This window comes from Eucalyptus grandis, chromosome 5 (assembly GCF_016545825.1).
Source record: "Eucalyptus grandis isolate ANBG69807.140 chromosome 5, ASM1654582v1, whole genome shotgun sequence".
NCBI lineage: Eukaryota > Viridiplantae > Streptophyta > Magnoliopsida > Myrtales > Myrtaceae > Eucalyptus > Eucalyptus grandis.
The window spans coordinates 3,618,298-3,690,386 of NC_052616.1; the positions used below are offsets into that span (position 1 = coordinate 3,618,298).

At 39.6% G+C, this 72,089-nt stretch overlaps 5 protein-coding genes and 1 pseudogene across 5 annotated transcripts; 2 read left to right on the plus strand and 4 right to left on the minus strand.

Moving 5' to 3' along the window:
* The first annotated feature begins 7,800 nt into the window (after positions 1-7,800).
* LOC104414252 (crocetin glucosyltransferase, chloroplastic) lies at positions 7,801-9,485 on the plus strand. The gene has a single exon (XM_010025301.3). The coding sequence runs from the start codon at positions 7,874-7,876 to the stop codon at positions 9,284-9,286; it is 1,413 nt and encodes a 470-aa protein (XP_010023603.2). The 5' UTR covers positions 7,801-7,873; the 3' UTR covers positions 9,287-9,485.
* Positions 9,486-11,845: 2,360 nt separating this feature from the next.
* LOC104417059 lies at positions 11,846-14,254 on the plus strand (annotated as a pseudogene).
* A 22,751-nt stretch (positions 14,255-37,005) lies between these two features.
* LOC104414253 (phloretin 4'-O-glucosyltransferase) lies at positions 37,006-38,690 on the minus strand. The gene has a single exon (XM_010025303.3). The coding sequence runs from the start codon at positions 38,610-38,612 to the stop codon at positions 37,236-37,238; it is 1,377 nt and encodes a 458-aa protein (XP_010023605.2). The 5' UTR covers positions 38,613-38,690; the 3' UTR covers positions 37,006-37,235.
* Positions 38,691-52,066: 13,376 nt separating this feature from the next.
* On the minus strand, positions 52,067-53,735 carry LOC104414254 (phloretin 4'-O-glucosyltransferase). Its single transcript, XM_010025304.3, has one exon. The coding sequence runs from the start codon at positions 53,631-53,633 to the stop codon at positions 52,242-52,244; it is 1,392 nt and encodes a 463-aa protein (XP_010023606.2). The 5' UTR covers positions 53,634-53,735; the 3' UTR covers positions 52,067-52,241.
* Positions 53,736-58,650: 4,915 nt separating this feature from the next.
* On the minus strand, positions 58,651-60,036 carry LOC104414255 (phloretin 4'-O-glucosyltransferase). The gene has a single exon (XM_010025305.2). The coding sequence runs from the start codon at positions 60,034-60,036 to the stop codon at positions 58,651-58,653; it is 1,386 nt and encodes a 461-aa protein (XP_010023607.1).
* A 3,073-nt stretch (positions 60,037-63,109) lies between these two features.
* Positions 63,110-65,003, minus strand: LOC104414256 (phloretin 4'-O-glucosyltransferase). Its single transcript, XM_010025307.3, has one exon. It carries the CDS (start codon positions 64,894-64,896, stop codon positions 63,499-63,501), a length of 1,398 nt encoding a protein of 465 aa, XP_010023609.2. The 5' UTR covers positions 64,897-65,003; the 3' UTR covers positions 63,110-63,498.
* Between the last annotated feature and the right edge of the window lie 7,086 nt (positions 65,004-72,089).

The following is a 72,089-nucleotide window of genomic DNA, read 5'->3' on the forward strand; positions in this document are numbered from 1 at the left end:
CTGCATGGTCTATTACTTAACCATTAAACATGTTAGTAGCCTTTGATTTATTTTGTCATCTTCAAAACATCATAAGGAAGGGATTTCCCTAACACAGTTTGCATGAATTTTTTTTTTCTTTTTTAAACAAATCGTTTATAAGAAAAGCTCGTCTTGTGTTACTCTAGCCAAGGTGAGATCCACTTTAGTGTTTTGAATGGCTCCATTAGAAATCATGGATGATGTAAAAATTGCGGAAATGGAGAGAAATTATCTCTTACAACATTTTGTAATTAAACATAAAAAGGGTGAAAAAGTGATGATTAAAATTCCTAATTAAGTTTTCTAAATAGGACTTATTCATCCTCTCGAATGCACTATGTCCGACAAGAACATACATGCACGCATGATTCGTGTGAAAACTGAACGACAACGTTCGAAGTTTTATGTCTAGAAGAGTATTGGGAGTAATGAGAATATACCTAAATTACTGTGCTTGAAATTTTAAAAGAGTAAATGAATGTTTTGCTATTATTGAAAAAGATGTACCATCTAGGTACAAGCACATGTAGCAAGTGATTACGAAAAATAATGGGGGAATAGAACTAGCCAAGACGGTCTTGAATTTTGCGACAGTGAATAAGCAATATGTGAATTGATAAATTGATGGTAATCAATGCAGGCATGAATGGATTCCATGGCACCAAAGAAAGTTTGCCAAAAATAATTGATCTGCTTCTATAGTAGTCTCTTATTGTCCATCACCCACTCAATTACGGTAAAAGTGTTTTGATCTTCTCTAGTCTGCTTTTTAGTATTCCAATACTCAAAATCAATAATGTGGAATTTTGTAGAATCACTGTCAATCACTTTAAAAGTTTAAGCTATTAAATAAATATAAAATTTAATATCTAAATATTCTAACATTTAAAATACTGATTTGAATTAAAATCAAATTGACAAAGAGACTGGGTCTTCCCTCGAAGGCATAGATGCTCGTAGTAGAACCTCCACTTGATTTGAATTAAAAATCACCCGGTACCCCTCGATCTTCAGTAATAACACGTTCTTCGATATGTTCACCTTATGCTACTCGATAACTCCAAGCCAATTGATATCCTTAAGCTCGCTCTCCCGACTGTTCACCTTTAGGTTTATCATAACTTCTACAACATCGAGCTTGTGAGTGCCGAATACTTCAAATGTCAAAACTTGACATGAGTGGACACTTAAATGACAAAATTTCTAAAAGGTATACTTAAGTGCTAAAATTGGAGAAGAAATGAACACTTAGAGCGCGTTTGGTAACGATTCTGTTCCCGGGAGTAGATTCTGATTGGAACTGATTCTTTTTTATTCTGTTCTCGGGAACTGATTCTAAGCATTTTAAGCCGTTTGGTAACTGTTCAAAATTTCTGATTCTAGAATAGAATTGCGTTTGGTACCATGCTCATTAATTCTGTTCCAAATCATTTTTTTTAATTTTTAAATAAATTTTTTACTTTTTTTTTCTTTACTTTTTCATTTTTTCCTTTTCTTTTTCCTTTTTTTTTCTTTTTCTTTTTCCTTTTTTTCTTTTCTTTTTTTCCTTTTTCTCATCTTCTTCTTCTTTCTTGAGGTCGGTCGCCGGACGGCGACCGGCCAGACGAGGGCCGGCGACCTCACTGGAGCGTCGCCGGCCCTCGGCGAACCTCGCCTGGCCACCGGTGGGGCTGGGCAAGCCTCGGGGCTGGGCATCGTGAGGCTTGCCTAGCCCCTGCCCAGCCCCAGTGAGGCTCGGCCTCACCGGACCAGCGGCTGGCGGCGGCGGACGGCGGCGGGTGGCGGGCGGCGGCGACGGACGGTGGACGGTGGCGGGCGGTGGTGGATGGCGATCGCGAGATGGTTGAAGGGAAGAAGGAGGGTTCTTGATTTTGATTTTCAAATTCGTTCCCGGAACAAGAATCAACTTTTTTTTTGTTCTTGATTCTATTCCCAATCTGTTCTCGGGAACAAACCCAGGAACAAAATTTTTACCAAACACGATTCTAGGCTCAAACTGATTCCGGGAACAAAGAATCATAATTTGGCCCTGTTTGGATGGTTACCAAACAGGGCCTTAATACCACTTATGAGAATTTTCTACCAAATTACTGATGTGGCATCTTCTAGAGACATTTTTTACCGACCTAGCAATTATTTTAAAAAAATTATCTACGTGGATAGGACAAACGTTAAGGGACATCGTTTTGGTGTGGTTGATAGGCGACGTTGTTTAACGTATCGAATCAAGCACCGTCTCATGCTCACCATCCTTCTCGTGCTCGATTCTTCATGCTCGGTCGCCGTTCTCATTGAGGCTCCATTGCTGCTTGGCGTTCACTAATAGTCACTCGTTGGTTGCCATTGTTGCTCGCCATCGTCACTAAGGTCTAGGTGTTGGTGTTTGCACCAGTACCTTGCAGCAGCACACAACCACCACAAAGGTGGCTGGTGGTGGTGGTGGATAGTGGTGGGAGTGTAAATGATTCGGTTTGTTTGGAAAACCGAACCGATAAGAAAATTTATTGAACCAAACTGAAATCCAATCTGAAACGAAATCAAAGCAAACCAAATCAGTTTTTACTTTCGTGTTTGTTTTTTTTTCCTACATACACCCCTTTCCATAATTTAAAAAAAAAAATCGATTTTTTAAATTATCTTTTATTCTTTTTTTTCTTCTTCTTCTTCTTCAATGGCCCGTCGTTGGCCACGGTGGTGGTTGGCGACCGGCTAGAGGCGAGTTTGAGCCCGCCGGATTCGGTGAGCTAGGCAAGGCTCAAGCCTCACTGGAGGTCACTAGAAGGTTTCGGCGACCTTCAATGAGGCTCGAGCCTCGCTTAGATGGCTAGATCTAGGTGAGGCTCAAGCTTGCCGGCATCAGGGGAGCTTGGCCTTGTCGGCCTGTGGGGAGGTTAGAGCTCACCTCTGGCTAGTCACCGATCGCCACTATGGCTGGCGACCGATCAATGAAGAAGAAGAAGAAAAAAATAACATATCTCTTGGAAATATTCACCTTTCAAGAATCATAATCACCTTTTATGATTAACCGTCACTTTTTTTATGTCAACAATCACTTATTTTCATATGCAACAATTGCTTTTTATTATTATTATTATAACAAACTGTTTCAACAACTCCCACTCAGTTTGCATTCTATACTGATTTACATTAGTTCATACGTATAAGAAGGTATCTATTACGATTTTGAATCTTCAATTAGTGTAAACAATTCCATTAGCGAAATTAGTGATAGATAAAACTTTTTGAACCATGATTTCATGAGCTAGAGGTGATCAACGGACAGGCTGGCGGCCCATCTGGCTCATCCAAGCCCCCTAGGCTCGAGAAGTAAATGGACTGACTTGAGCAATGCTCTTGCATGATCCAAGCCCCATTGGCCGGAAAATTACTATATGAACTAGGAAAATGTTTGTGCATTGCACGGGTTTACAACTATATTTGTTAGATTATTCTAAATGCTGGTGTAGACGTGAATATTGGCAAAACAAATATAATAATATGCATAAAATTACAAGACAATCAATGTGGCGCCCCTGATAGTTCTTTGATTCGCGTATAAGCTCAAACTTTATACCTTTCATGTATTTAAGTATTAAAAATGCTTAACTTGGAAGATAATTTATGATTTCAAATTCCACACCAGGATTTCTAACTTTTCGATAATTTTAACACTACCAGTCCCAATAGAAATGCAAACACTTAATCCATAATAGACATACAAACCGGGCAATGTTTTCAACCATTCTTGATTAAATAAAACTTCTTCTATATATACTTGACCGAAATGGGTTGCAAGCATAATGTTATATTTTGTCGGTCTGTCCATGATGGGGTGTATTTAAGAGGCATCGATTCGTCTTGATGTAATGTGATTGAGAGGTACCCTTTGGATATGAATAATTATCTTCCTAGGAAGTATAAAAAAGATTATTTCGAAGATAACTAACTAATGGACAAAAAGAGAGAACGTTTCAGAAAGAGAACGGTTCCTTCTTCACCTCTCTCTCTCACTCCATCAAAGAACGACGCAAGAAAGCTTCCGTTTATATTTTGAGAAGACAATCGATATTAACATTGTGAAATGAGAATTCTTTCCTTATGATTATATTTGGACCATAGTGAAGTTGTTTTGTTCATCGTTTGCTTGTGATTCAATGTATATTCATAGGTAATTTGCTTGTTATGTATCAAAGAGGTTAGTCGGTTTCTTTCCACGGACCTTTTTCCTACACATACACATCACTCCTATTTTTTTTTTTTTTTTTTTTTTATGAAGCTTGCGTGTGTGCGCCATGCCCATAACCTTTAACTAGATGCAGCAAATTACGTCACAGATCCATATTTTAACTCATTTTAAATGGGTTGGGTAGTATACGGATTGCCTAAGATTTAAGACATGGGTGGGAATTGGTCAATGGAGCAAAACCCAATTGGTGATGGCTCTAGCGGGTCTCGAAAAAATCCACTTTCAACCCGTATAATAACCCTTGCCTACGGCGATGAGCCAGAGTCTACAGAAGAGTAAGTTGGGCGCGGGCTCGGGGCCGCCCGGATGGAAGATGACCCTGCCCTGGGCGGTAGTCAATAGACACCGGACCAATCGTAGGTTATTCGATCCCACTCTAGTCTTCAAACTTTTGGTTTTAGGTCTTTGTAAATTCCAACAAGAAAAGTTCTGGCTCTAGGCAATCGATTCTTGCTTCTAAGTTTAGACGACTATGCTTGCATTGTCTTTAATTGAGATTCGATTTGGCGAGTTGGGGAGTATGGTATTGACTATAGATCTACGATGACTTGGAATTTGAGGGGATGATTAGGCCGTGAAACTTTTCTACTTCTTTGTAAGTTTTTGAACATTTAGGTTCTTCCATGTTGTATATTTTATTTACTAACATCTTATATATATTGTCAATTCACTTATGTAATTTGATATAAAAATTTATTTAAGCAACATTTTCACATGAGGAACTTCAAGTGGGTTAAATTGGTGGGTTTGAGTTTTGATAGATTGAGTTGATTATGGACGTGCTCAGTAACAAGGGTCCGGTTAGATCAGGTTACATTGAACGTGAGTTGTTAAAATTGGTACATAAAAAATGTGATAGCATGGATTAAATGAGTTAATTTGAGTCAGATTCATTTTTGATTCACACAAAACCCAACCCAACTCATCACAGGTCTGCTATTAATTATACAATAAGAAATAATTGGGTGACAATTTTTAATCTACCGTGAAAAGGGTTTTACTAGCATAATAGTTTTTGGATTATACAAATTCTTGAAGGAGTGACAATTTATAATGATTTTTTATTTAATTTTTACGGTTCATAATATATTGTTATTCTCATAATAAATAAAGAATGCCATTTAATCATTTCTCCATCATCAATCAAAGTTACGGGGGAAAACATTTCTAGTTTGTTTTGCCAAAAACTTTCACCCCAGCATCATTGAATCCAAAGGGTTTGCTCGATCTATCAGATCATTCACACATCTCCATGTCTCTCCCTCTTTTCCTTCATATTTTTTTGCACGGTGTCTTTACCGTTTCATGATAGAGATGAAGGTCAATGATAAACTTTTCGGCCCCTACATAAAACTGAGCGTAGCATGCACGCAGTGAAGCATGTTGGGGTTTTACAGAACATGTATAGGCTAAAGAAACATAAATGCAGTGGAAGCAAAGATAAAATTCTATATAAATGTATCTCCAAAAGCGTTACTCATGCATTTTAATAAAAAATCAGAATATCAAAGGGGGTTATACGGATTACCTCTTGAAGCGCGCTTTAAACAATTTGATTCAAATGTTCTTCAGTTCGAGTCTCACAAACATCGAACCTCTAGTTCATACACACTACCAACACACCTTAAACAAAAAAGAGATTGCAGGTAATTGCCACTATAATTGTGCTAGCAATCTTGTGGAGACAATCCTCTCCACGTGGTTAGCAACCGTTGCTAACCATGTAGTTCTCTCTCTTTCTCTCTTTTATTTTCTTAACCCACTCACTCTCTCTTTGCTCTATATATATAATGTCCTGGTGAGTCACCATTTAACTTCCTATAGAAGCTGGTTTTTAACCTCTTAAAGAAGTTATTGACCACTTTTTTTAGAAACTAGTCTTTAACTTCTCAAATAAGTTATTGATTACTTCCACCAGAAGCTAGGTGAACTGTTGCTAACCATGTAGTTCTCTCTCTTTCTCTCTTTTATTTTCTTAACCCACTCACTCTCTCTTTGCTCTATATATATAATGTCCTGGTGAGTCACCATTTAACTTCTTATAGAAGCTGGTTTTTAACCTCTTAAAGAAGTTATTGATTACTTTTTCCAGAAACTAGTCTTTAACTTCTCAAATAAGTTATTGATTACTTCCATCAGAAACTAGGTGAGCAAGAGAATAGCTCTTGTGAGTGGGCTGTGTTCATATGAGTGAATTGGTTATGGTGTGTAACATCCCTAAGTTCATCACTGAGGTGGCAATAAGATTTGTACTAACACATTAGTACTTCCAAGAGAATTGATTGTCTTGATCAATCTCTAGGTCCTACAAGCCATGATTGACATCTTGCAATATGTTATGGCTACCTAGACAGTGTAAATGCTTTAAGAACATAATGAACCTATCAACTCTTGTTATAGTGTAATTCAGTCCATTTGTCTTATGTCCTGATTGAACAAAAACCATGGAATATTTGTCGAGTTACCAATTTGATCATATGCATAAACCTAACTGATCTGCATTTTATACGAAACGTAAACAATTCATTCTCGGTTACAACTCCAGTCGAGGATTTTAATGCAGTGTCACAATTAGATTACATAGATCATCATTACTATACCTTGTATATAAAAAGAGATAGATTCCATGTTGTGCACATGTGTAACTTTGTAAGTGAACGAGTTATGACCATTAGGTATAGAGACGGATCAATGAGCCGCCAATATGCATGCTCGTGAACCATAGCCGTCCAACACACAAGTTAACACTGTGCCTCAAGTTTAAGAATTATTTACACAAGACCAAAGCATGAATGATTAGTCATTGACTGCATTAAAAGCTTCCATGTTGGCAATCGTTCTATGTATGTCACGTTCAGTGAACTTGTCTGCTATAAGTACATGTGTTCTAACTCGGACATCATAATACCTAATGACTCATGACTTATCATTCCCCTAAGTATCTAATACTTAATGGTGAAGCTAAGAACACATCAATCTCAATAGGATTATTAATATTCACTCAATGATCCATTGATCGGAAACAGTTTAAAGATTCGGTCTAACTATGAACCTGCCATGTATATTCTTAACGTCTCAAGAATAAGTTTAGTCACAACTAATTTTATGGAATTATTCATACATATAATTGGATGAATGAATGAATATGTTTTTGCCATTAATTTGACAACACAACTGAAGTTCCTAACATATAATTATTCCATGATGGCTTTAGGGCGTATAACTAACAAAGCATCCCCGGTCGGTTCAAACACAAGGGGCCACGTTCATCTCCATGGATCGAAGAACAGACCCTGCTTCTTGCCTTGTCCACGAATTCATTGCCGCAGCGAGAAGATCTCGCCACCCAAGTCACGATCATCTGTCCGTCTCTGACGGCAAAAGAACAAACGAAGCAGGAACAAAAAAATAAGATAAGCATTGAAAAGAAGGTCACGGCTCTCTCCGATTCGTCACCACAAACGTCACTCCATCCCTGCCTCATCCGTCTATTTATATGAATATAAGCTCCCACAACTTCACTGACATCCGTCCTCAATCCCATAAAAGGAAAAAAGATTCCAAAAACCACCCGCTCAGACGGGCCGCCGCCCACTGCTGCCGACCATGGCGCCACCCCACTTCCTCCTCGTCACATTCCCGGCGCAGGGCCACATCAACCCGGCCCTCCAGTTCGCCAAGCGCCTCCTCGGCAGCGGCGCCGAGGTGACTTTCGCCACCAGCATCTCTGCCTGCCGCCACATGTCCAAGGGCAGGGCCTCCCCGGAGGGCCTCCACTTCGCCGCCTTCTCTGACGGCTACGATGACGGGCTCAAGACGGGGGACAACGTGTCACAATTCATGTCCGAGCTCAGGCGCCGCGGCTCTGAGAAGCTCAAGGACCTCATCGCGTCGAAGGTGGGCGAGGGCCGCCCCTACACCTGCTTGGTGTACAGCTTGCTTCTCCCGTGGGCTGCCGAGGTGGCACGCGAGTTCCGCGTGCCCTCGGCCCTCCTGTGGATTCAGCCCGCCACGGTCTTGGACATGTACTATTATTACTTCAACGGCTATGGCGAATTCATAAAAAATAACTGCATCGACCCTTCATGTTCGTTCGAGTTGCCGAGTCTCCCCTACAAGTTCACTAGCCGCGACTTGCCTTCATTTTTTGTGCCGGGCCGCTCGGACGCATACGCTCATGCAATGCCGATTTTTAAAGACCAGCTCGACGTGCTCAACCAAGAAAACAATCCAAGGATACTGGTGAATACCTTCGACTCGCTAGAGCCGGAGGCCTTGAGAGCGATCGACAGGTACAACTTGGTGGGGATAGGGCCGTTGATACCCTCGGCTTTCCTCGATGGGAAAGACCCGTCGGACACGTCCTTTGGGGGCGACCTCTTCCACAAGTCCAAGGACTACACGGATTGGCTGGACTCCATGGCCCAGGCGTCGGTCGTCTATGTGTCGTTTGGGAGCATCGCAGTGATATCGAAGAGGCAGGCAGAGGAGCTCGCGTGCGCGTTGCTTGACTGCGGGCGACCGTTCATGTGGGTCATAAGAGCAAAACAGAACGGAGAGGAAGAGAAGGATGAGGATAGATTGAGCTGCATGCAGGAGTTGGAAGAGAAAGGAATGATAGTGCCGTGGTGTTCGCAGCTCGAGGTGTTGTCGCACCCATCGCTCGGGTGCTTTCTGTCGCACTGTGGGTGGAACTCAACCCTCGAGAGCCTCGCGCTGGGCGTCCCCATGGTGGCGTTCCCGCAGTGGACGGACCAGGGGACAAACGCGAAGCTCATCGAGGATGTGTGGCGGACTGGGGTCCGGGTGAGGCCGAACGGGGAAGGGTTGGTGGAGGCGGGGGAGATAAGGAGGTGCTTGGAGACGGTGATGGCTGATGGAGAGAGGAGGGAGGAGGTGAGGAGGAACGCGGCCAAGTGGAAGGAGTCGGCGAGGGAGGTGGCGAGAGAAGGCGGGTCGTCGGACCGGAACTTGAAGGCTTTCATCGAAGAGGTCGGTCGAGGTTGTAGCCAATGCTGAGATTGTGGAAGAAGCTTGCTGCAGCTAGTGTGGTATTTTAAGCACTTAAGTTGTGTGTTGGTGTCTTCTCTTATTTCTTCTTTTATTATGAGTACTTCTTCCCAGTATTTTCTAAGGAGGTTTCGTTGATGTTGATGGTAGGTTGCTGCATGAATGTACCATGGAATAAGTGAAGCCATATCACAGATTTACGTCGATACTCAAGTGCATTATTTTTCTTACCCTGTCGTATTATTCTTGATCACGGCCATCGAGCACCGTAAAGATCTTCCAATCACAGAGAAATATAATTTTTCCTTTTTAGACTAATGTTGCATTGGCGAAAGAAATCATTACATGGTCATTGTATATATTAAGTACTGTTTAATATTAAATCATCATACATAATATACATAATGCATGATAATGTGCAATCTCCTTAGGCGCATCCACATTTAGTTGTTGTCCTCATTTCAGTGGTTTGAAAATCCTAGCGGCCAAATCTCCAACAATGAATGATCAAGAGGACGAGATGTTAGGTTGAAAAATACGCGTTTGAACTGTGAATGGAACTAGGGTCATGCAGCAAGACCAGTTCTATTTGAGAACCAAGTATCGGTTTGGTTTTAGAATTCAATTGGAATTGATGGGAACCGACCGGTCAAGAAGTTATCAACAGTTCCTAGAGAAGGTTGACGGTGCATATCGGTATATTCGTCGAATTGCCTTGTCATAGATGTTATCTTGTTGCTATGTGTTGTCATATCATAAATTGTCACATTACACATGCTGCCACGTCTTTAGAATCAGTTGCACTCCTAATTTGGTTGGGCCAGAGTCAATCTTGTATTGGGTCGGATTAACTGCTCGAGCTTAGATAATCTCGTAAGCCCAACTTACCTGGTCTTCAACACTTCTACTACCAATGATTCCTACTTCGTAGACCATTGCCAATCGATCCAGATAGTCCCCGGTGGTCGAGCTCAAGAGCTCAATAATCACTGATCGGACCGAGTGTCCATTGGTCTAAAGATGGGGCTAGTACATATGCTTTTCACAGAGACTTGGTGCATATATGTTCAAAGGATTCCTACACGTTCTTTCTGTTGCAATTGCTCATTGCTGTGACTGTGATTTCACCACAACTATAAAAGCAAAACAATCTCGCTTCAATTTTGCCATGAAGAACCTAAGATTGCTGTCCGAAGATCCGCCTTCCTTGACGGCTCGCCTCGCCAAAGCTTTCCATATCAAGGCACTCTCAACGCATGCCTCCTTCGTTTGTCGCCCCTCTAACAATGGGCCCAGCCCAACCCATTTCTCTGAAAAGCCCAAGCTCAACCAATTGGCATCGGCCCATTAAACCACTTCTTAATTTTCTTCAACAGCTTCGTTGAAGAAGCAAGACCAATGGCAGACTTAACAAGAAGAAAAAGGAGCTATGTGAAATTTTCGGACACCTTGACAAGCGGAATCAACTTCAAATTGTAACGCCGGGTAAGTATTCAAATTCTATTTTTCATCTAATGGAAATATTTTTCGAAGTAAGGTCTTAAATTTGGAGTTATGTGAAATTCAAATTGCAAGGTTCAATTGAAGAGTTATTTAGCTTTAAATTTATATGGAAATGGTAGATAAGGGGGTGGGGGTGGGGGGTTGTGGAGCTATGAAGTTTGATGAGATTTGATTTCAAAGTACAGTTTGATTGGAATGAATTTTTGAAGTTTTACGTTTGAGTTACCTGTAGCGGACAATATGTGTAACGGAGAAAGATGAATATTTAACATAAATGAGTTTCTTCGTTAGAGTTAGGAGTTGATTGGTCGACGAATAAGCGTAGTTAGTCAATTTGTTCATTAGAATAATATGTTACTCGGATTTTGATATCGTTTTCCGATTAATTGATAGGAATACAAGGGCGTTAGCTTGAGTAACCATCGTGAATTAGTTTTCGGTTTTTTTTTTTTAAAGTAAATAATACTATCTCTTTTTTAATTTTGTAAAGTCATATTTTTAAAGTGATATGGATTAGTAATATAATGAATTAAGAAATGGCAATTTTGGTTGCATAGAATTGGATGGAGTACTTACTACCATATTGTCTATTTGAAATGGAAAGATAAAATTTGATTACAGTTTGAGTTGATTGCTTGTCAATGGTTTGCGAAACCTCTTATGAAATAATTATGGAAAAAGTCCATGATTTATGAGTGTGGATTATGAAAAGTACTTTGATATATTTTGAATCGTGAAAAGTTATATGATTTGGTTAGTAAATTTGAGTTTTAAAAATTGGTGTTGATTGTGGGTTATTGGAGAAAGATATTGGTTGATTATGCTCATATCACTATGATTAGGACCCATTTTGACTAGGACCCATTGAGAGGAGTAAGTATGCATACTATTTCAGAATGTCCTTTTGGGTCAAACCAATTTCTCTAATATAAGTAATATACCTAGCCAAGGGGTAAACTTAGTGGTCCTTAAGTTTCGGCCATCAACCGCCGTGGCATAGGTGACGCGTGCACTAGGCGCGCTAGCCCATACTAGGCGCTTGGCAAGTTGTATGGTAGGAATAAGATGACCCTGACCACGAAAGGAGATGATGAGGAAGAGGTGATTGTTCATCTCTCTCTCTCTGGTGTGATAGATGTTGATTAATGGGAATGGAACGTTTTTTTTTTTTTTTTTCGAAATATGGACATAATGTCAAACGGATATATCCATTTCGACGATTTTAATGTAGGCATTATCAAATCCAAAAGGTTTGTTCTATTCATGAGATCGTTTATACATCTCCATATCTCTCCTTTTATTCTCTTACTCGCTGACTGATGAAAGGGCACCAAATTGATCTTCACCTTTCCTCATTTTAGACATTTTTTCCGTTGTCATCACCGTTTCACAATAAAGGTGAACGTCGATTATCAGCTTTTCGGCCCATGGACCGACGAGAGTACACAGCATGCATGCATGCAGCTAAGTGTCCCCCGATCGGTCCAATCGCATGAGCACACGTTAATCTCTTTCTGTCTCTTCGATCCATGGAGAAGCAAGAACGAGACTCTGCTTTTTGCCTTGTCCGCGATTCAATCACGCAGAGAAAAAAGAAGAAGATCTCGTGACCCAAATCACGATCCTCTGTCCGTCTCTAAAGAGCAAAAAAACAAACGGACAACAGACAAATCAAAGGCTGGAAAATAAGATCACGACTTTCTCCTATTCGTCACTACAAACGTCACTCCATCCCAACTTCATCCTTCTATTTATGAGCATGTTGTGCGATCTCGTAAAATATAAATTATTAGATGAAAGGGTGATTTTGATATTTAATTACTCTAACATTCCTCCTCACACTTACGTATGGACAAGCGTGAAAATTTAAATGGGGAGGCAAACGGAGCCTTGATAAAATTTGAACTTAGAATCTCTAACTCTAATATTATGTGAGATTTTGATATGATCACTTCCAACTATTTTGAAAGAGTAAGTAATTAGATGAATGTATCGTTTAATATTTAATTACTTTAACACATGTCTCCCACCAAAACATGCACGACATAAACTCCCACAGTTTCACTGATATTTGCGCCCAACACCAACCATATAGGCATCCACTAAAAGGAAATTCCAAAACCACACGCTCACACGCGCCACTGCCCACTGCCGCCGCCCCACTTCCTGCTCGTCACGTTCCCAATGCAGGGCCCAATCAACCCGGGCCTCCAGTTCGCCAAGCGCCTCCTCCACGGTGGCGCCGCGGTGACCTTCGCCACTAGCGACTCTGCCTGCCGCCGCAAATCCAAGGACCAGACCTACCCGGAGGGCCTCCACTTCGTCGCCATCTCCGATGGCTATGACAACGGGTTCAAGCTGGATGACAACATGGCGCACTCCATGTCCGACCTCAAGCATCGCGGCTCTAAGATGCTCAAGGACCTCATCATATCAATCGTGGGCGAGGGCCGACCCTACACCTGCTTGGTGTACAGCTTGCTCCTCCCATGGGCCACGGGGGTGGCACGTGAGTTTCACGTGCCCTCGGCCCTCCTGTGTATTCAGCCCGCCACGGTCTTGGGCATGTACTAGTATTTCTTCTACGGCTATGGCGAGTTCATAAAAAATAACTGCATCGACTCTCCATGTTCGTTCGAGTTACCGGGTCTTCCCTACAAGTTCACTAGCCGCGACTCGCCTTCATTTTTTTGTGCCAAGCAGCTCGGGTGCATTGACTTTCGCATTGCCGACTTTCTAAGATCAGCTCGACTCGCTCAACCAAGAAAACAATCCAAGGATACTGGTGAATACCTTTGACTCCTAGAGCCAGAGGCCTTGAGAGATATCGACAGTTACAACGTGGTAGGGATCGGGCCGGTGATGCCCTTGGCTTTCCTCGATGGGATAGACCCGCTGAACACGTCCTTTGGGGGCGACCTCTTCCACAAGTCCAAGGAGTACATGGATTGGCCGGACTCCAAGGCCCTGGCGTCGGTCGTCTATGTGTCGTTCGGAAGCCTCGCGGAGATATCGAAGAGGCAGGCGGAGGAGTTGACCTGCGCATTGCTTGACTGCGGGCAACCGATCTTGTGGGTCATTAGAGCAAAACAAAACGGAGAGGAAGAGAAGGACGAGGATAGACTGAGCTGCATGCAGGAGTTGGAAGAGAAAGGAATGATAGTGCCATGGTGCTCGCAGCTCGAGGTGCTGTCGCACCCCTCGCTCGGGTGCTTCCTGACGCACTGTGGGTGGAATTCGACCCTTGAGAGCCTCGCGCCCGGCGTCCCCATGGTGGCGCTCCCGCAGGGGATCGACCTCATCGAGGACGTGTGGCGGACTGGGGTCCGCATGAGGCCGAACGAGGAAGGGTTGATGGAGGCGGGGGAGATAAGGAGGTGCTTGGAGACGGTGATGGCCGATGGGGAGAGGAGGGAGGAGGTGAGGAGGAACGCGGCCAAGTGGAAGAAGTTGGCAGTGTCGCCTGCAGCCTAGGGCGAGGCGGCTGTGGCCGGTGAGGGTTGCCGGTGACCATCGTTGGCCCTAAATAAAAAAAAACCAAAATAAAGAAGGAAAATACGAAAAATTCAAAATTCAAAAAAGTTCAAAAATTAAAAAAATTCCACGTAAGATTTTGAATCAGAATTGACAATCAAATGATAGATTTTTCTCCTATGTGACAATTAAGTGAGTGAAAAAAGGTTTTGGTACTTAGGTGAATGCTGTATGAAAATTTTGGCACTCCTGCTGCTCTTATACCGTATATTTCTTTCCATTATTTGCTAAGGAGATTTGATAATGATGGTAGTGGGTTTGCTGCATGAATTTCCTACCGAATAAGTGAAATTTTGGTGAAAAGACAGCTATATCATTCTCCAACACTCAAGGGCACTATAGGTTTCACCCTTGCGTATTTCATCCTAATTCTTGATCATGACTATCAAGGGCGATAAAGATTATCGAATCATAGTGAAAATAATTTCCCTTTCAAGACTGATATCGCATTGGCAAAAGGAAATCATCACATGGCCATCGCATATATTAAATACCATTTAAATTTAGATCGTCATATACATAATATACATAATGCGTGATTAAGGTGCAATCTCCTTCTTGCACATACCACATTTAGTGGCTACCCTCGCTTGATGGGTTTGAAGACCATAGTGGCCTCCCTCCGACGAGATGTTGGCCGAAAATTTCACGTTTTGTCTGGTGGAAGGGACTGCATGTAAGTGAACTTGGGTCGGCCTGGTCGGTGGAACGTGCAAGGAAAAAGCCTCCTCACCTCACAATTCATGGGAACTATGGCTCATGGACAGCTCATCGGTGGGTATTCCAGTTCGTGCCCTCGGACCACTTGTGCTGGCCATTAATGATTCTGAGCATGTATCAACGAAGGCAATTGATTTGATTGGACAATGAGAAGCGACATAGAGCCCGAAAATATATTACATTTAGATTTTAAGTTAATATCACAAAAATTTCCTAATTAATATTTTTATGACTAATTTTTAAGTTATTAAAAACTTTAAACTAGTTCGTATGTGACAAAGTTCCCTCAAACTAATTTTTAGGTCATTAAAAAATTCAAGCGGACACACCTTTGATAAATTTACTTCAGACTGACATTGATTTTTGTGTAGACTTATCATGTCAATTGAATTATTGTCACGTATTATCTAGTTCAATAAATTTCACAATAAAATTTAATGGAAATTAATAGATGGTAAATATGCCATGAGTGTACCCATTTGAAGTTTTTAATAACTCAAATGTCCTAGTATGAAGTTTCTAATGAGACAAAAATTAGCTTGGGACAAATTTGTCACATGTATTCTACTTTGGAGTTTTGATGACCCTTAAATTAGTTTATGATAAATTTATCACAGATGTATTATTTTGAAATTTTCATGGTATTAACCCCGAAATTTTAATTTTTTTAATTAATACAATCATATTTTAAAACTTATTAAATTGATACAATTGAGTTTCTTTGTCAAGTCAATTTAATTTGATTAATAAAAAATATCGACATGATTTTTTTTATCACTTTCTTAAAACATGTAGTGTCAATGTGTCATCCACCAAGCTCCACATCAGAAAATAATTAAAATTTTAAAATTGATAAAGAAGAAGATAAAATGATACAAATATAAAAGTAAAAAGAGGATAAAGGAAAGCAAGATAGGAAATAAATAAATAAATAAATAAATAAACAAATAAATAATGCAAATTAAGCATCGGCCCATTCGTGGTTGCTCTCAGTCTCAGCATGGCAGGGGAAGCGTCACAAAAGGAGATGAAGAAGAAGAAGGTCTTCTGGATTCGTGAGGAAAACAGAAGACGTAGAAGAAAAATTGTTTCTTCATTATGTATTGTAATTTCTGTACAACATCCTGTATTTAATTACAAAGAAATAATTAATAAAAAGGAAATTAGATATTCTCCTATCTTTCTAATCCTAAAATAAACTTGATTCCCTATTGATACAAATCCATTAAATCATATCTTCCAACACTCCCCCTCAAGCTGGTGGCTTGTATATGTCCAAGATGCCTAGCTTGTTTAGAAGATATGTATGTTGTCTTTGACAAAGAGGTTTAGTGAATATATCGCGGGTTGCTCCGAGGTTCTAATTCCTCTCGTCTTGACAATTCCTTCTTGAATCTTTTTTTGAGTAAAATGACAATCGACTTCTATATGCTTGGTCCTCTCATGTAGTATAGGATTTGCTGCAAGTTTGAGTGCTGAATCATTGTCACAAGAGAGTAAAGTCGATCCTTTAACTTGTGCCCCGAGATCCAGAAGCAGACCCCTTAACCAAACAATTTCACAAACAGCCTTGGCCATAGATCGGTATTCGGCTTCAGCTAAAGATAAGGACATAATAGACTGCTTCTTTGTCTTCCATGAAAGTAATGATTCCCCGAATTTGATACAGAAACTAGTGATAGATATCCTACTCATAGGACATGTAGCATAGTCTACATTGCAATAGGCCATCATTTCCATGTTGCACTTTTGAGAAAGTAGTATTCCTAAGCCTGGACATGTCTTCAAGTATCTCACAATTTTCAAGGTTGCATTCATGTGAGATTGCTTTGGACTATGCATAAATTTACTAAGAGTCTGCATTACATAGCAAATGTCTGGCCTACTCATGGTGAGATATATGAATTTCCTTACGAGTCTTTGATATCCTGAGGGATCATTTAACAATGGATCATCAAAAGGAGAAGATATGCCAGTATCATAGTCGATGGAAGTCAGTTTGGCATTTTGCTCGATAGGAATAACCGATGGTCTACAGCCTGAAAGTCCTGCTTCTGATATGATCTCCATTACAAATTTCCACTGGCTTAGTGAGATTCCCTTATCTGAACGAGCTATCTCAATCCCAAGGAAATACTTAGGTGGCCCTAAGTCTTTATTATGAAAAGTGGAATGCATATACTCTTTGAGTTTCTTCATAGCAAAATCATCATTTCTTATGATAAGTATGTCATCAACATAGATCATCAAATAAATAGATGACATACTTTTCGTCTAGGTGAATAAGAAATAGTCATATTTGGACTGTTTGAACCCAACGGCAACAAGTGCATTGGTGAACTTGGCGTACCATTATCGAGAAGCTTGCTTTAATCCATAAAGAGATTTGCGAAGACGACATACCTTAGACTTCCCCTGTCTACGTAATCCTGGTGGAAGTTTCATGTATATTTCTTCGCCCAGATCACCATGCAAGAAGGCATTATGGACATCCATTTGATGCAGTGGCCAGTCACGAAAATCAGCAATAGATAAAAAAGTACAAACCGTGACATCCTTTGCTACGGGCAAAAATGTTTCATGGTAGTCGAAACCTTCTCACTGTGTAAAGCCTTTGGCCACCAACCGGGCTTTGTACCATTCTACAAAGCCATTTGCTCTGTATTTAATCTTATATACCCACTTACATCCAATTGGTTTGCGATGAGCAGGTAATGATACAACATCCCAAGTACGATTCTCCATCAAGGCATGTAATTCAGACTCTATGGCCTTTTGCCAACAAGGATCACTTCTTGCCTCGTTATAACCAGAAGGTTCTTGTTCTTCAGAAATACAGCTTATACAACATAGATGTTCCAGCGATAATCTATCAAAGGAAATAAGACGAGATAGGGTAATGAGTACCTGATGATCTTGAAGAACTGCATACATAATCTTTCGTCCAAGTAGGTGGATGAGTAGCTTGACTAGAGCGCCGCTATGGCTCATGTTGTGTCAAGGATGATTCTTCAGTAATTCTTGCTTCTGAAATATCCCTCAACTATGCTGGTTCTTCTAGTGCTGGCTCTTCTACAAGAGGCTTCTCAATGGAATCTTTGATAGCACTCTCAACAGGCATTGGAGGCAATATATCAGCTGGTTTTGGAGGGGAAGTAACAATGAATGTTCCTCTAGAAGATAAATCCTCTTCCAATAAGAATTGCCTATTCGTTGTCTTCTCATCTTCAGATAAGGAAGTTAATTTCGAAAATTGAAAAACATCTTCATGAAAAGACAACATCCTTGCTTACAAAGAAATCTCCTTTAGATGGTGCATAAAGCCGATATCCCTTTTGCAAGGTTCGATAGCCCATGAATATGCATTGTCTTGCACAAGGTGCCATCTTATCTCTATGTCCTACTGTAGTCACATAACATAGACACCCAAAGACTCTGAGATGACTCAGATCCGGTTTCCTTCCATATAATAGCTCAAAAGGTGCCTTTCCTTTTAGAATGTGTGACGGCGTGCGATTGATCAGGAATGCTACTGTGACCACACAATCTCCCCAAATATTTTCAGGAATAGACGCTTGGAATTTAAGTGCACGTGCCACTTCTAAGAGATGACGATGCTTTCTCTCAACAACTCCATTTTGCTGTGGTGTATAGGTACAGGAACTCTCATGCAAGATTCCATTTAGAGAAAATAAAGAAGTACATTCAACATTGAAAAACTCTCTTCCATTTTTAGTGCGTATTTGACGGATTGGTTTTGGAAATTGAGTTTTGGATAAGGAAAGGAAGGTCTTTACATGAGAAAAGACCTGATTTTTGGATTGCATAAGAAATATCCATGTTGCACTAGAGTAATCATCCACGATTGTGAGAAAGAACCGAGACCCATCATGATTCAAAGTATGATAAGGTCCCCAAACATCAGCATGAATTAGAGAAAAAATGTCATCTATTCGAGAAGTGCTATTTTGGAAAGGGGCATGTGTTTGCTTTGCCATGGGACAAATGGGACATTTAGGACAAGTAAATGATGCACTGTGACCCAATCTTTTATGATTAAGAGAATTCATATCATTGGCAGTATCATTATACAATGATTTATTGAACTCAACAGGAGGTAATTTAAAGAGATGCGGAAATTCCACCCAAAAATACAGCTCTTGATTGACTCTACCTAAGTCTATCAGTTTGCCAGTCGAAAGGGCCTGAAAGAAACATTTATCAGAGTGGAAAAGAATGCGACATGAATTTTCTTCACAAGCTCGAACAACTGAGATTAGATTGAAGTGGAAATCGAGAACATAAAGCACATTTCGAAGAGTAATAAGGGAACTAAGATTCATAGTGCCAGTCATGGTGACTTTGGTGGTATTTCCATTTGGAAGTTGTACTGATATGGGGAAAGATAATTTCGTAATGTTGGAAAGGAAAACCTCATCACAGACTATGTGGTCACTAGCACCCGAATCAATAATCCATGCATTCTTCGAAATTGAGTTCATCAAACAGTAAAATGTACTTGTGAAGCTTCCACCCTTATCAATGGCATCCAATTTCTTCAATGCTTCCATTAGCTCGTGCTATTGTTCATGGGTAATTGATTTTCCCATTGGTTGGCCCGATACCTAAAAAACTAAGGAAAATTTCCCCTTTTCCTTTTCTCCTGGTTTCCCATGCAATTTCTAGCATTTTTCAATTGTATGGTGCGGGCGTTTACAATAATCACAATACATTTTAACTTTTCCTTTTGGCCCATTATTTTTCGCAGCTGATGAAGGCCTGATTGTGGGCTAAAAAGCTTGGGCCAAAATGGGCCCATATGGACCATTGGATCCTGTGAAAAAGTGACCGCGTGAGCCATCTGGCCCATGGAAGTTTACTGATCGTGGGCTGTCCAATCCAGTTAGATGGATGCCGCACGAGCCGTTGGATCCAATTGCTCCCTGGAAGAAGCGTGATTCGTCCGATTGCTGGAAGTGATCTCCACCGTCCGTTGCCTTCTTTAAAAATGACCTAGGGTTTTCGTTCTCAAAGAACCCTAGATCCGCCTCTTTTCTCCCCGTGTTCTTTTGTGAGGAGCGGAACTGGCTCCTTGCCGCCAGGATCATTCCGTCTCCTCCTTTGCCATGGTCCGCCATTTTCTGTTGGCTCTCTTCCCGTATGGCGAGTTGATAGATATGGCTGAGACTTGGCATGGGCTCCATGGTCAGTATTTGAGAACGAAACGACAGGTAGGTTTCGTTGAGGATGAGGAGAAACCTCGTCACCTTCTCCCTTTCTCGCATTTTCTTATATTGATGTTGAATGTGGTCGGGTCAGTCGAACTTTTCCTTGACCGTCTCTAATTCATTCCACAAAGCCGAGAGCTTGTTGTATACCGTCGTGACGGTCATGTTCCTTTGTTTCAAATCTGAGATCTGTTGTGTTGAGAGAAAAGATTTTAACTTGATCAAGTTTTCCATACATCTCTTTTATGTTTTCCTACGTTTTCTTCAAGTCCTCCGTTGAGGGAAATCCGGCCGCAACTTCGGGTGTGATGCAATTTCCAGTCCAGGTCCTGACCAATTGGTTGCATCTCCTCCAAAGCTGTGTCATTTGCTCGTCGGATGGAATCGGGAATGTTCCGACTGTTGGAGAAAACTTCCTTGAGTGTTTTGAAGTTGACAAAACGTTTTCATCAGTCTAGTTTGAAGACTTGCAGACTCTTTCATCAAAGTCTGAAGACCTTTGGACTGCTAGACTCAAGACCCAAAGTCTATCCTCATTGACAGTTTCTAAACCGTCGAAGAAGGCTTATCCAGAACTGAATGTTTCGTTAAGGATTTGATTCTATCAACTAGAGAAGATCTCTTGGCTGTATACAGCATGTCGGAATCTATTATTCAAATTAAGATTGATTCAGGGATTTTGGATCCGTTGATTGGCAAAGTATACTTGGAAGGTTCTATTTATGGAAACTTAGATCCTGATTGTATGGCAAGCATGATTGGTGGGCTATCGTCATATTCCTTAAATAGCTCGAAATCTTCCTAATTGATTCTGTCCAATGGGTAGATTGGAAGAATTCCTTTGGTAAGTGCCAACGAGTGTTATGGCATGAATGAGTATATAAGGAAGACGTTCCAGTTATTCAAGTGTGTGCACAATAGAAGAATTCCAAAGTCTGAAGTTCCTTGTTCTTAGTCAATTAAATTGTTGAGTGAAATCTTGTACTCAAAAGAGTCTATATCTTTGTGAGATCTTGAGGAAGTGTAGCAAAGTCTCTACACTGTGGAATCAAGGAGGAGCTTTACTGTAACAACTCTTTTAATTCATAGTGAAATCTAGCTAGTGGGCTGTCAGTGCGGAAGAGTGGACGTAGGCTTGGATTAAGCCGAACCACTATAAACTTTGTGTTCTTATTCTCTCATTTACGCTCTTTTACTTTGATCATAATTCATTTTGTCTGCAAGAGCCTAACTTCCTTTTCATCATCTATTGTTGATTATTATTGCACACTTATCTCGGAAATTTGTTTTTACACCTATTCACCCCCCTTTAGGTGCTCGTACTAGCTTTCACAATTGGTATCATAGCTTGTGTACTCACTTAAGTTGAAGTGTTTTACTTCAGAGTTAAAGATCCATGACTAGTATGTTGGCTTCAAGACTGGTTGAAGGGCAAAGCAATACCAGACCACCTTATTTTGATGGAAAGGAATACAACATATGAAAAAACAAGATGAAGGCCTTCCTAAGATCAAAGAATCCTTTGGAATGAGATGTGGTAGACAAAGGAATCATTCCTAAAGCTGCACCAGTCTCAGAAAGAGGAAAAGAAGCCGTTGAGTCTAGTGAAATGACTCAAGAAGAGATAACAAAGAGACAAGCTCTTAATGCAAAAGCAATTTATTCTTTATATTATACATTATCTCATACTGAATATAATAGAATATCTTCTTGTGTAACAGCTAAAAAAGTCTGGGATAGATTACATATCACCTATGAAGGAATTGATCGAGTGAAAGAAACCAGAATCAACATTATGCTCAATCAATACGAAGCATTCAAGATGAAATCAGGAGAATCTATCACTGACATGTTTAGTCATTTTACAGAAATTGTGAATGGTCTTGAATATCAAGGTCAACCAATTTCTGGACCTATGAAGGTAAACAAGCTACTGCGTGGACTGTCCAATGATTGGAATCACATAAAGACCTCAATAAGGGAGACACAAAGAATCATCCCACTCTTTGTTGACAAATTGGTTGGGACTCTTCAGTCTTATGAAGTGGAGCAAATTAACGAAGATGAAGATCCCAAAGGTAAGAAATCCATTGCATTAAAATCTAATGATGATTCTAATGTCACAGATTCTGAAGATGATATGGATGATGAAGAGCTTGCTCTCATGATAAGAAGATTCAGAAAACTAAATAGAAAGGGGAGAAGATTCAATCCAAAGAAACAAAGTTTTCAAAAGCAACCTACTAAGTCAGTTGAGGATGATGAATCTAATAAAGATGTAGCCTGCTTTGAATGCAAGAAAAATGGATACATTAGACCCAACGGTTTCCTTCTGAGGAAAAAGAAAGGAAAAGCTAAGAAATATTGAAAGTCACTTAAAGTAGAAACTTGGAGTGATACAGAATGTGAGGAAAGTGATGATGATTATGTCAATATTTGTCTCATGGCACAATTAGACTCAGATTTAGACTCCGAGACAGACTTAGATTCAGACAGTGAAATCGAGGTAAGTAATTTGAAAATCTCTACTAAAGTCTCTAGATACATTGATGAATTGTGTCTTAGTCTCAAAACTTATCTCAAAAGGATTTCCGAACTTAAAAGAGAAAATTCTGCACTGAAACAACAGGAAAATGTTTGGAAAGAAAATGTCAAAAGTTTAGACAAAAGTGTTATTACTTTGAAAGAAAATGCAGACAATCTTTCAAAAGAAAATGCATTCTTGAAAAATGATATCTCAAGTATTTCTAAAAGATTTTCTATAGGATCTGAGAAACTTGAAAAAATTCTTTCAACACAAAGACCTTACTTCAACAAATCAGGTTTAGGAATGACTACTGAAACCATTCCTCTAATTGATTTTTCTAAAGTGAAGGAAAGAATTAAGCAAAGACCTACAAGAGATTCTTACAAAAATCATTTCCAAAAAGTTTTTGTAAAACCAGTAGGTCGCAGTGCTCTTAAATGTTCTAAGTGCAATAGCTCAAATCATTTTGAAAAAGAATGTCCTATGGTTTGGAAACCTGTTAAGAAGGTATGGGCAAAGACCGTATATTACATTAACACCAATGGACCCAAGAAAATATGGGTACCAAAGAAAGCTGGAGTCTCTTTTCTAAATGCAAGTCACTATCAAGAAAAATGTTAAATGGTACTTGGATAGTAAATGCTCAAGACATATGATAGGAGACTTAAATTGCTTCATAAAGCTTGTACAAGTTAATGGTGGAAATGTCACGCCCCGATCCTTCGAGCACGCGCACATCCCACTCTGGTCGATACAAATGCAACTTCCCAGGACACGTCGCCGACCCATTCAAATTTTATTATGCATGCGGAAGCGAAACAAATCCCCTGACAACATTTAACTTGGGATAGAAAATCAGGCAATCAATCACAACCAAACAATCTTTCTTATAAACACATAGGTTTATATACAACACTGGATTGTCTACAAAATAGACAAGCTCAACAACTAGGGAACTGTCCTATGACCTATGACCAACTTGTCAGACACGTTTGCCGATTCTTCAACCTCCACCTTCCGAACTCCAAGACTTCCGGTCCTCCACGACCGTCATCTAGGGACCTGAAATATTATCCCACAACCGGGATGAGACTACGTCTCAGCGAGTCCTACCCTCTAAAACTCAATTAGGAAGAAAATACGCCTCAGGGCGCTCTAGCCACACAAATAGGATAGAGGGCTTACCTCGCCTCAATCCCTTTCCTGCACGTCAGTACAATTCATATTCAAACAATGCTCGTACAAGCTGAAACTACCGACACTTACATCGGTCTATCAATTCAATCAATCCAATCATTCGCAATGATTCAATTCCATCATACTATCTATCTTTCCATTTCAATCCGTACTATCTATCAACCATTACTATCTATCATTCAATACCGTCTATCAAACCAGTTGTTAATACGACACATGCTCTCCAAAGCTGTAATATATAGACGGTAGCTCGCTCAAGCTGTATAGATAGATAGCTCACCAAAGCTAGAACTGATATAATAGCTCTCAAAAGCTGATAATTCAATAATAAACTAATCCATACTTCAAATAAATCAATCAATAAATCCAATTGATTCAAACTGGCCATACAAACCAATCACGGTGCTAGAAGCTAACACCGGGTATTTTCAAGTTAAATACCAAACTTCTCCAATTTGATTCAATTCCTCACTTAGGAATAATTAACCATAATCGTCATTCACTCAATTTCTCAATTTAGACATACAATTAACACAAACCGACCGCTTTTGCGATCGCGCGAAATTCTAACGACCGGCCATCCCAAGCATAATTTTTGAAATTATTAAATAATTAAATTTAATTCCGAAAATTAAATAATTAAATATTATTTTATAATAATATAATTTTATAAAATAATTTTTATAAATTCGAAATAATTAATTAATTAAACATAATTAATTAGGGCTTAAACAAGATTATGCTAATTTAAACATACAATTAGCCCTAATTAAACATCCATTAAACTAATCATACAACTAATCTAATTTACATTAAAATAATCTAATTTAATCACATAAACCTAATTAGACTAATCTAAACACCCTTTAAGCATCATTAACTCACTAAGCAAGAATTAGAGGATAAACTCACAAGATTAACGAGCCGAACGGCTCAAAACGACAAGGATGACACGAGGATCGATAGTCTCCAAAGCGGGCCTAGCTTCCGGGGTTGGGAAGCCGGCCAAAACGGGCCAAACCTTCGCTGTGATACCCATTTTCCAACTCTCTGTCCGCTGCTGGTTGAGGCCGAAAATGAGCAGATCCGGGGCTGGTTGGGGTCGAGAATGGGCGGAGGAGCTGAACCGGACTTAGGCGGGGCTTCTCGGTGGCCGGAGGGAGCTCCGGCGGTGGCTCACGGTGTTGGACAGCAGCTCTGGACGCACACCAGACAGGAACGACGGCTGGAATGGCGGGCTTGGCGTGCGTGGACGGCGGGTGCGAGCGGCGGACGGCGGGCAAGCGATGCGTGACGGCGGTCCGACTGGACAGCTTGCTACTCCGGCGTCCTCAGATCTGCTGGGTCTTCGAGCAGAAACCGAAGATGGAGGAGAAAGGCAGCGACGGGAGAGGGAGAAGGAAACGGAGGCGTGCGGGCTGGACGAGCGACGGCCTCCGGCTGGGACGAACGGCGACGGGCGGAGCTGCTCTGGTTCGCTGGTCTGCTGGGCTTTCGAAGAAGAAGATGAAGATGGAGAGAGGAGGAAACGGTCGCACGGTAGGGAGAGGGAGGAGAGAGACAACCGAATAGAGAGAGGGAGGAGAGAGAAGGAAGATGGGACCACTTTTCTCTCTCTCATGGCCCACCATGACCTCATGGATGATGTCACCTTCCACTATCTCCCACAACCTCATTCCAATGGGTTCAATTTCATTTTCCGCCGTGGCATAAAATCTTGCACACTTAATTCAATCAATTCTCAATCAATTCCATTCAATTGAAGCTCAATTAAATTAACTCATGTGTCCTCGGCCTTCTCATGACATTTCCCCGTCAAATGATCCAACTTGCATCTCGAAGATTCGATTAAAAACGGCCATCTGATAATCCCGAACAAAAACGGCATTACTTTGTTTTTCCGTCAAAAATCTCGGTTTGTAGAAAAATCTTCTGGAGATGAGTCGATATTCCTAAAATGAATTGTGACTTGACAGAACTTCCAATTTCTGTAATCGGGTTCAATTTCACGGTTAAATTCAATGGGTGCGACTTTAGCGCGTCCTAATCTACCGGGTAGCTTTTAGGAATTTTCTGTGCAATTGACCTGTGGTTGATTATTCTCAAGCCACAAAGTACATTTTCGACACATTGGCGACTCTCGATTATCGTAGAAATCTCGAGGTTTCAATTACGAACACAGGGTACCCAAAATGACAGAAGAATCGGTCTAGTGCCAGTCGACGAGGATATTGCGATCAGGTGGAATCACCCACACTTTAATCACATTTTTCAATCGAATCGACCTATTACTGATCTCTGTTCGATTCTGACAATGTCGTAATGATCCTTGCAGATTAATACGGTCGAGTAGCCGATTCATGGTCGAATTCTCAAGTCTATTGCGTTTAGATTCCTTAACGGCTTCACCTGATAGACTAGTTATCTCGTGAGTGGCCAACTCAGAAAAGAAAGCTATAGACGCGAAGATGAAATGCCCGACTTATTTAATTGAAACCATAATTGGAAAAATCGGGATGTCACAGGAAAAGTTTCTTTTGGAGGAAATAACAAATGAAGAATTGTGAGATACGGAATTGTAAAGATTGAAAGCCTCACGATCAGTAATGGACTCAACTATAACTTGTTGAGCATCAGTCAGTTGTGTGACATTGGTTTCAAAATCAACTTTCAATAAGGAATATGTTTAGGAACCAGTAAAGATTCCTCTCAGTCTTTCACGGGGCGAAGACATGGGAATATCTACCTTTTGGATATAAAACCAAATGAAACCCAATGTCTAATCTCTATTCAAGAGGAAGTAAACTTATGGCACATAAAACTTGGGCACATCAACATGAAGCAAATAACCAAAATCTCAGCAAAGAAGCTTGTTCATGGACTACCCAAATTGACATATCAAAAGTCTGATCTATGCACACCATGTGTGTTGGGAAAACAGATAAGAAACTCATTCAAACCAATAAAACAAGTATCCATTAACCGTGTACTGCAGCTCCTGCACATGGATCCCTTTGGACCAATAAGAACTCAGAGCATTGGAGGTAAGAAATACCACCTAGTAATTGTGGATGACTACTCATGATTCACTTGGGTATATTTCCCGGTAAGTAAGTTTGAAACCTTTTCCTATTTTATAAAGTTTGCTAAAAAGGTCTAAAATGAGAAATGATATGTTATTTTAAGTATACAGACAGATCATGGAGGCGAATTTGAAAATCAAGACTTTACAAAATTTTGTGATGAATTTGGTTTTTAGCATGTGTTCTCTTCACCATATACTCCAGAGCAAAATGGAGTCGTGGAAAGAAAGAATAGGTCTCTTCAAGAAATGGCTAGAACTCTTTTAATTGAAAGTAACATCTCTTCTCATTTTTTGGGCTGAAGTAGTTTCTACAACGTGCTATATTATTAATAGTCTTTCTAAGGCCTATTCTAGAGAAAACTCCCTATGAGTTATTCAAAGGAAAAAAAGCCAATTGTTTCATATTTTCATGTATTTGGATATAAATGTTTTATCTTGAAAAATGCAAATGATCAAGTTGGTAAGTTTGAAGAAAAATCATATGAAGGTATCTTCTTTGGATATTCTATTATAAGCAAATCTTACAAAGTATACATCAAAAAGACTCAATCTGTGGAGAAATCGATGAATGTCAAATTTCAAGACTTTATGTAAAATGAATCGATTCAGACTCAACTTGAAGAATCTGAACCTGCTCTAGACTCTACAAAGTCTAAATCTCCAGAAGCAGCTCAGACTTCAAAAGACCAGCAACAAATGATTATCAAAGATTCAAATGAGAAAAATGATCAACAATCTGACAAATCAACCAGCAACTGGAAGCATAAGTCCAGTCATCCCAAAGATCTCATTATTGGTTATATTAATGAAGGAATTCGCACAAGATCCAAAAAGGCGTGAAGGGTCTAATGCTGTGGCTCTTATTTCTGAAATAGAACCCAAAAGCATAGAAGGAGCTTTAATTGATGAAAGCTGGATTGAAGCTATGCAAGAAGAACTTAGGCAATTCAATATTAATGATGTCTGGGAATTGACTCCTAAACCAAAGGAAAAATCCATCATTGGAGCTAAATGGGTTTTCAGGAACAAGATGAATGAGAAAGGAAAAATTTTAAGAAACAAAGCAAGACTCGTGAACAAGGGATATACGCAAGAAGAATGGATAGACTATGATGAGACTTACGCGCCAGTAGCAAGGTTAGAAGCAATTAGATTATTACTTGCTTTTGCTTGTCATAAGAATTTCAGGTTATTTCAAATGGACATCAAAAGTTCTTTCCTAAATGGATTTATCCAAGAGGAAGTCTATGTGGAACAACCACCCAATTTTGAAGACCCAAGGAAACCATACTCAGTATTCAGACTGAAAAAGGTTCTATATGGTTTAAAGCAAGCACCTCGAGCTTGGTACGACATACTAAGTAAGTTTTTAATTAAAAATGGATTTGTCAAAGGTAAAGTAGATACTACATTGTTTATCAAAAGAGAAAGCAAAATTTTTCTACTTGTTCAAATTTATGTTGATAATATTATTTTTGGATCTTCTAATGAAAAATCTGTGCAAGAAATTCTTTAAGTCTATACATGATGAATTTGAAATGAGCATGATGGGGAACTAACCTTATTTCTCGGGCTTCAAGTGAAACAACTGAAAGAGGGAACCTTTATTCATAAAAAAAAAAAAAATATGCTAAAGAACTTGTCAAAAAGTTTGAACTGGAGAATTGCAAAAAGACTGGTATACCAATGTCAAGTTTTTGAAGTGGACAAAGATGAAGGAGGAAAGAAAGTTGACCAGAAGCTATACAAGAGTATCATTGGTTCACTTTTTTATTCTAACTTCTTCTAGACTTGACATTTTGTTTAGTGTTTGTATTTGTGCAAGATTTCAATCAAACCCTAAAGAATCTCATCTAAGTGCTGCAAAGCGTGTTATCAAATACATTGCCTCATCTTCAAATTTGGGTCTCTGGTATCATAAAGAAGGAGACTTCACTCTTCATGGATACTTAGACGCAGACTTAGTTGGATGCAGAGTTGATAGAAAGAGCACATCGGGCACCTATCAACTACTTGGAAACAGGATAATGTCTTGGTTTTCAAGGAATCAAACTACCGTAGCTCTTTCTACGGCATAAGCAGAATATGTAGCTTTTGGAAGTTGTTGTTCACAAATTTTATGGATAAAACAACAGCTAAGAGACTTTGGAATTAGAGATTCATGCACTGAGATCAAATGTGACAACACCAGCGTAATCAATCTCACTAAGAATCCGATTCTTCACTCAAGAGCAAAACATATAGAGATTCGACATCATTTCATTAGAGACCATGTTCAAAATGGAGAAGTTTCGATTCAGTTTATTGATTCAAAAAATCAATTGGCGGATATATTTACAAAGCCTTTGGAGAAAAATCAATTTGAAGTTATTCGTTCTAGACTCAATATCTTAAAGTCTGAGGAAGTTTAGACTCAGGATTGAAAGCTTAAAGACACTCAGACGATCAAGATTTACGACTGTAAGTTACTTCTATTTTAGAAACTTATCTCTCAAATCAAATCTTGAAAAGGTACAATCATCTATCTGTAATTGATTGATGTTATTTCCTTAGTTTTCGTGATTATTGTAATCCTTCCTTTTTGAAAAAGAAGTAATTATTTAAATGACAGTTATCTAATTTTTGAAAAGGCAGTTATTTTTAAAAGGCATTTTTATATTTCTTTTTTACGACGTTCTGTATGCCTTGCTTCTACTGCCTTAGATACTGTTGGTTCTTCTTCGTTTTACTCACAAAAACCCTAAGAGAGCAAAGATCTTCCATTTCTGTCTTCTTCTCTTGTTTAATCCTCGAAAAGTTTTCATCTTTCTTGGGAAACAAGCTTGGAATCTCTCAAAGACAGTGAAAGATGTCGTCTCAAAGAAAGTCTTCGAGGATCGCGAACAAGGGACCACAGCAAATGCGTGAGGGACCTATGCACTTCGATCTCACCGAGGAAAAAGAATCTCCTAGACAGTAGCAGAGCCCACAACATTCTCAGCAGTGTCCATCTCCTCCATCTAGACCTCCGAATGTTGCACATCGAGAAGAGGAAGAAATCATCGAAGATGCAGAACCCGTAAGAACTCATAAGCCTGCTTTTACCTATAAGCTTTATCATGCTTTGAAAAGGAGCGGTACTCCGTTGAACTATATTGATGAATTTTTGAAAGACAAAGGGTATATAAATGAAACTTTCTTTTTCGTACAATGGAACGATTGGGAATTGCCTCTGCGGGGTCGGCGGAAGAAGCATTGGCAAATATCCCAAGTTATCCACGTGTTGGAGGGCTGAGTCAACCTGATGGGAATGATGATGATAGGATGTACAGTCAGTTTAAACCTAGAATGGGTGTTGCGGCAAAAATCTGTAGCAAAAGGACAGATTTGTTTCGCGCAAAGGAACACAAGTAATTGTACTCTAAGTTGCTAAAGCGTGGTGTGATTAACCCTAGAAGCATGGATTTTGATTTTCTTGATTCTCTAAATGTCAAGTTGAGAGAGAAATTAAATCTTCTTCAACTGGAACGATTTTGTTCTGAATCGATAGAGGCTCATGCTGAAATCACTACTTACTTCTATTCAAATATAAGTTTCTTGGATGCGAATAGATTCTCTTTCAGTGTTCGAGATCAAGACTATGTGGTTGACATGAATACATTGGCTGATGTGATTGGGGTTGAAAGAGGGAGATATCAACCAATCAGTGTGTCATTGGTCGAGCAACGATAGAGCTTGTTCAAGATAGAACAACGGAAGGAAAGATTTCCTATTCAAAGATGAATGCATCCAACATATTGCTTCACAAGATAGTGATCAACTGCCTCAGACCAAAATCAACTTCAAAGACCGGTGTTTCAAACTTGGAGGTAAAGCTGATGTATGCCATCAATGCTGGCAAAAAGTTCTCTCTTCCACACACTATTATGTTCCACATGTACAGAATGATGGTGAAGGACAAGGGTCAACTTCCTTACTTAGTACTTATGACCAAGTTATTCAGACATTTGAACATTCAGCCTCCCCAGATTCTTTGTATTTGAACATGCGATCAAATGGTGGTGGGACTGAAAATGGTCTCTAAAATGCGTCTAAAGGAACTTAACAAGGCTTTGGAGTAATTCAAGGTTAAAACCCCTATCAAGACTCACCCAGTCTCTTTGGCTACAAAGCAGAAAGGGAAGGAGCCCATGGTTGCTCCATCGAAGAAAATAACAGCACTCATCTTGGAAGATGAAGAGGATGAGGATGATATCACCATTTCTGCACTTGCATTGAAGAACTTGAGTCGTTCTATTCCAGAGACAAAGGAGAGACAGGAACAAGACAAGGATGAGATAGAACAAAGGACTGGAGAGAGAGAGAGAGAAGAATTGGAGAAAGAAGCAGAGGAGGAAAGGATTGAGGAAGAAGAAGAAGAGGGCAGAGGAGAACAAGCAGAAGCAGAGCATGAGGAATATTTTTCTCCACCTGAAGGCATTGAAACAGGGGGAGATCCTGAGAAAAGAGGTATGTCCTCATTTGCTGCCATCAGTGAAGGAGTAAGTCGTTCTCCAGCAGATCTAGAGGACATCTATGCCTCTCAATTTCCTGAGGAGGGACATGATGTTTCATCGCTCAATCTGCGTGATCATGCTGATTTGCCATCATTTGCCAATACACCATCTGATCGAGCAGAAGCCAGTACTTAGACTGATAATTCAACAGACTTTCGCAGAGTGCTTGATGTTCTCTTGGAGATGCGAGGCCAAATTTATGCTCTGGGATGCGAAGTACAGAACTTGCAAAATGCAGGTCAAACCTCTTTAATTTCTTTGCATGATCAACTCCATGCCCTTGCTCTTCAAGTTCAAGCAAATGCTAAGGGTGAAGATGTGGCTCAACTGAAGGAGGATTTGAAAAAGCTGGAAGGGATTGTCCATTCAATGGGAGATTTCCAGCTTGTTCGTGTTCGCAAGAAATCATAATTTCATTCTCTTTTCATCTCTACATTTTTAATGTTGACAAAAAGGGGGAGAGATGTGTGCAGATTTGAGATTTAAACTCTTGAACTCTTGACTTTTACTTTTGTGACTTTTGTATTTGATTGACTTTACTGTTGTGTTTGGCTATTTGGATTTGGACTAGATTTGGATTTGACTGTTTAAACATTTGTTTATCTTAAGCGCTACTGGTGTTTCATAGCAAAGATAGTTGCTAATTTACAGGACTAACCTACTTTCTGTGGATGCAGATTTTAATGTTATCTTCACTAAGCCAATTATCTTTTATGAGATATTCATGTTTGCTTGAGTATTGTTTTTGCAGGTCAAAGTTATCCAAATATGTAGGAACGTTTTGTCATCATCAAAAAGTGGGAGATTGTTGGAGAAAACTTCTTTGAGTGTTTTGAAGTTGACAAAATGTTTCCATCAATCTGGTTTGAAGACTTGCAGACTCTTTCATCAAAATCTGAAGACCTTCGGACTGCCAGACTCAAGACCTAAAGTCTATCCTTATTGACAGTTTCTAGACCGTCGAAGAAGGCTTATCCAGAACTGAATGTTTCTTTAAGGATTTGATTCTATCAACTAGAGAAGATCTCTTCGTTGGATACAACATGTTGGAATCCATTGTTCAAATTAAGATTGATTTAGGGATTTTGGATCCGTTGATTGGCGAAGTATACTTGGAAGATTCTATTTATGGAAACCTAAATCCTGATTGTATGGGCAAGTAGGATTGGTGGGCTATTGTCATATTCCTTAAATAGCTCGAAATCTTCTTAATTGATTCCGTCCAACGGGTAGATTGGAAGAATTCTTTTGGTAAGTGCCAATGGGTGTTATGGCATGAAGGAGTATATAAGGAAGACGTTCCAGTTGCTCGAGTGTGTGCACGATAGAAGAATTCCAAAGTCTGAAGCTCCTTGTTCTTAGTCAATTAAATTGTTGAGCGAAATCTTGTACTCAAAAGAGAGTCTATATCTTTGTGAGACCTTGAGGAAGTGTAGTAGAGTCTCTACACTGTGGAATCAAGGAAGAGCTTTCTTGTAATAACTCTTTTAATTCATAGTGAAATCCAGCCAGTGAATTGTCAATGCAGAAGAGTGGACATAGGCTTGGATTAAGCCGAACCACTATAAATTTCGTGTTCTTATTCTCTTCTCTACGCTCTTTTACTTTGATCGTAATTCATTTTGTTTGCAAGAGCCTAACTTCCTTTTCATCATCTATTGTTGATTACTGTTGCACACTTATCTCGGAAATTTGTTTTTACACCTATTCACCCCTCCTCTAGGTGCTCGTATTAACTTTCACATCGTCGATGAAAACTTCTTTATCCTTCGTTACTAGTGCCCGCCGAAATTCGCATGACCAACTTGAATAATTGTCTGCACCTGTTAGTTGCTGACTGATGATTTTTAGCTCTGGTCCGTCGCCGTTTGTTATATAAAGGGGATCGTCGGATTCCGGCCAGCCACTGGTAGTGAGGATCTGATACGGAAAGAAACATGGTGCAAGATTCGGGTAGAGATTTGTGCCCTGACCCAAACCGCTCAACCCAAATCCATGATCTGCATTGTGAAAACCCAGGTAGGGATTCGCTCCCATACCCTGTCCAGTCGATCTGCCCGTCTAGTCCGGGCCGATGGTTGGATTTGCCCCATTGTTGGTTGGTAGACCTCTATTAGCTCGAGCATTGCTTTGGTAGCCAGGCGATGATGCATTGGGGATTGGCCCATGGTACCATGGATACGGCATCTATTGGTAAGGGTAGCCCATGAACGGTTGCCCCAGATTAGCCCGAGCCTACTACTACCATTGCATGTGTTGAGGTTAAGTCTAGATTTGGCTTTCCTGTTGTTCTGATGCAGGAATCACAACGGGCGAATCTTTTTCTCCCAAGGTTTGCAATGATGCTTCTCCTGCAGATTGGTCGACTAGAGTTGAGGTAAGATCTTGCGACTTTGCCATGGTTAATAGAAAATTGATTCCTCTGGCAACTCCTTCTGCGGATGAGGTTCCTCACTTAGGCAATCAAAGCTTTGATTCCTATGGCAACACTTCTCTGGAATTTGGAGTTCCTTGTGAGGTAATTGGAGTGGAAGCAAAAAATTTAGTTCAAAACCACATATGGCTCTGATACCATGTCACAAAAGGAGATGAAGAAGAAGAAGGTCTTCTGAATTCATGAGGAAAATAGAAGACGTAGAAGAAAAATTGTTTCTTCATTCTATATTGTAATTTTTGTACATCCTGATTTAATTACAAAGAAAGAATTAATAAAAGGAAATTAGATATTCTCCTAACTTTCTAATCCTAAAATAAACTTGATTCCCTATTGATGCAAATCTACTAAATCGTATCTTCCATCAGGAAGGAATCGTCGTTAGGATTGTAGAAAAGGGAGGAGTGGCTCCTGGGGGTGGTGCTGGTGCAGGACTTGCGGATGTTTAATGTATATGTGCTTACAATGCGACGATGATTGAGTTTAAGGCAAAACCCCACGTAGTTTTAATGTGCCTCTTAAACTTAGTCTCTCGCCAGAGATGTGACCTTTGTACAGAGTAGCAAGAATAAGCGGACCTAAAGCAATCGATGTACCTTCGGCAAGACTAGAAGCAACAACGGGGAGGTCCTGAGATACTTGGAAAGCCGAATAAAAGATGTAATTGGAAAGCTAGAAGAGCAAAAAAAACGGGACATCGTCATCGAGAGACTCGAGGAGTTCAGGAGGACCAACATCTCTGACAGGTGTACCAGAAGGAAGAAAACCAACTAAAGCATAAGAATCCGGAAGAGTGATCGACACAGCACCCCACAGGAAAAGAAACAGTTGGTTGATGGAGACCAAAATTGATGGCGACACCCAAAAGACCTAGGTTTAAATCCCAGCTGAAACCGCTAAATTCGAGAGCAGTGTCGATGCTGGCCTTTTCCCAAATAGTATTCCAACACCGGACTTCATCCTCGAATACCATATGTAGAAATCAATTTCAAATGAAGGGAAACCCCTGAATCCTGAAGGCTTACTAATCCAAACATCTACTATAGAAGATCTCTGGATGGGAAACAATTCCCCGCTCCTTCGAGGAAAACAAGGTATAAGGGATGCAGGCATTTGAAAATGACTTTAAGACAAGGATCAAGGACGATTGCATCGGGATAATTAGCAATCACATTTAGAATATCAAGATAGCAATTTTTGTGATGCTCATCTTCTCGTAAACTGTCGAACTTAACGATATAGTCTGCGGAAGAATAACTGGGGGGACCAGGAGCCATAGAGAATAGTGAAGCTTAAGACGTTAGCTCAAAAGGCCAGGAACTTTTAGACCGGACAAAGGATTTAGGGCTTAAGGTTGAAGATCAATGGAGTATAAAAATCAAATCTTTTTATGAATATATACTTTCTCAGAATAGACGGCAATTCAAAGGACGGTCATTCAACAAGATGCAATCCATAATGATGACGATCCGTGGGCCGAGTCAAACAAGACAAGTTAGGAAGCGTCAGAGGGACAATACGCATCCCGGCACTGGTCATAGAATAGACATGGATGCCTAAGGTATTTCTTTAAAAGAGATTAAAATTACCTCTTAAATCTTTTAAAATGGGGCATATATTTACTAAGAAATGACCAAACTATCGATATGAGAAGACACATTATTAGAACATGAAAAACTAATGAGAAGGTGACCCATTGTTGACAACTAAAATTGGCATCAATGTTGGCACATATTGATTGTCACCAGCCGATTGACGACCTACAACAACGTTTGGTCGAAGACAATTGATATCAATAAGTGGCCAAAATGTCAGGGGAAAATGAATTCATAGGAAGCATCAAGATATGGTTAATGGATCAAAGTTATTGAGAAGTAAAGTAATCGAGATCACGGAGTAATTGGTATGCATCTATTTTAGGAATAACAACATAGAAACTGGATGGTATCATGAGAACATTGGCACAAGACTTTCGGAAGGAACTGTTCAAAAGCGATTATGACACAACCATTATAAATATCATTGACGGGCGGAAAATTTGTTTGATAGTCCTCATCGAATACTAAATTTTTAATTTTTAGATTGATGTATGCGAACTCACATTAAGTATTTTACTAATAAATAATTATGCAAATAATGGAAGCAGATGTGGGCTTGGCGTAAATTGGTGGAGGTTCAAGACAAAACCGAAGTCTCTTCATCGATTTTTTTTTTTATTTATAATTAAATGTGGCATGAGACAAGCATATGGTACATTCTCACCAAATGGTCTTCCTTTATTTAAGAAGACGACTAATATCTCTTGGTTTTGACCAAATGGCTCAATCCACAATCTGCCATTGCACGGTCGTGTGGTTTAAGAGAAACGAAGGTAGAGAAGCGTCAGATATGGCGGGCTGGAATTGAGAAATGTTTTTCCCCATCAGTGGTAGGTCACCATCAAGATTCAAGACTCAGCAACAGAAGCGTCAGATATGGCGGGCTGGAATAGAAGGAACGTGGTGCGACACTTCTAACATGTTTAGATTCTTCAGCAATGACCCTTACATCACGCTCCTCCGTGAACTGCCACGCCCACTTTCGGTCCTCGACAGTCGGCCATATGTCTATACCGATGAACTCGTCGCCCTTGCCAGCGGTCGCCGTCATTTGACCCTCTTGGCGACCTCCTTGCAAGCATGTGAGTGAGGCATGAGCACTTTAATATACACCATAAACCCTAGTCCTAGTCGATATCACGACCTCTAGTTCCTAATTGAAGAAGTTTAAGATGGAAGAAAATATAACAATCAAGTACTTCATATTTTAGTATTACCAATATGGATTATTGATATGGATCAAGACATCGTAATTCTTCTGTCATTGAGAAATGTTTTTCCCATCAGTAGTAGGTCACCATCAAGATTCAAGACTCAGCAACAGAAGCGTCAGATATGGCGGGCTGGAATAGAAGGAACGTGGTGCGACACTTCTAACATGTTTATATTTCTCAAGAACTCTCCAGTCCACCCAGAATGGGACAAAAAACAGAAAAAAATGACACCTAGATAGGGAAAATATTGTCCAAAACAACAAGCTACGACTCCATGCCCTAATGAAGGATATCTAAAAGCCATATGAAGTATGCATTCGGTAAAAGTCCATAAAGAAAACGACAAGAAAGCACTAGGTTTAGCTGCTGACGCCATAGATAATTCACTCAGACGCTTCTCTGACCTCGTCCACGAAGGCCCTAAGGTTCTTGTCGGAAGACCCACCTTCCTTCACAGCCTCCCTCGCCAAATCCCTAAATTTCTGGGCATTCCTTCTCATCTCATCTCCCATCACCAGCTCCAAGCACCTCCTCATCTCGTCGCTCTCCACCAGGCCTTGCTCGTTGGGCGTCACCTTCACCCCGGTCCTCCACACGTCCGTGACGAGCTTCGCGTTCGTCTGCTGATCACCCCACTGAGGGAACGCCACCACGGGCACCCCGCAGACCAAGCTCTCTGATGTGGAGTTCCACCCGCAGTGTGTCACGAAGCACCCCACCGAATGGTGCGACAGGACCTCCACTTGCGAGCACCACGGCACTATCATCCCTAGATTTTCCAGTTCTTCTTCGCAGCTCAATCTATCCTCGTCTCTCTCTTCTTTCCCGCTTGTCCGGATGACCCACAAGAATGGCCGACCAGCCTCTACAAGCGCTCGTGCCATTTCCTCCTTCTGTGGCTTCGATAGCACGGAGATGCTCCCAAACGACAGGTAGATCACTGACGCCTTTGGCTTCATGTCCAGCCACTCGATGTAGCCGCTTGAGCTCTTGAAGAGGTCGCCCCCGAAAGAAGTGTCCGATGGATCTTGCCCGTCCAAAAATGCGGACGGGATCAGCGGCCCGATCCCAATCACCTTAAACTTATCGATAGCCCGTATGGCGTCTGGTTCCAGCGCATCGAAGGTGTTTGCCAGCACCCTTGGATTGGCCTCCTCAAGTAGAATCTCGAAATGACGCTGGAAAAGGGGGAGGGTGAAGTTGTACTCATCTTTAGAATTGCAAAACGAGGGTATGTCGCTGGCCATGAGAGGCGGCAACCCAGGCAATTGGATTGGCAGCGAAGGATTGTCGCCCGTGCTTCGAATAAGATCCCCGTAGCCATGGAAGTAATAATAGTAGAAGTCCAAAACAGTGGCCGGTTGAATCCAAACAAGCGTCGAAGGAATACCATGAGAACGAGCGACATCAGCAACCCACGGAAGGACGGTGGTGTAGAATACACGCAATAATCGCCGACCGTTCTCAAGGTTCGAGGCGATGAGATCGCTTAAAGTCTCCGATCCTCGTCGCTTGAGGTCGTCCATGTATACCTCGATATCTTGCCCTTCTTTGACACCTTCGTCGTAGCCATCAGAGAAGCTGGCGAAGGATAGCCCCTCGGGAGGAGATTTCGACTCGGCCATGCGGAGGTGGGCACGAATGGCAGTGGCGAAGGTCACGTGAGCGCCAACACGCACCAGACGCTTGGCGAATTGGAGGGACGGGTTTATGTGGCCCTGGCCGGGGAAGGTCACGAGGAGGAAGTGCGGAGGTGCCATGGACGAGGATCGAAGAAATTCTTTGGAAATAGTAAGGACGCCGAGGCAGCACTCGACAGGAGATATGCGGTATGTGGATGGGAGAGGATCAACGAGAAGATTAAGGTGGAGACTGTCCGTTATAAATAAGGACGTCTCTGAAACTATTACGTCTCGACAGGAGATACGCTGTATGTGGATGGGAAAGTATTAACGAGAAGATTAAGGGTGCGTTTGTTTATGTTTTTTTTCTTTTTTCTTGTCATGAACATAATTTCTATTTTTTTGTTCCGGGGAACGAAAAAAGAACAAAAATGTGTTTCTTTACATTTTTGAACACGTTTTTGTTCCCGGGACTTGTTTTGTTCCAAAGAACAAATTTGGAATAGAAATAAGAAATAAGAAAAACTTGTTTCTTCATTCTTGAAACACTTTTTGAAAAATCAAAAGAACAAAAACACAAAAAAACTTGTTTCTTTTTTATTCTTGCTTTCGTGCCCTCTGTCATGAGAGTGCTAGTATGAACATTTAGAGAGGTGAATAAGTGTTTAAAATAAATCTTAGCAAATAAATGCGGAATAAAATAAATTTCGAATAAAGTCTGAATAATAATTAGACTTTGAAACTGAGTCTAAAGAATAACAGATTTTAACAGTTAAATAGAACTATAAATAAAATAAAGAAGTTCGGGGAAGAGAATAAGAATACATAATTTATAGTGGTTCAGCTTAGATCAAGTCTACGTCTACTCTCCCACGCTAATAACCTCCTGCCTAGATTCCACTATGCAATCAACAAGAGATTACAACTTTGAGTGCAAACACTCAGTGGTAGATCACACTATTTCACTAAGTCACTTTTTTGGTATTTCTCTCACAATCATAAACGTTTAAGCTCATAAGAGATAAGTGTATGATCGAAGGTCGCTCAGATTTTGGAATTATAAATTCTACGCTCCGTCTCTTACTTGCTCTTCGATCCTTGGTTTTCTTAAATATTCCTCTACTTCCAAACTAGTCGTTGGACAGTATCTCGAGGATCGTCTTCCAATATATCCATTGGACAGATCTGTATCTAGAAGATTTGATAGCCGTTGAGTGATAAAAGTAAAATCCCAAATTGATTTTTATTGCCCATACAAACAGAATTTCAGTTTCCATATGTAGAGCTTTTTCATTTAGAAAGTTCTTGTCCTCAAAATCCAATTGTCAATAAATTAGATTGAGTCAATCAAATCTATTTTGATGTGAAATTTAAACCAGATCACTAACAGTTATATGTTTGGGGCTTGTGTTACGTTCTATCAAGTTGTCTCGTTCTGAATCTACTACGTTCTGAACTTGTGTCTCGTTCTGGATGTAAAGTCTAAGAGTGTTCAGACTGAAGTAGAGTCTAAACATATTTTGCTTCTGAACATATTTAGCCTTAAGGTCTGGACACAGTCTAAATAAGTTCAACTCCATGTCTTTTGGTTCTTCCAAGTATAAACTTTGATAATATTTTTTACACGTTCTATCATCTGCGTAGTCTTCTCAACTATTAAACACATTAGTAGTCTTTGATTTATTTTCAAAACATCATAAGGAATTTCCCTAATAATCTTTCCCATTTTTTATGATGACAAAACAATCTCTGAATATGCAGATGTGTAAATATGCTTTTAATAGATTAGGGCAATCTTAAAGAATAATGTAATTCAATATAGCAAATAGATTGAGCATGTAATTATACATGTAAAGATAATTGCAGCTCAATAAATAATATCAACCAATCAAACATATGCATATTTATATTCTCTAACCCCATTTTGTCATAATCTTTTTTTAAAGTTTTTGGTGAAAATAAGATAAAATGAATAAAAAGTTTTTAAATCTAATTTTTTAAAAATAATTAAAAATAATTAAAAAATAATAATAATAGAAATAGTATCACATAGAGAATATAAAATGATAATTAATATGTCTTGCACAATTTCCAAAAAAAAAAAAAGCTTTTACAAAGTAAGTCGAATATTAAAGATATGCAATATAGCTCACTTCGATCATAAATATCCAATAAAAATCACAGATGCATTATAAAATTCACTTACTCTTTTTGTCATAATAAAATGATAATATCAATTAGAGATTTGTTAATGACAAAAGGTAATAAAAGATGCACTTACCGGATTTTTTTTTTTCAATTCTAACAAATTCTGACACATTTACCTTTTCCTTCCTTGCACAATAATCAAGATCATGATCAATTCATAAAGATTTTTCCATAATTGATCAATGCTCCCCCTCAATTTGTTGCCTTTTTGAGATGATCACGATTCTTTCCTTTCTCTTGGATTCGCTTTCTCCCTTTCGTACGACACATAAGGGATTTCCTCAATAATTTGCAAAAACTTTACACAAGGAAGAGAATCTTTGAGCCTCCAGAAAATAGTATATAATCTCCACAATTTTCAGATCAAGTTTTCCAAAATCCATATGAGGGATTCTTTTTGCCACTTGCAAATTCTTGTATAACAGATAACAATCTTTGTAAAAATATCACGTAATATCTTCCTTTGATTTGTGTATCAAACTTGCTAGATAAAACATATTTTCTAAGAATGTAGCAAGAGTATTCAAGAATATGAAATAATATTTGATCAAAGGGATTTCCTTAAGCATAAATCTCAAAAATATATAATTGATGTATTTTGCAAAAAAAAATTAGATATTTCTATCACGTGTCAAGTCAAGTAAAGAAAATTGCAATCTCTTATGTTTATGACAAGGGATATTTGCAATATAAATGATAAACAATCATTTAGAATCTTCATAAAATTGAGTAGAAATTTGCAAGGCGGGATGAATATATATATACCCAAGGTATATGTTTGAAATATACCATTGATTAAAAATTATCATTACCAATCTTCGTAAGAGATACTTTTCTGATTGCACCAAAATTTGCGTAGATTCGCAATCATTCTTCTCTTATGGAATTTCCTACAATGAACTCATTTCTTTTTTTAGTATCCATCAATTTGGATCCTTCCACTTTGTTAGAGAAAAATATAAAATCTCTAAGAATAATCAAATATTCTTTCTAAACTCATCATAACAAAGTATTTAAGGAAAGAATATTATGTACAATAATATTTTTAAAAAGAAATTCTCACTTAGTCAAAGCACAATAAAATCAAAGAGAATAAAATCGTTGAATATTTAAGAAAGAATATTTTACATAATAAATTAATATCATGTAAAAAGATTTCTACTATGCAAAATATAATAAAATCTGAGAGCATAAAATCAAACCAAACAACTCAATTGTCTCTAACCAAAATATAAAAATAATCACACGTATTAAATCAAATCTCAACTCACTAATCACAGAAACAAATCACATGATTCTTCCTCCAATAAAACAAAATATGATCATTATAAAATCTTAATCAACCAAGGATATATTGAATATCAAGCATAATGAGAATTATGTGCACAAAAAAAAAAAAAAATACATTCCTTACCAAATTCTCTTTCTTCTTTTCCTTTATTTCCTATAGAAATAACTCATCTTTTCTTTGGTACCTATTTTGTCTTGGGTCCATAAGAGTTAGTAGAGTATGTTGTTTTTATCCAATCTTTCTTAATAGGTCTTCAGACTTTAGGACATTTTTTTTTTCAATATGTTATGAATATCCACAATTTGAACACTTGAGGGCATTTCGACCAACAGGTTTTGTAAAGAACCAAGGCTATTCTGCCTTGTGTTGGATGAATTTCATGGTTGCATACTATATCTAGCATTACAATGAAATGCTTAGGCTGATCATTTGGATTTCACAGCTCAAAGACAGGTTGGAGAGACATGCCTTAATGAAGTTAGTTCAAGATCACATCAGATTCTCAAACTGGTAATGGTGAATTTTATCTGTTTTGTGGTCAATTTCTATTAAAATGTCAATGATTTATTGTTCATTGTTTCTGCTGCCAGACAGTTGAAAGTTCGGCTTATGAGTTCTTAGGGAACGACAATTCAAGCACTCTTTCTGATATTGTGGTATGGATATTCAGTACTTTAACCTATGTACAATTGCTAGGAGAATATAATAGTTTCTTTTGGCTGCAGAACTTCGTGGATCTGGCAGGAAGTGAGCGTGCATCTCAGTCATTATCGGCTGGTGCAAGGTTGAAAGAGGGCTGCCACATAAATCACAGTTTGCTTGACTTTGGGAACAGTTATCCGCAAGCTGAGGTTGGCCTTTCAGCTTGTTTTTTTTGTTGTCTTCATATGAGAGATCTTATAATTTAGTTGGACCGTGCACTGACATGAACATAGAGCACCACTGCAATGCCTTTTCCGTGCCAAAGGTCCATTTCTTACACGATACTGGTTCACCTGCATACACACATGTTATACGAATAACAACATCATGAACAACCAAGCCTTCTCCCACAAAATAGGACAGGGTATAAAAGAGAATCCCAGAAATTACGACCGCATGACACGTATTGGCAGCCTCAATTAGAACCCGAGGTTCTTCCTCATGTAAGCTCATTAGAAAAGGTCGAAAAGGAACACTTCATTTATGGCAAGCGCACTCCAATGCCTTCAAAATAAGTTGATGGTATCTGCTGCTTTTTATTATTATTATTAATCTTTAGATAATATTAATAATATTATCGAGATGTTGATACATCAATGTTGGTTCTTCCAATCATTTCTTTTCCATTTTTTTTCATTAAAATACAAAGACCATCTAGGTTACCATGCAGATTTTAGCATCAAGAAGATTAACTGTTTCAAAGCATAAGAAGTCAAGATACTCAAGAGTAGTTGTTTAGGTTCATTTGGAGCAAGTTTGAACTTTTCACATTTCCTTTTATTGTAGTGTTTGAAATTTGACTTTTATTACACATTGAACATCTTAAAATTTTGAAACATATGAATTTTGACATGTGTGGTTGTATAGACTCTTTTTAATATATTTTGACACGGTAAGGTTTCTCACGATACTCTTTATTTTATTTTGAGCATTCTATTTCATTGATCATTGATAGTCATAGTACTATGTAGTTCTTGTAGCTCAAAATGCAACTTATGTTCTGTTCTATACAAGTTAGTTCAAGAATTGTCAATGTTGTCATTATAGTCTTCTTCAGTTGCGTCTCTTGAGAATGATTTTGTGTATGGCATGTAGTTCCTATAGTATTATGTTATTGATTTAACTCATAACTCATATAATGCTCAACCGGTCAAAGATTAAATGGCATTTGAGAGACAACCATTCAGTGCAATGTGGACCGAGTCTATAACCTACCTATTTATTGGTTTGTTGGTGGATGAGGTCAAAAAGGGAAATCGCACCTCTTCTACTTACAACAAAATTGGGTGGAAGAATATACAAACTAAATTCGTTAAACATACAGGATGCCAATATCTGAGGAACAAGGTAAACAAACTGAGAAAACAATATGACAGTTTTCAGAAATTCATTTCTCAGTCTAGATTTGGTTGGGATAATGTGAATAAAAGAGTTGTTGTCGACGATCCAAGTATATGGGAATCTCACATCAATGTATCTTTTTAACTTTTTGGTCATTTTTATATCATTATAGATGTAAATTTTAAAATGTATGATTATATTACTGAAATGTTATTATTGTGAAAATTGTAGGATAATGTCGAGTGGGCAAAATTCAAGAAGGATGGATTTCCTCAGTATCCCGAGCTATGGATTGTATTTGGTGGTACATATGTTATTGGGGATTATGCCATAAGAAATGCTCAAGATTTGACGGTGTTGGAGGAAGATGACAATGGTGATGGCAATGTAGGTGGTGACAACGGTGGTGGCAATGTAGATGGTGACAATGGTGGTGGCAATACAAATGACTTCAGTGAACACCACATTGATGAGAGAGTTTTTACATTAGACAATGCTGCAACTTCAATTCATGGAAAGCACAAATTGGATAGGACTCCAAATACTAAGAGGAGAAGAAATAGTAACCAAGCCGGTATTGCTGACACTTGCAAAGCCATACAAGATCTTTTAAAAGTTAGGTCAAGTCAATCTGGTAGTGGCTCTGCGACCTCAGGGATTACACCACCACCTGTAGACCCTTTCTCTCGTATCTGCTATGATTGATATTCTAGTTAGTATGCCTGAGCTAGAGCAAGATGTTTATAATAAAGCAGTGGAACGAGCATGCGTTAGTGCCCCATAGAGGGAGGCTTTCATTAAATCCCCACCTGGAAGGAGAAATGGACTTCTTTATTGTCTTTAGCAGATGTTTGGAAATATATTATGGATTGCATGGGGTTTCTTAGACTGTATAACTTATGTTATCTATTAATATTTAGTTTTTAAAGATAATAGTGTTGAGACTCTTGTACTTATATGTAATGGCATATTCTATTGAGACTCTATGACTTATGTTATTGATTGTTATTGGATATATTTTCAAAAGCTATATTGATGTTTTTATATTTTTGTGATGGTATAGGTACTATGGAAGGGGGATCAAATAGTGAGTTTAACGAGCAGGTAGAACGAGTTGAACAATTCTTGGATGATGATGATCTTGACATATTGATAGCGTGGTTGTGCATGGTTGCAATGGACGTGTCTGTGCATACAAGAGAACCTATTAGGGACAATAAATTATCACGACTCGAATGGATAATGGAAATTGTTTATGGACATTCAAATAGGATATATGAAGCTTTTAGGATGGAGAGACATGTTTTTCAGAATTTATATTTTTTAATGAGGGTAAGAGGTTGGTTGAAAGATAGTTGATTTGTTCGAATAGATTAACAAGTTGGGATATTCTTATTTTTGGTTTGTCACAATAGCTCAAAAAGAGATTTATGTGAGAGATTCCAACATTTGGGAGAAATGATAAGCAAGTATTTCAACATAGTGTTGAAAGCAATTATCAAACTTTCAAAAGAGATAATCAAACCACCGTCCTTTGATGTCATCCCACAAGAAATTTTTACAGATCCTAGTCATAAACGTTACTTTAAGGTATGCTTTTTATATCAATTTTATACCGTAAAATACATGTAGTTGAAAATCTTATATAATATTATATTGGTTATAAAGACAAATTTATGATTATATTATGGTTGAATATCACAACAAATTTATATATATCATGTTATAGGGAAATAGTATGTGGTAGATTCTGGTTATGCAACACTTCCGGGATTTTTAACTCCATTTAAAGGCGAACGGTATCATCTTAACGATTATAGAGGGAATGTGAGATGGCCAAGAACAGCAAGAGAATTGTTCAACCATAAGCACTCTTCACTAAAAAATTTAATTGAGAGGTCATTTGGGGCATTAAAGAATCGCTTCACTAGTTTGAGACTTATGCCTCCATTTACAATTTGGAAGTAAGCACTTGTTGTAATTGCATGTTGTGCTCTCCATAATTACATTCATGATCAAGATAGAATATATAGAAACATTTCCCTATATGGAGATCCAAAGTATCCGTTCGGACCTAGAGAAGTGGAGGTTGCAGATGATACATCGCATGAGCAAGCACCGGGGATAAACATGCTTAGGATAAGTATTGCAAATAAAATGGCAAGGGATCACAATATGCTTGAGATTTCATGACTTTGTGTTTCTGACTTTTGTAATATTGTTTTTAAGTATTCACTTATCAAAGTCAATGTGATGAAGTTGAACAATGAACTATATTACTTCTTTTATTGTGATGTCATGTATGAAAGGGTCCATGTAGAGATCTATAAGATACTATTCTTTTTGCTAGCTCTTATTGTACGAACTTTACTTATAAAATTTTCTTCGAAGTATCCGCATATGACCATGTTCAAAATGTTTTTCTCCACTCACCATGAACAAAATTAAATTGGTGAGTATTTCATGAGAATGAGAATTCAATACCAAGTTTACACTTTATAAATAAATAAAAAAGCACTTGAGAAAATTTGGAACAGAAATTTTGTACAGTTTACCAAACGTGTTTATGTTCTTTTTCTATTTCAGGAACATAAATTTTGTGCCGTTATCAAACGTGTTTCTGTTCTTTTTCTATTCCAGAAACAAAAATTTTGTGCAGTTATCAAAAGCAATCTTTTGTTAAAAATTATTCTTCGGAACAGAAATAGTTGTTACCAAACACACCCTGAGGTAGAGACTGTTCGTTATAAATAAGAATGTCTCTGAAATTATTACGTCTAGGCTGACGAATGAGGGAATTGCTTGACTTGTACAAAGCGGTAAAGTCTAGATTGTCTTGCTCTCTCCGGGGGAGGAAATATTGCATGGTATTTACTTATGTTATTGGGTAACGTGACGAGTTAAGAAGTCAGTTATTAGGGCAACACTTTTTTTGAACATGAACATGTTGAGGACCTTACGCGTCCCTACCCCTATCCCCCCCTAAAAAGGTGGAGATTTGTTATTAGAGGCAACAAGTCTGTGAGTGAGTTTAGAACATGAATAGAGTAGGACTGACCAAAAAAAAAAAAAAAAAACATGTTGAGGACCTTTAGATAATTTCTCTCGTCTCCACCGATTTCGCCACATACGAGACATCTCTAATTTTTTATACATAAGACAAGAAAAATAGCGAAATTCACGAAGTCAAAAATATCAGAATGATGAGTCTCCAGTACAAAACTTTAAAATAGTTTGAATTTCACTCTAACTAAAAATCCTAAACCTTAATCTCTCTTCTATTTATATGTAGCTACTAGCCTACTACGGTGAGATAGTAATTAGAAGTCCATAGTCAATGGCACGGCTAGGTGCGGAGACTCGCGGTTAACAGTGGGGGATGATGCCGCAACTTTGCCGTTGGATGGATCACGAACTGAAATACACCAAACTGGATGCTTCACTGCTAAGGGAACCAGCAGCTCGACGGGGAGGTACAGCAGGTCACGAGGACGTTGTGGCACAGTGGGGCTGGTGCTTCGCGGTTCGACGAGGGAGGAGCATCAGCGACCGTTGCGGTCAAGGGAGCGGCGCTAGCGTCGGGGCGTCTCGGCCGTGAGGACTTGGCCGAAGACCTCTCTCTCTTCTTCTTTCCCCCTCTCGATTATCCCCCTCTCCATGTGTCAGAGAAAGACCCCCTTCAATATGCAAAGGAATGGAGCCACAAAGAAACAAAATTTCTTTCCTCTTTCCAATCATATATACTGCATGGCCGAGGCACAATCTCCCTTCTTTTATTTTATTTTCCTTCTATACGCCAATTCCATGCAAATATTTTATTTGATTGCGGGTGTTGATCTCTGCCTTTGCCCACTCCACTTTTATAAGCTAAAAAGAATCTTTGAACGAAGAGGAGGGATACTGACCAAAAAAAAAAAAAAAAAAAAAAACGAAGAGGAGGGATGGACTTTCCCTTCGCGAATGCTCATGCATATTTTCTTGATTATTCTTTCTTTTTTCTTCTTCTGGCCTTGCTTAGCCGAATATTGCCAATACCCACCAAAACTGATCTCGTCTTTTTTCTTAATATTTACTTCAATAATTATGCACGTACAAGCTCCTTCAAGATCATTGCCAATTTTCCAACTTGGTATACCTCATAAGTTCACTTTTGGCCATTTAAAGAACGATAGGCTTAGCCAAATTCTCTCTCACCGAAGGTTTAGGCTACGCATGACAACGCTTCTTGGTTGAGGAAGAGTTTTTTTTTTTTTCAAAAATAGTTCTTTTTTATTTCTATTTCAAAGAACAATTTCTAAGTAAAAGAACCCGTTTGATAACTACACAAAATTTCTACTTTTGGAATAGAAAAAGAACAAAAATGAGTTTGTAATGCAACAATTTCTTTTTGTATTTATTCATTTTTTATTCTTGCTCACGGATCGCCGACCGTCAACCACCGGTCGTGGCTGCCGATGGCCGCCCGCCGGCCGCCACCACTGCATGACCACCGGCCACTGCCCGTCACCGCCAACTGTCGCCCGTCACCGCCGACCGCTACTACACAGCCCATCGGCCACATACGACCGCCGGCTGGTGGCGGCCAGCGGTCGGTGGTGGCTCTGGGCGGTTGGAGGTGGCTGCGACAAGAGAGAGGAATAAAAGAAAAATAAAAAAATAAAATTGACTTATCTCTAAAAATTGTTTCCGGAAATAAGAATCAACTTTTTTTTGCTTATCATTTTTGCTCCAAATCTATTTCCGGGTTAACTTTCTATTCCGAGGAATAAAAAACAACTTGGCGTTACCAAACGGATTTATGTTCTTTTTTTGTTCCAGGGAATAAAAGAACATAAATTCGAAGGAGTAGAAATGTTACCATGCGCTGCCTTAGTCCAACTTGCTAAATTAAAACTCAAAACCTTAATTCAAACCCATTTTCGTCGGTCCAATGCAAATGCAATAATAAAAAATATAAACTAAATAATAAATCCTCCTAAAACTATATGCAATGCAATGTAATTATAATATTCTTGTTTGGGAGTTAAAATTTCCCTAATTTTTCAAATAAATGAATGATTATGTTGTTAAAATTTAGGTGTCAACAATCACAGTAGGAGGATGGAAAATATAGAGTAGTCCAAGCTTGAAGAAGCCAAAACAGCCCGAAAAAAGTGCCTTTTCATTTGGACAGCATAGTTTCGACCAAAAAAAAAAAAAAAAAAAAAAAACAAATTTGGACAGCATAGCCAAAGATGCACGAGTAAAACCTTTATACAGAGTAGCAAGAATAAGCGGACCTAAAGCAATCGATGTACCTTCGGCAAGACTAGAGGCAACAACGAAGAGGTCCTGAGATACTTGGAAAGCCGAATAAAAGATGTAATTGGAAAGCTAGAAGAGCAAAAAAAAAGGGGACATTGTCATCGAGAGACTCGAGGAGTTCAGGAGGACCAACTTCTCTGACAGGCGTACTAGAAGGAAGAAAACCAACTGAAGCATAATCATCCAGAAGAGTGATCGACACAGCACCCCACGGCAAAAGAAACAGTTGGTTGATGGAGACCAAAAATTGATGGCGACACCCAAAAGACCTAGGTTTAAATTACAGCTGAAATGGCTAAATTGGAGAGCAGTGTCGATGCTGGTCTTTTCCCAAATACGTTGTATTCGAACACCGGACTTCATCCTCGAATACCATATGTAGAAATCAATTTCAAATGAGGGAAACCCCTGAATCCTGAAGGCTTACTAATCCAAACATCTACTATAGAAGATCTCTGGATGGGAAACAATTCCCCGCTCCTTCGAGGAAAACAAGGTATAAGGGATGCAGGCATTTGAAAATGACTTTAAGACAAGGATCAAGGATGATTGCATCGGGATAATTAGCAATCACATTTAGAATGTCAAGATAGCAATTTTTGTGATGCTCATCTTCTCGTAAACTGTCGAACTTAACGATATAGTCTGCGGAAGAATAACTGGGGGGATCAGGAGCCATAGAGAATAGTGAAGCTTAAGACGTTAACTCAAAAGGCCAGGGACTTTTAGACCAGACAAAGGATTTAGGGCTTAAGGTTGAAGATCAATGGAGTATAAAAATCAAATCTTTTTATGAATATATACTTTCTCAGAATAGACGGCAATTCAAAGGACGGTGATTCAAAAAGATGCAATCCATAATGATGACGATCCGTGGTCCGAGTCAAACAAGACAAGTTACGAAGCATCAGAGGGACAATACGCATCCTGGCACTGGTCATAGGATAGACATGGATGCCTAAGGTATTTCTTTAAAAGAAATTTAAATTACCTATTAAATCTTTTAAAATGGGGCATATATTTACTAAAAAATGACCAAACTATCGATATGAGAAGACACATTATTAGAACATGAAAAATTAATGAGAAGGTGACCCATTGTTGACAACTAAAATTGGCATCAATGTTGGCACACATTGATTGTCACCAGCCAATTACCAACCTACAACAACGTTTGGTCGAAGACAATTGATATCAATAAGTGGCCAAAATGTTAGGAGAAAATGAATGCATAGGAAGCATCAAGATATGGTTAATGGATCAAAGTTATTGAGAAGTAAAGTAATTGAGATCATGGAGTAATTGGTATGCATCCTTTTTAGGAATATCAACATAGAAACGGGATGGTATCATGAGAACATTGGCACAAGACTTTTGGAAAGAACTGTTCAAAAGCAATTATGACACAACCATTATAAATATCATTGACCTTTCGGAAGGAACTGTTCAAAATTTGTTTGATAGTCCTCATCGAATACTAAATTTTTAATTTTTAGATTGATGTATGCGAACTCACATTAAGTATTTTACTAATAAATAATTATGCAAATAATGGAAGCAGATGAGGGCTTGGCGTAAATTGGTGGAGGTTCAAGACAAAACCGAAGTCTCTTCATCGATTTTTTTTTTCTAATAATTAAATGTGGCATGAGACAAGCATATCTTGCATTCTCACCAAATGGTCTTCCGTTATTTAAGAAGACGACTAATGTCTCTGGGGGAGTTTATCATCATCATCATCATCATCATTTTGTCGAAAAGAATTGGGGGAGTTTGAAAATGGGCAAATATCATGAAAAATTCCAAATTGATATACCTGTCACAAATTTACCCTCAATTAATTTTTAGATTAGCAAAAACAACAAACTAGTATTATTGTGACAAATTTTCCCTAACTTGATATGGATTTCTATGTGAACTTGACATTACCATATGTCATCTAACTTAACAATTTCACGATAAAATTTGAATGAAGCTAACAGACGATATATATGTAATAGATGTAGCAGTTTGAGATTTTTTGTGACCCAAAAATTAATTTAAATAAATTTATCACAAATATAATAGTTTGGGGTAATTTATAATAAGTGTATCAGTTTAAGATTTTTCGTAAGTGGATCCTTAAAATATAATAAAAAAATGTTACATGGGTCCCAATCATTCATCTTTTATCACCTCCACAATTAGAACACTTCACTCATGGGGTCTATTTTCCGATCATTTGTCTTCAGCAATGACCCTCAAATCACGCTCTTCTGTGAACTGCCACGCCTGCTTTCGGTCCTTGACAGTTAGCCATCTGTCTATACCGATGAACTCACCGCCCTTTGCCGGTGGTCGCCGTGATTCGACCCTCTTGGCAACCTCCTAGCAAGCGTGTGAGTGAGGCATGAGCACTTTGACATACACCATAAATCCTAGTCCCAGTCGATATTACAACCTTTGGTTCCTAATTGAAGAAGTTTAAGATGGAAGAAAATATAACAATCAAGTATTTCATATTTTATTATTACTAATATGGATTATTGATACGGATCAAGACATCGTAATTCTTCTATCATCGAGAAATGTTTTTCCCATCGGTGGTAGGTGACCATCAAGATTCAAGACTCAGCAACAGAAGCGTCAGATATGGCGGGCTGGAATAGAAGGAACGTGGTGCGACACTTCTAACATGTTTAGATTTCTCAAGGACTCTCCAGTCCACCCAGAATGGGACAAAAAACAGAAAAAAATGACACCTTGATAGGGAAAATATTCCAAAACGACAAGCTACGACTCCATGCCCCAATGAAGGATACATAAAAGCCATGTGAAGTGTGCATTCGGTAAAAGTCCATAAAGAAAACGACAAATCCTCTGTCTTAAGGACAGAAAGATCAAAGAAAGCACTTGGTTTAGCTGCTGACGCCACAGATAATTCACTCAGACGCTTCTCTGACCTCGTCCACGAAGGCCCTAAGGTTCTTGTCGGAAGACCCACCCTCCTTCGCAGCCTCCCTCGCCAAATCCCTAAATTTCTGGGCATTCCTTCTCATCTCATCTCCCTCCTTTTCATCTCCCATCACCAGCTCCAAGCACCTCCTCATCTCGCCGCTCTCCACCAGGCCTTGCTCGTTGGGCGTCACCTTCACCCCGGTCCTCCACACGTCCGTGACGAGCTTCGCGTTCGTCTGCTGATCACTCCACTGCGGGAACGCCACCACGGGCACCCCGCAGACCAAGCTCTCTGATGTGGAGTTCCACCCGCAGTGTGTCACGAAGCACCCCACCGAATGGTGCGACAGGACCTCCACTTGCGAGCACCACGGCACTATCATCCCTAGATTTTTCAGTTCTTCTGCGCAGCTCAATCTATCCTCGTCTCTCTCTTCTTTCCCGCTTGTCCGGATGACCCACAAGAATGGCCGACCAGCCTCTACAAGCGCTCGTGCCATTTCCTCCTTCTGTGGCTTCGATAGCACGGAGATGCTCCCAAACGACAGGTAGATCACTGACGCCTTTGGCTTCGTGTCCAGCCACTCGATGTAGCCGCTTGAGCTCTTGAAGAGATCGCCTCCGAAAGAAGTGTCCGATGGATCTTGCCCGTCCAAAAATGCGGACGGGATCAGCGGCCCGATCCCAATCACCTTAAACTTATCGATAGCCCGTATGGCGTCTGGCTCCAGCGCATCGAAGGTGTTTGTCAGCACCCTTGGATTGGCCTCCTCAAGTAGTATCTCGAAATGACGCTGGAAAAGGGGGAGGCTGAAGTTGTACTCATTTTTAGAATTGCAAAATGAGGGTATGTCGCTGGCCATGAGAGGCGGCAACCCAGGCAATTGGATTGGCAGCGAAGGATTGTCGCCCGTGCTTCGAATAAGATCCCCGTAGCCATGGAAGTAATAATAGTAGAAGTCCAAAACAGTGGCCGGTTGAATCCAAACAAGCGTCGAAGGAATACCATGAGAACGAGCGACATCAGCAACCCACGGAAGGAGGGTGGTGTAGAATACTCCCAATAATCGCCGACCGTTCTCAAGGTTCGAGGCGATGAGATCGCTTAAAGTCTCCGATCCTCGTCGCTTGAGGTCGTCCATGTATACCTCGAGATCTTGCCCTTCTTTGACACCTTCGTCGTAGCCATCAGAGAAGCTGGCGAAGGATAGCCCCTCGGGAGGAGATTTCGACTCGGCCGTGCGGAGGTGGGCGCGAATGGCAGTGACGAAGGTCACGTGAGCGCCAACACGCACCAGACGCTTGGCGAATTGGAGGGACGGGTTTATGTGGCCCTGGCCGGGGAAGGTCACGAGGAGGAAGTGTGGAGGTGCCATGGACGAGGCTCGAAGAAATTCTTTGGAAATGGTAGGGACGCTGAGGCAGCACTCGACAGGAGATGCGCTGTAAGTGGATGGGAGAGGATTAACGAGGAGATTAAGGTGGAGACTGTCCGTTATAAATAAGGACGTCTCTGAAATTATTTACGTCTAGGCTGACGAATGAGGGATTTGCTTGACCCGTACAAAGTGGTAAAGTCTGGATTGTCTTGCTCTCTCTCAGGGAGGAAATATTGCCTGCGTATTTACTTATGTTATTGGGTAAGTGACGAGTTTTTGTTTGGTCGGCACGTGACGAGTTAAGAAGTCAATTATTACAGATGTATTTTTCAAAGATGAATTGCAACTCTTTTTTTTTTAACATGAACATGTTGAGGACCTTTAGATAATTTCTCTCGTCTCCACCGACTTCGCCACATAAGAGACATCTCTAGTTTTTTTTATACATCAGAACAGCAAAATAACGAAATTCACAAAGTGAAACATATCAAAACGATGAGTCTCCAGTACAAAATTTTAAAATACTTTGAATTTCACTGCAACTGAAAATCCTAAACCTGAATATCTCTTCTCTCTATTTGTGCTACTACCGTGAGATAGTAATTAGAAGCCCCCCCCCCCCCCCCCCATGACCTAGCGAGCTACATATTGATACTTGATTTTTAAGCGACGCATCTTATGAAGATAAAAGCTTGAGATTACAGTTTCTGATTGCGATAGAGCCCGTTCCTCGACTAAAAAGAGTAATTTAATACTTTTTACATTAGCACTTCATTTTCATTTTAATCTCATAAAATCAAATAGACAGCTTTTTTTTTTTTTTTTTTTGGTTAAAGTATGAACGAAAAGTCAACCCCAAGTTAAAATTTGATTTTTTGAATGAAAAACCACAAGCTAATGTAAATTATACTTCCACAGTGTCAATTTTCCCAAAAAAAAAAAAAAAAATCAAAATTTAACTCCTTAATTGACATTTTAATGAAAAATCACCAAAACGTTAACTTTTGCCCAAAAATATTGAAAATTTTTCAAATCTCTAAATCTTCCTCATTTTACCTTAATTTGACATAGGCATTATCAATTTTACAATAATCGATCAAGAACCAAATTTTCCCTAATTTGTGGATTTTGGTTTGAAATTGACCAAAAAACAAATTAGTTCATTTCTAGTTATTTTTAGGAAAATTTTCTTAGCGACATTTGATCATGAGGCCGTCTCACATCCAATTTTCAAGCTAATTTTGAAATTCCAAATCAAAGGTAAAAATCCCCAATTTTGTCTCTAATCCAGTGGGTAATTCATGAATTGCTCATTTAAATCATGAACAAGTCCATTTTCTTAGAGACTACTAAAATCCAATATCAATTTTGACAAATTCACACGAATTCAATTTGATTTGACCAATTTGGTTAATATGAAGTTTATAAAATCAAGCTAATTTGGTCTAATTGGTGCAATTCAACTTAACCCATTCTAAGGTATTGGTTACTTTGACCAAATGGGGTTCAATTTGACAATTAAACTTCAATTTCATTTTGGGGTTTAATTGTTGTCATCAAATAAGCACGTGTCTGAAATTATTACGTCTTGGCTGACGAATGAGGGAATTGCTTGACATGCACGAGTGGTATGGTCTTGATTGTCTTGCTCTCTCTAGAAGACATTTCAAACAATTAAAATGTGCGTATTTACTTATGTCATTGGGTCACATGACTAACTAAGAAATCAATTATTAGGGCCATGTATTTTCAAACATGAATTGCAATTTTTTTTTTTTTTTTTCTTTTAAACATGAACATGTTGAGGACTTAGATAATTTATCTCGTCTCCACCCAATTTCGCCAAATACGAGACATCTCTAGTTTTTTATACGTTGGATGAGCAAAATAATGGAGTATACACATTCAAACAAATACATCACAACGGCGCGTCTCCTGTACAAAATTTGAAAACACTTTGAATTTCACTCAAGCTGAAAATCCTAAACCTTAATCTCTCTTCTATCTATATGGAGCTACTATGGTGTGACCTTAACCTCTCTTCTATTCATGACCTAGCTAGCTATATAACCCAATAGCATCATTGACTTCAATCGGCTTCTGGTCCCAACTCACTATGAGAACGTGTTGGACTATACTATTAGACAAAAAAAAAAAAATCATTTCAATGCATGTCCCATATATCTATTGATCTAATAAAATGAATTTGATTGCAATATTTCATGAAGAAATACATTATCTACTTCACCATATAAAAAAAGGGAAAAATTGTGCAAAAACTTCAAACTTGTTGTACTTTTGTCAATTTATTTATAAATATTTTAGTTTTACCAATTAAGTCATAAATTTTTTCACATTTTGTCATTTGAGTTCATATGGTCAATTTTAATTGGAAATTGCATACGTGAATGTCGGTAGTGTAATGTAGGACACTCAGCACTAATGTGGACAATTCTTTTTAAATTTTTTTTTATCTTTTTTATTTATCTTTATTTTTTCACCAAGTTTGACGAGGGCTAGCCGACCCTTGCGAACCATAGGGGAGGGCTGGTAGCCCATGTCAACCCCTAGGCGAGGGCAATGAAGCCCTCGCTAGTTGTGGGCGAGGGACTTGGTCCTGCCCACAGCCATGGCTAGTGAAGACTTCACGACCCTCCCATAGTGGCTAGCAAGGTCAATCGGTCCTCAATTGCAATTGGCAAGGGTTGGTTAGCAACCCTCTTGCCAAGCTTGGGAAAAAAAAAAGGAAAAGAAAGAAAGAAAATAAATGAATAAATAAGTAAAAAAAATTAAAATATTATTAAAAATTATTCATACCAATATCAGTCATGCTATGTAAGACAGTTGGTATCCACAATGGTGATGCTAAATGGACTCAATTAATAGTACGTAATAAGGTTTATGACTCAATTGACAAATTAATTTTTTTAAAATTTAATTGGTAAAAGTACAATAACCTTAGGACTATTTGGACATAATTGGCAGTACATGACAAGCCTAAGTCTATTATTAATCCTAATGAAAACTACATGAAAACCCCTTGGCATTTCCCAATCGGCTTGAGCGGGACTCCCACAACATCTTGTTGATGGGGAGTATGAACTACACTCTCAACAATTAGCACACACAATCGTGTCAGTACGTCACTACTTTGAACATGGACTAAAATGAAAAAAAAAATGGTCACGAGGTGAATTTTACGGATCTTTTCAGTGGGATGGAAATATCTTTAGTAAGAATACTTTTTGTAATTGGTTAAATTTTGATTAGTTATTACTCAATCTCTTTCCGTTGTTATTTTGTGTTTTTCTATTATTTGGCCAACGATGTACTTTTCCTCCATTTAAACGCCCCTACTTTGCAAATCCCATCAAGCATACAAATTGGCCCGTTTTCAGAAGAACAATGAATCTGGGACCGATGCGTCAAATTTTCTAGAGTGACAGATTCGTTATCTTCTCATTTTTCCTATATACATCGATATGCATATTCAAATCATTTCTCTTTCTTTCCTTATAGTGCAATCAGGGCCTTTCATCGATTATGTTGATGTGGCATGCTGAATATTTGACATTACATCATATAAATACTTTTCGGTGTATGTGGCGCCAACGTGATGCCAGATATCTAACAATTTTACATGTGTTTATTCTATTTTTATTTTATTTTCCACGAAACAAACATAGACATAGTGAAGATAACCTCAATTGACATATATGCAAAAGATACTCATAGTAATGATAGAAAGAAGAGCAAACACACGTAAAATAATATCTATCAACATATGTGCACACGACACATGGGTCACATAATAGTTGTGTTAAAATTTCCGTTGGATTTTGGATTTTAGACCCACTAATCTTATTGAACACATTAAGTTAAAAAAGATTGGGTAAATTCACTAACTTGAGACTGTCAACTCAATTTGTTATGTATGGTGATATGCAGAATTTACATTTGTATAGGTGAAAAGTGGGAGGGAAATTTGCTTGCTGATGAAGATAGAGTACTAGTTTATAGTTCTTTGATACTTTGATGCATGATAACGATCATATCCCTATTATTGCTGTTGCCGAGTTTATAACAAATATAGATGTACACCAAATTTATATAGAAAAGTGTTTAGCAATTACCCAATTTGTCTCTAAGAATTTCATCAAGAATGTGTTATCAAAGTTGTAAGTAAAAAGAGAAAAAGAAAGGATTGTTGTTGTTATAAATAATTGTGATGAACAGTATATGATTTGGTCATACTTACAAACAACTAATTAACACATCTTTTGGGAATATATACCTTATCTCCTCATCACCACTTTTCATGTTAACAATCACTTCTTTTCATATCCAAGAGTCGCATTTTTTCATGATAATGAATCATTTCAATAAAAAGATTGAACACCACATCAATAAGTGGAAAGACAAAGAACCATTATTGTAAGTGGTGCGCTCGCAGTGGAAAGTGTTGTTAGAAAAAGATACTTAATCACTAATCAAACGGCATTAATATCAATTAGGTTTTTGTTTGATGGGTTACATGTCAGAAACAACACCCGAATCCACCTCCCTTTCATGCCCATGTCATCTGGGCTTTAGCGTCCGACCTTGCACCAAACCTAACGTTACCATATCATTAGGATCTATCGCACTAATTTGGTTGGGCCACAGTCAGTCTTATATTGGGTCGGACTAACTTTTCGTGCTCAGAGAACCCTGGCCAATAAAATCTTCACCACACTTACATTTTCACCTAAGCCCAACCCACCGGGTCTGTTAACACCTTTACATACACTAGTTCCTCGACCATTGCCAGTCGATCCTGATAGTCGCGATCAGTCCTCAATTATTGTCGATCGATCTCAATGATCATTGATCTAAATGATGAGGCTAGTACATACACTTTAACAGAGACTTGACACAAATATGTTCAGTGGATCCCTACACCTCCTTTTTAATGCAATTGCTCATTGCCGTAACCGGGAGTTACACCACATTAACTATAAAGGCAAAAACATTCTCACTTCAATCCTGCCATGAAAAGCCTAAGATTGTCGTCTGAAGATCCGCTTTCCTTGACCGCTCGCCTCGCCAAAGCTTTCCATTTTGAGGCACTCTCACGCATGCCTTCCTCGTGTGTCGGCCCCATGACCAAGTCCAAGCACCTCTTCATTTCTTCTCTTCCCACAACGCCTTCGCCGTCCGCCCTTGCCTTTACGCCTACCCCCCATACGTCCTGGATCAACTTGGCGTTCGTCAGCTGATCCGAAAATTGCGGACACGCAACCATCGGCACGCCTGCTGTCAAGCTCTCGAGGGTCGAGTTCCACCCACAGTGCGTCACATGGCATCCTATTGACTTATGGTTCAAGACCTCCACCTGCAGACACCACGGTACTATCAATCCGGAATCTCCATCGATTCTTCCCTTTATCATCGTGTCGATTTCTTCTTGTTCACTGGTATTGGAAGGCCGGATCACCCACAAGAATGGTTGGCCACTCTCGCGAAGTCCTTGGCATAGCTCCTCCATCTGATTTTTCTTCAACACGGCCAAGCTCCCGAACGATACGTAAATCACTGAAGATGCAGGCTTTGAGTCGAGCCACTGCAGATAATCCGTCGAGCAGTCGAAGAGGTCACAGCCGAAGGAATTGTCTAACGGACGATCTTTATTATCCAAATAAGCTAGCGGGATCAGAGGCCCAATCGCGAATAGCTTCATGTTCTCCATGCCTGCTTTGATCAGATCTTCTTCCAGCGCGTCGAAGGTGTTCAAGAGAACACATGGGTTGGTTTCTTTTTCGAGTGTTAGGATGTGTTCTTGAAAGGTCGGTACAATGGGGAAATTTGGATCGGTAGGTAAGAGAAATGAAGGCAAGTCCTCCGGTGTCAAAGGAGGCAAACCAGGCAATGAGATTGTAGTAGGAGGCTCATTTTTACTACTTTGATAGAAACCACTTCGACTGTTGAAGTAGTGGTGATATATAGCAAAGACGGCAGCCGATTGAATAGAAAGAAAAGCGGAAGGAACGCCGAGATCTCGAGCCACATCGGCCGCCCACGGGAGCAGGACGGTGTAGATCAAGAAAGTGACTGGTCGATCCTTCTCAGATAAGCTAACGATCAGTTCTCTTAAGTTTCGGGAACCTACCCGCTTTATTTCAGAAATCCTGTCTTCGTAGGAGGAGGGTTCGCCAGCATCGTCGTCGGTGACGGAGAAGGAGGTGTGCGATAAGCCTTCCATCGAAATAGGGGTCTTGATGGTCCTTACGTTTCGGCCATCGACCGCGTTGGCGTAGGTGACCTGCGCGCCGGCCCATACCAGTCGCTTGGCGAGTTGTATGGTAGGATTAAGATGACCCTGACCACGGAAGGAGATGATGAGGAAGTGCTGGTGGTTCATCTCTCTCTCTCTCTCTCTCTCTCTCTCTGTGGTGAGATAGATGTTGCATTATGGCAATGGAAGGTTTTTTTTTTATATTTGAAACATGGGCATAATGTCAAACGAACATATCCATTTGGATGACTTTAGTGAAATCAGATCGAACCCGCTACTTTTTTTTTTTTTTAATAATAAATCTACACGTGGGCCAACCAGTGATTTTCATGTGAAAGATTGGACTTCTGTCTCTCTTGTCATTGAGCAAAAGTGTTTAGAGTCAGAAGTGGTAGCTTATCCATGGCACATTGGCACCCGGGATGACCTAGCCCAAGCTAGGCCCGTGGCCCACCGTGATGATAGTCGAGTAGGTTCCGCCCAGTCCGATCCATGGCAGGCCGCCGGCGACGGACTCGTAATTCTATGTTTGGATGCTGGATGGAGAGTAAGGTGATGGATGAGTTTGGCTTTTTATAAGTTTAGCCGAAATGTCTATTATCGTCTTGCAAGAAAGCGTTTGATGAAACCATCTCTCTAAACTTAATGTTTGTTCACCAGTGTCTACAATCAACACACTCATTACGAAGAGACTGCTTGATACAAAAAGAACAAAAGAGCATTAGACATATTGAACTTATATTGAGCTCTCGTTTCCTCATTTCAAAGTCGACGTCGGCAAAAGAAGAATTGTAATGCTTGTTAGTATCAGGAGCGGGAGCTTGTGGAGCAAGAATCCAACGGTACCTTGAGTGTTAAAGTCATTCTTAAGGATACAAGTCGCATTTTTATAATTTTATTCGTTGAAATCTACACATTGACAGCTAATTCATAACTTTAACCAATCAATGTTTAATCATTAACCAAACTCATTTGTGAAGTAATGAGTCTAACATTTACAATATATAAATATTTAAATTTATTTATCCCAACAAGGATGACTGCACACACCTAATTCTTGACCAACTGTCGATTATTAAGTCACACTCATTAAAATTTTGACAGGCTTGCTCTAGAAGAGCTTTCCTACAACACCCAATATGATCAAATTGGATGCTGGAATTGCAGAATATTGTGATTTTTAATCACGACTATCTAATCTGGATGGGGTTAGAAATACACAATTTTTGCAAATTGCTTGATAAGATGATGTAAATTTCATTGTGAGCTTTCTAACGTTTTAAGAATCACTTCCATTGGAGTTTCTCTTCACAAAACTAACAAAGTAGTCAATTTATTTAGAAAATCATTCTTTACTACACGTGTTCGTGGTTTGAAGTAACAAAGATGCACATACAAACTGAGTGATCGACAGAGAATTATTGATAGTACATCTCGTAGAAATTAGTTACTGGGTATCTCATTATTATTATTTTCATTTATGAATCTTCAAGTGAATTTTTTCTTTTTTTTGATAAATCAGGGAACCCGCGCACCGTACCAACACGGACAGTCCGACAGGCTCAGGATAACGGGAGGTAAACCCTGGGGCGATGCTAGCAGAGGACCCACCACCCTGACGTCGCACTTAAGATCCCGTGTGCCAGCGGGATTTGAACTCCTCCCCTTTCACAAAGGTTCATGGGAGCACTTATTCAACTGGGTCATCACAGGTGGTGGTTATCTTCAAGTGAATTTTTAACTTGTTAAGGATCCATAATTGTACATTGCCAAAATTTATAATTAAAAAAAAGGTTGTCCGTATGACGTGTTAAAGTTGGGATTCTCCATCAACCAGGGTAATAGGGTACAATCTTAGCGCACTCGACCAAGAAGAACACGGATGACGTGCCAATACTTTTTATCATTTACCGAAGAAGAAGACAGTTCTCACTTGCCTACTGGTAGGATTTTGAACGAGTGGCTCAGTCAACCATCTGCCATTGACTGGTGGATGAGCCCTTCGCCCGGCAAATCTGGGATTAGTTAAATCATTGCAGCAAGTTTTTGGAAGATTCTTTTGCATTAACGGAATCTAATGAATTAGCTGCGGCTTTGGCACATGAAGTTGTTATAACATGGGGTAAATAGGTGAGCTGTAAGTGTGATTTACATGAGAAAAATTAGAATAGTACAAGTGAAGTAAGGAAAACTAAATTGCTAAATTGTCAAAAATATTTATAATTGAATCGATATCATTGAAAAATTTACATTTAAATTGATTAATCATTAAAAGGTTTATAATTAAATTTGCGCAATTGAAATGTTTAAAATTGAATTAATTGCCCTACATTTAGTTTGGGAAATGATTTTTCCTTAGTTTTTTTGTTTGATGATTATTAGCGTTAGACTCCATTCTGGACAACTTCTTCAAAGCTTTTCTTTACTGGTGAGAATTTTGGCATGACTATCAACCTGTGCACCACAATCTTGGTGTCTAATCTGGGCATATCTTCATTTTGAACAGAAAAAGACATCTTGATATTTTTTGAGGAATTTGATCATAACCTTGTTTGGTGAAGAGCTTCATCCTGCCCTTGTCACCCTTGATGGTTTGGCTCGGTCCCTATAGGTCTTAGTATGTTGAATGTTTGGTAAATATCTAGTTTGGAACCTCTCAACTTCCTCAAGAATTTCAGTAGGTGGTCCATTAGCTCCTTTGTTCTTGCCAACCTCAATTCTCATTGCATATTCATAGATAAAAAAAAAAAAAAAAAAGAGTAACTACATAAATTGTTAGGTTGGTCTCGATTATCATAAAGAATTATTCTAATTGTCTCTAATACTAGTCATACATCTTTTATGACCTCCGCAATTAGAATATTTCAACCCTCTCAATCATTTGGACCCAAAAAAATAAAAAATAAAAAATAAAAACTCCCAATTTTGAATCGTATGTACACAGAAGGGTATATTTCCGCGGCCCACACAACCTAATGCCAAGCTCTATGGACCACCATGCCCGTTTTTTTGTTCCTTGACGGTCGGCCTTTTGTTTACCCCGACGATCTCCTCACCCTCGCCGGCACCCCCTGTGATTTGACCTGCTTGTGACCTCCTGCCAAGCGCGCGAGTGAAGGCACGAGTGCTTTAACATACGCGGTAAACACCAGCCCCCATTGAAACCACCACCACTTGTTTCCGGTCAAAGTTCGAGACGGAAGAAGATATGACCATTGAGTATTTCATATCTCATTACCAGTGTGGACTATTGTAAAGATTCTAAGACATGTAGTTCTTCTGCCGCTGAGAAATGTTTTTACCATCAGCTGTAGGTCGAACCATCGAGATTCAAGACCAAGCAACAAGATTCAAGACCTAGCAACATAAGCGTCATATATGACGGGCTGAAATAGGAGGAATGGAAAATAAGAAAAGAAAAAATGTCACCTAGAAAGGACAATAATTTGTCCTGAACAATAAGCGACGACTGCATGCCCACAGGAAGGATTACATAAAAGCCATATAAAATTTGCATTCGCTAAAAGTCCCTAAAGATGAGGACAGGAAAGCACCACGTTAGCTGCTCACAGCGACACCATAGACGATTCATTCGAGCTCAGATGCTTCTCTGACCTCGTCCACGAAGGCCCTGAGGTTCTTGTCCGATGACCCGCCTTCCTTCACGGCCTCCCTCGCCAGATCCCTAAACTTCCGGGCATTCCTTCTCATCTCCTCCCCTTCCTTTCCATCTCCCATCACCAGCTCCAAGCACCTCCTCATCTCGCCGCTCTCCACCAGGCCTTGCTCGTTGGGCGTTATCCTCACCCCGGTCCTCCACACGTCCGCCACGAGCTTCGCGTTCGTTTGCTGATCGCTCCACTGCGGGAACGCCACCATGGGTACCCCGCAGACCAAGCTCTCTGACGTGGAGTTCCACCCGCAGTGTGTCACGAAACACGCCACTGAAGGGTGAGAGAGAACCTCCACTTGCGAGCACCACGGCACTATCATCCCTATCTTATCTAGTTCTTCTTTGAAGCTCAATCTATCCTCGTCTCTCTCTTCTTTCCCGCTTTCCCGGATGACCCACAAGAACGGCCGGCCAGCCTCTACAAGCGCCCGTGCCATTTCCTCCTTCTGTGGCTTCGATAGCACGGAGATGCTCCCAAACGACACGTAGATCATCGACGCCTTTGGCTTCGTGTCCAGCCACTCCATGTAGCCGCTCGAGCTCTTGAAGAGATCGCCTCCGAAGGAAGTGTCTGATGGATCTTGGCCGTCCAAAAACGCGGACGGGATCAGCGGCCCGATCCCAATCACCTCGAACTCATTGATAGCCCGTATGGCATCCGGTTCCAGCGCATCGAAGGTGTTTGCCAGAATCCTTGGCTTGGCCTCCTCAAGTAGTATCTTGAAATGCCATTGGAAAAGCGGGAGACTGAAGTTGTACTCATTTTTAGAATTAAAAAAGGAGGGTATGTCGCAGGCCATGAGAGGCGGCAACCCTGGCAATTGGATTGGCACCGAAGGATTGCCGCCCGTGCTTCGAATAAGATCGCCGTAGCCATGGAAGTAATAATAGTAGAAGTCCAAAACAGTGGCCGGTTGAATCCAAACGAATGTCGAAGGAATGCCATGAGAACGAGCGACCTCGGCAGCCCACGGAAGGAGGATAGTGTAGAGTACACCTGAGAATCGCCGACCGCTCTTAAGGTTCGAGGCGATGAGGTCACTTAAAGTCTCTGTTCCTCGTCGCTTGATCTTGTCCATGTATTCCTCCATTTCATCCCAATTGTCGAAACCGTCGTCGTAGCCATCAGAGAAGCTGGCGAAGGATAGCCCCTCGGGGATAGATTCCGACTCAGCCATGCGGGGACGGGCACGAATGGCAGTGGCGAAGGTCACGTGGGCGCCGACACGCACGAGACGCTTGGCGAATTGGAGGGAAGGGTTTATGTGGCCTTGGCCAGGGAAGGTCACGAGGAGGAAGTGTGGTGGTGCCATGGACGAGGCTTGAAGAAATTCTTTCGAAATAGCGATGACGCTGAGGCAACACTCGACAGGAGGTATGGGGTATATGGATGCGGGACGATTAGCGAGTAGATTGAGGTGGAGACTGTCCGTGATAAATAAGGATGTGTCTGAAATGATTACGTCTTGGCTGACGAACGACGAACACCCAGTGCCGCATGGGCCAATATTAAATTGTTTGAGAAAAGTTGGCGTTCTAAAGACTAAAAGTCCAAGACAGATGGTCAACTTTCTCATCAAGTCAGGGCTACTAAAGAATTTTCTTCCACACCTATTCTTATTAACCTTTTATTTTCCCGATTTTGCCTTATCATTTGACTGTTCATCTTCTTTTCCACTGAGATTAGCTAGCGTGTTGCGCAAGACTACAAGGGGCTGATGACAGGCTAGATAAAATAACAAATTACGAAGGCCAGCATGCACCCTTCCTTTTTCTAAGCGATATTTAAATTAATAAAAAGCTGTGTACTTACTACTTCATCGCATCACATGACGAATTACGAAGTCAATCATAAGGGTTTAGATATTCTACAAAGATGAATGACGATTTATTCAAACATCAACATGGTAAAGGAAAAAGATAATTTATCTTTAGTCTCCACCCAATTATGCCACATATGAGACATCTCCGCGGGGCAAAATAACGAAGCATACGCATTCAAACACATCGCCAGATTGGGTAAGAAAAGAAAAAGGAAAAGAAAAAGAAAGAAAGAAAGAAATATAAAAAAAAATTATTTTTCTTAAATTTTAAAAATATTCATGTCAGCACTAGTCATCAAACATAACACATTGGTATCCACGTTAGTGATTTTTGGCTCAAATTAGCTAGATGCAATCAAATAGCAAAACATAAAAAAGTTTAAGATTGAGTTAGTACAAGTGTTATGACATCCTGAATTTCAGGTTCTGTTTTCAATTGAATAAGTTGGGCTTTTCATTGATGCACCTATAGTTCTATTCTCTGAGTTGACCACTCACAAGATAACTAGCCTATCAGATGAAGCCATTAAGGAATCTAAACGCAATAAACTTAAGAACTCGACCAGGAATTGACTATGCTACCGTGCTAATCTGTAAGGGTCATTACAGTACTGAAGATCAAAATCGATCGAAATTGGAGATATGTCGATTCAATAGAGGTATTAGTCATCTAATTGCAAAATGTCTGTAGAATGGCACTAAACCAATTTTTCTATCGTTTCTGTACCCTATGTTCGTATTTGAAACTTCAAGATTTTCACGACTATCGAGAGTCGTCAATGTGTCGAAGATATACAATGTGGCTTGAAAATAATTGACCACGGGTCAATTACACTAAAAATTCTTAAAAGCTATCCCATAGGTTAGGTTACGTTAAAATTGCACTGGATCGAAATTAACCGCGAATTTAAACCCGATTTCAAGTTCTGTCGTGTCACGATTTATTTTAAAAGCGTCGACTCACCTTCCAAAGATTTTTCTGCAAATCAAGGTTTTTTGGCGAAAATTCAAAGTAGGGCCGTTTCCAACTAGAAATTTGAGGACTGTTTTTTGTCGCGGTTTTGGAATTCAAATTGGATAAATTGACTAGGAAAAATGTAAATTCAAGTGTGGGCATCTTGGTTGAATTTATAGGGACCAAATTGAGCTCAATTGGAGGGGAATAGGATGAGAATTGAACCAAATTGGATGGCCAATGTACAAAATTCGTAGGCCATGGGGGACTCAACATTTTGGACCACTTGGAGGCTTGTTGAGGAAGTTTGGGCAGCTGCAAAATGGCTGAGGAAGATAGCCAAGTAGGTAGGGTGAAGCACTTGAGAGCCTAAGATATTTTGGTGGCCCCATTCATCTTCAGCAGCCTTCTTCTTCTTCCCTCAACTACTTTCTCCATTTGTGTGCTATTGAGAGCTTGAGGGAAATCGAAAAACCCAACCAACTAAGCCTTCAAGCCATCCGAGCAAGTCACGTGTCCGCACGCCAGCCGCGAGCCCAGCCGTGTGTCATTGCCGTCCTGCCTCTAGCTCGAGACCTGTTGCTGTCCTGAGCCATCCTAGCTGCTGGCGAAACCTCCCGTCGCCGTTTCAATTGTTGTCAGCCTTCGCCATTGCCTGCTTAGGCTGCTACAGCCATCGTCGTCCATCTTATGTTGTTTCAACCCCTTCAACCGGTCCCTGCAGCCAAGAGCATAAGCGGAAGTTCCAACAAGAGCTAAGACTTCTAGGCCTGTTTTAGGTCCCTTCCGGGCCTTGTTTGGTGTTGCTACTAGGAGGTTTATCGCCCGTCTTCGTGTTGCCATCGCCGTGGATTCACTGGCTCACTAATCTAGTGAGTTTACTCGCTAAACTCCACTTAAGGAGTTAATAATGCTTAAGGGGTGTTTAATTTAAGTTAATTAGGGATTAGATGGTTAGTTAGATTAGATTAGTGATTTAATTATTCAATTATACATGTTAGGTAGTTAGATTAGATTAATTAGGTACTAGATAGGATATACTATTTATCTAGATAGGTTCAAAAATTTTCCCGGTCCGTTTAGGCAGTTAATTAAGCATTTCCGGCTTAAGTTAGTATTTTTGGTATTTAAATTGAATTATTTAATTAATTTTGGTAATTATTTAATGATATTTTCTAAAAATTATACCAGGATAGTCGATGACCAGAATTTCGTGCTGATTGCAATTATATGCTTGGTTTATTTAGTTGAGTGTTAAATTGTGCAAATTAAGTGGTGATTGAAATTTTGAGTATTTAATTCGAAATTTGGAAATTCGGTAATTGTTTAGAAATTACCGAGTGTCGGGTTTTGATATCGAAAATGGTTTTAAATACAATATCAAATAGTGGAATTTGAAAATAAAGGGTATCGATTTTTCTAGTTCAAATTGACCGTGTGCCCACACATGATTATTTTACCATGTATTTTTAATACGAAGAAAATAAGCCAATTTCACCATTTTAATTAAGGCATTTGAGTAAAATGCACGATGTCTTGGGCTGAGATTGAATGGTCGTGTGTTGGTTAAGAGAACTCGTCTCGAGCCGTTGAGCTAGACATGCCCCTATATGGGATGCCCTACCAATGGATGCTGGTCGTAGTAGATTCTGGACTGATGCTTCTTTATGGAATGCTGTCGACGTAGTGACGTTACCGTGCTCAATGGGGCGAGATGATGCTTGGCTACGCCAGAAGACCGCCGAACTTCGAGTAGGTCGTGCTCGTGTGTGGCCGTGATTAATAATTGGAACGCATGCTGAATGAAATTGACGTGCCGGATTATAGGACAAAATTGCGTGGCACAAAGTGGGACATGTCATAACGATTTGGCCCTATACTCAGGACCCCTTGTGTTGTTGAGATGAAAGTGTTGGTGTTCCAATTGTTTGAGCATGAATATTGTTTATGTTTATAATATGAACTATGTTGACATACAGGAAGGATCTGAAATGAGGTAAGTCTTTGTGGTTGTGTGATTAGGACACCTTTAGGCACATTACCCTCTTAATTGGAATTTATAGTGTAAATTCGTTGAAATTTATATCTCACCTCGTCATAGGCTCAATTCTTTTCAGGACCGTAGAGTGGAGGACCCGAAGTCGAGGACTGGAGAGCTTGGAGTTTAAAGTCTCCGTAGTCCCTATTTGGTCTAGACTTCTGGACATAGATCTTTTGTAGTCTTTTGTATATGACTTAGTGTGTATATAAAAGTGTCACGCCTCGATCCTCTGAGCATGTGCAATCGATTAAATAGCGACGTCCCAAGACGCATTGCCGATCTATTCATTTTATATGTACATGCGGAAGCGAATAAATAATCCCCATACAACAACATAATGGGATATGAAAGTAGGGTCATAATTTTGAAAACCAACATCACACTTATAAATACACATTACAATAAGTTATATACAATATAAATTAATGTGTGTGTGTGTATATATATCTAAATAGGGGCAGGGCTTTCACAAAACTATGGATCCTCGTCCTCGTCTCCATCATCATTGACACTCCAACTGGAGCCTTCAGCAGAAAACACCGGACTTCCGGGATCTTCAAAATCCGGGTCTACCGCGTCTACGACCGAGCCTTGAGAAGGATCTACTGTGCCCTTTCCAAAAGCAATCTCCAGCATATACAGAGGTATCTCAGATTCCGATATAGGACCCTATCTCTGACCATCCTGAGCCTGGCAATATGATGATCTGTATCAGTGGGGCACCTTGTGGTGAGACCCGCATCGACCTAGACTATAAACCTTACTAAGTCATAGGTCCAACCCCTAGGGCTCCTATGCAACGGAATGTAAGATGTATGTTCTGTAACCTTCTTAGACAGTCCAAAAAACTTAGAAGGAGTTGCCATTTATGGACCTGAAAGGTTATCCCACAATGGGGTGAGACGACGTCTCAGCGAGTTCAACTCCCTAAGACCTGACTAGAGAAAATATGCCCCAAGGGCTGCCTAAGCATAAACATAAGTCAAAGGACTTACTATTGCCTTAGTTCATTCATACAAGTTAATATATCTCATAGATACACGAATCACATCAACTAATCATATGAATTCATCAAATCAGATCGAAACATCGATCAATCGACTTAGTCGATCACATGTCATCACGACCTTCTCTTAGTTGGCCAAATCAATACTATATATGAAGTCTGATCATAATTAGAACTGCTCTCTCTAAGCTGATAAATAGATAGTATAGCTCGCTAAGCTGATAAGTAGTATACTGCTCTTTATCTAAGCTGACATATCAAGGCCCTCAGGCTGATATAGTATACTAACGCTGCTCACTCTAAGCTGATAGATAACATTGCTCACTCTAAGCTGATAAGTAACATTGCTCACTCTAAGCTGATAAATAACATTGTTCACTCTAAGCTGATAAGGTATATTGCTCTCTATCTAAACTGACATATCAGAGCTTGTAGGTTGATATAGTATATCACCTTGACCATCTATTCAATTTACCATTTTTATTATACCCGATAAAAATACTCGTGTATGGGTACGCTGTCGGCCTTAACCAAAATACAATATTTTCACTTTTGAACATCCCACTAATTTCAACAGTCCCAAAATAGATTTTTTGCGCTATAGACCGATGCCCGGTAATTTTCCAATTAATTACCAAAATTATCAATTTTTAAGATGAATACCCACAATCAACAATCACATTTAATTTGCACAAAATAACAATCAATAAAATAAACATATCACACTACTGTAATCAGCACGAAATTCCGGTCACCGGCTATCCCGGTCTAATTTTTGAAAAATAATTAATTAAATAATTACGGAAAATGATTATTAAATACCAAAAATTACAACTTAGGCCAGAAAAGCCTAATTAAAAACCGAGATGGGCCCAGAAAATTTTCGAACTACTCTAGAAAAATACTAGAGCTTGTCTAGGCTCTAATTACACTACTCTAACCACCTAACATGCAATAACAATTCATTAAATTGTTAATTTAGTTTGACTATCCACCTAATCCATACTTAGTATAAACTAATCAACCCTTAAACGTTATTAAATTATTAAACAAGGATTAGTGAGTTAAACTCACTTCTTAAGCAATTCGCTCAGATAAAAACGATGGGGATGCGACTAGGGACGAGAAACACCAAAGCGGGACCACCTTTTGAGGTCAAGAAAGGCTTGAAAACAGGCCCGCAGGCAACTTGGAGACCCATTGGACTTTGTTTCTGTTCTTGGTCGAAGAGGGGCTGCTCTGGTGGCTGAACTACGAGACAAGAGCGGCGGATGTAGTAGGGGTCTTCAGTGAGGCTTCAGGGCGGCAGACGGGTGACCCAGTAGCTCTAGCGATGGTGGAGCAAGTTTGAACAGCTCTGGAGGTGGCCTGGGCTCATGGCTAAGGTGGAACGATGGCCTGGAACGGCGTAGACGCATGCGAGCAGGGCGAACGCGCGACGGCCAGTGACAGCGACTCAACGAGCTGACGGAGGATAGACGAGCGTGTGACGGCTCCGGCGGCTTGCTGGCTCTACTCTCTGGTTTCTGGGCTTCGAATAACAACTGAGATGGAGTGCTCGACGGGTGAGAGGAGAGAGAGGAAGGAAGGAATCGGTTTTGGCATAGAGGAGCCACCAATGACCTCATCTCATCTCTTTGTACCCCCTCCTTTGGTCCCCACCACCAGCTGGCCTCCACAGCTGTATTTCCAGACCAAAATGCCCACTTCTAGAAGCTTGAGTTGGTCCAAAGGTTGGGTCCATGGGGGCACACGAATTTCACTTGATTTCTCTCCAATCGGACTTTAATTCCCTTTTAAAAAAAAAAACCAATTTGGCCTCTAAAAATTCAACCAATGAGCTCATGATCAAATTGGTATTTTTTCTCACCAATTGATCCCACTTACATCCCAATTTCGCAATTAAAAACGGTTCTCCGCACTTTCCGGTCGAAAACATCCCTATGACGACTTTTTTCGCCAAAATCTTGGTTTGCAAAAAAATCTTCGAAGATTGAGTCAACATTCCTAAAATGACTCATGACATGACAAAACTTTCAATTTCTGAAATCGGATTCAAATTCGCAATTAATTTCAATTTGACGAGTTTTTAGCGTGAGCTAAGTTACCGCGTTGCTTTCAGAAATTTTTTAATGCAAATGACCCGTGGTCAATTTTTTCGAGCCACAATGAACCTATTCACACATTGGCGACTCTCGGTTGTCGTGAAAATCTCGAGGTTTCAAATATGGACACAGGATACCAAAACGATAGAAAAATCAGTTTAGTGCCAATCAATGAGAATTTTGCAATTTAGTATAATCACCCACGTTTAGCCACATATCTCAGTTGAATCGACCTATCCCTAATCTCTAAGTGATTTTTAACTATGTTGTAATGATCTGTGCAGATGAGCACGGTCGAGTAGTCAATTCCTGATCGAATCTTCAAGTCTATTTCATTAAAATCTCTTAATAACTTCCCCAAATTGTCCAGCTATCTCAAGAGTAATTAACTCTGAGAATAGTATTATAGGCGTGTCGATGAAAAGCCCGATTTATTCAATTGAAAGCATAATGAAATTTCAGGATGCCATAAAACGAGTGTTTGTTTGTGAATCTGTTTTTCCTGCTTTTCTATCCTAAGCTATTTACTGTTAGGGGATTTAAATTATTTGTTTCCAAATGTGTATTAAAATGAAT

What these genes read in the sequence shown, in the direction of transcription:
- LOC104414255 (XM_010025305.2), bottom strand. Translation starts at nt 60,036, where the DNA reads ATGAACCACCAGCACTTCCTCATCATCTCCTTCCGTGGTCAGGGTCAT.
- LOC104414254 (XM_010025304.3), bottom strand. Translation starts at nt 53,633, where the DNA reads ATGGCACCTCCACACTTCCTCCTCGTGACCTTCCCCGGCCAGGGCCAC.
- LOC104414253 (XM_010025303.3), bottom strand. Translation starts at nt 38,612, where the DNA reads ATGGCACCTCCGCACTTCCTCCTCGTGACCTTCCCCGGCCAGGGCCAC.
- LOC104414256 (XM_010025307.3), bottom strand. Translation starts at nt 64,896, where the DNA reads ATGGCACCACCACACTTCCTCCTCGTGACCTTCCCTGGCCAAGGCCAC.
- LOC104414252 (XM_010025301.3), top strand. Translation starts at nt 7,874, where the DNA reads ATGGCGCCACCCCACTTCCTCCTCGTCACATTCCCGGCGCAGGGCCAC.